The 53,461-nt window shown below is 35.3% G+C and overlaps 3 protein-coding genes across 3 annotated transcripts; 1 reads left to right on the forward strand and 2 right to left on the reverse strand.

The window, feature by feature from the left end:
• Window positions 1-9,242: 9,242 nt before the first annotated feature.
• Window positions 9,243-26,646, reverse strand: LOC124836741 (cyclin-C1-2-like). Its single transcript, XM_047311930.2, has 10 exons — window positions 26,371-26,646; window positions 25,502-25,600; window positions 25,305-25,411; window positions 24,866-24,905; window positions 24,017-24,061; window positions 16,674-16,792; window positions 16,430-16,544; window positions 15,870-15,920; window positions 14,260-14,407; window positions 9,243-9,614 (listed from the first exon to the last, which is right to left on the reverse strand). Exons 2-10 carry the CDS (start codon window positions 25,531-25,533, stop codon window positions 9,510-9,512), a joined length of 762 nt encoding a protein of 253 aa, XP_047167886.1. The 5' UTR covers window positions 25,534-25,600; window positions 26,371-26,646; the 3' UTR covers window positions 9,243-9,509.
• On the reverse strand, window positions 9,622-14,251 carry LOC148197560 (uncharacterized). Its single transcript, XM_088114962.1, has one exon. The coding sequence runs from the start codon at window positions 12,628-12,630 to the stop codon at window positions 11,938-11,940; it is 693 nt and encodes a 230-aa protein (XP_087971088.1). The 5' UTR covers window positions 12,631-14,251; the 3' UTR covers window positions 9,622-11,937.
• Window positions 26,647-33,371: 6,725 nt separating the features above from the next.
• On the forward strand, window positions 33,372-36,906 carry LOC148197561 (uncharacterized). Its single transcript, XM_088115571.1, has 4 exons — window positions 33,372-34,331; window positions 34,478-34,681; window positions 35,906-36,241; window positions 36,520-36,906. The coding sequence occupies exons 1-4, from the start codon at window positions 33,372-33,374 to the stop codon at window positions 36,904-36,906; spliced, it is 1,887 nt and encodes a 628-aa protein (XP_087971697.1).
• Window positions 36,907-53,461: the final 16,555 nt, after the last annotated feature.

Raw genomic sequence — 53,461 nt, forward strand, 5'->3', positions numbered from 1 at the left:
ACTGCAACAAATTCCTGCTTATGTAAAACCCTTGAAGCAATTCCTCAGTAAGAAGAAGAGGTATTTAGATGAGGAAACAATTGAAGTGCAGGGTAATTGCAATGCGATATTACAGAAGATGCTTCCTCCCAAATTCAAAGATCTAGGGAGTTTCACCATCCCTTGCACAATTGAGAATCATGATATAGGGAAGGCTCTAGTTGACTTAGGGGCTAGCATCAATCTGATGCCCCTATCTATGCTGAAGAAGATTGGTGGTCTTGAGGTCAAACCTACAAGGATGATCTTGCAAATGGTAGACAGATCCATCAAGCATCCTTATGGTGTAGTGGAAGATGTTGTGATCCAGATTGACAAACTCAAATTCCCAATTGATTTTGTAGTGATGGAAATGGGGGAAGATGTAGAGATCCCTCTTATTCTGGGAAGACCATTCATGAGGACAACCAAGGTTGTAATTCATGTAGATGATGGAGTATTAACATTGAAAGACCAAGATGAAGAGGTGACTTTTAATGTCTTCGATGATGTGCAGCCAATACAAGTAAATCAGACTAGTCCTAAAATACTAGATGAAGCTTTCTTAGTAACTAGCCTACCTGATCAAGCTGCAAAGTTGGTCAAGAGGAATCATAATTGTTTCTCCCAAAACTGAAGAAAGAGGATGGATATAAGGAAGAGAAACTAGTTCACCAAGACCCTGTGCTGGAAAGTAATGAACCCAAACCTGGCCAACCAGTGAAATTAAAGAACATGTTATGTGTTATCAAGGATATTAAAGCAAAGAGAGTTTTTGAGATTGAGGCTCCTTATTCTAGGAGAGTAAAGTTGGTGACTAGGAATCTACTGAGATTTTGTTGGCGTCATGAAAGAAAGAAGAACGCCAACATTAAAAATCCAAATTGAGCATAGTGGTGTCAAGCTAATGACGTTAAACAAGCGCTTACTAGGAGGCAACCCAGCTTTTCTGAACTTTTCTTTTTAGTTGATTTAGTTGTATGGTTTTTTTATTTTGTTTTGCTTTGAGTGTTTGTGTCTTTTTAGGTTATATGTTGCTTTTCTCGGACTTCACTGCATTTCACTTGATGAGTTCATCACTCGCATGTCTTGGCCTGGGGACCAGGCCCATCCTAGTGGAGGAGGTGGCACGTCCGGAGCCAAAGTCATGGCAGAGGATGATTTGGTGGAAGATTCAGATGACTTTGAGGGGAGTGATGACGACATCTCCTCTTTTTGTTATTTTTATGCGTGTTTGAATTGTGTTTATTTTGTTTTTAATTTTAGTTTGAGTTATTTACTTGGTTAATGCATAGTTGTTGCAATGGTTTGGTGATAAACTGTTTGATTGTGAGAAGTAATATTGTCTTGTGTTGCTTTATTGTATTGTGAGTGATGTCGAGATAATGATTGCTTTAGATTTTAAGCACAAATTGTGGTTGCTCATAGTTATTTAAGACAGATGCATGGTTTCAATTGTGATTAATGTGCTTGGCATGATGTTTATCAAATTGTGGAACTTGAGTTAACCTGTGAGATGTTGTGCCCCAAAGTTTATTGTTGTTTAATGTTACTGCTTTGGAATCACAGTTGATTTTGCTTGAGTTTCTCTATTTGAACTATTTGCTTGCTTGTTACAAATGATCAAGGCCATCTGTTCTTATCTCGTGAAAGCCAATGCCAAAATTTCAACCCAAAAATTTTAAAAATTTGTTTTATACATTGAACCTTGAGCTTAATGTGAAAATCCCTTGAAATACTTTCCTTGAGTTGAGTAGAGTATGCATGTATGGTACAGGAGAATGGTTCAAGTTTGGGGTTGTTGGAAAAAGTTTAAAGAAAAGAAAAAGAGCATTGATCAAAGCAAGAGAAAAGAAAAAGAAGAAAAGTAAGAGAAGAATAGAAGGATGTGTTCAATGAATAGAAGTTGGGAATAAGTTGAGAAGTGGTTTCTCAAGAAAAGTAGAAAGAGAGATTAATGTTAAATTATAAAGTAAATTGTTCACTCTCTTAACTCAAGGAACTTTGTTGTCCAGAAAAATTAGTTTTCTTCTTAGCCCAGCCACAATACAAGCCTCAAAAAGTCCTTGTGATGATAACTTGCTTATGAATGTGTTTGATGTTGTTAAATGAAAGGCAAAGTTGATTTGTGTGACATTGTGATGGTAGTGTGAAAGAGACACCTCACTATACACCTTTAAGCTTGAATGAAACACTTTCTTTGGTGAGGAATGGTTCCATGAACTATAGGATAGCACTTTGCTTTGTTGTTGATCACTCATAAGGCTTTTGCATCTGTTGTGTATTCTTTGTTAGGTGAGCACCATAGTTGAAGCTTGATTGGCTAAGACTTCATTATATCTTGACTTATCTTTCTATGATGAGCAGACATGAGTGATTTACTTGTCTTAGAAGAGAATGTTTTTTAGGTGTGCTAGACCATTGTAGTATGGCTATTTTGTTTAAGCCAGGTTACAGTTTGCTTGAGGACAAGCAAAGTTTCAAGTTTAGGGTGTTGATAACGGTTGAATTTACCATTATTTGTGATGCAACTGTGATACTAAATTAAACTTTTTTGACTTTGAAGCTTTCTTAAACTCTTGTTTTTAGTTTATTTTTGTGAATAAGAGAGTTAAGGTTATACTTGATGATTTTATCACTAAATTCCCTTGATCTTGTAGGTTATTTGAATGAATTGGAAGAGGAGTTGAAGTATCAAGGAATTGGAACCCAGGAAGGACAGTAAAAGCACCAAAAGAGAAGATTACAGAAGGTCGCAGGACACCATGTTTCCCTTTTCTAGGGCCCTAGCACAGGAGCTCACGCAACCATGCCTGGTTCCCCTTTTATGGGGCTCTCAACGCTAGGTAGCTCGAACCAGCACATGCTTGCCTTTTGAGGGGTGTTGAGCGCCAGACTCCACGTACCGTAGGACGCTTGGTTGCCCCTTTCAAGGCCCTGAGCGCCACTCCTCTCGCAAGCTCGCCTGGTTGCCCTAAGTAGGGGCGTTGAGCGCTAGCGTGTTGAGCTTATGGGGAAATTTTGGATCTATTTAACGACTTGCACGCCCTAGGGTTCACATCTTTGGACGGCTGAAGCACAGAAACACAACTTTTCACCCTTTGGAGGCAGATTGGGATGCGGGAGCTTTCCTTCTCACTTTCAAGGGTTTCCGTTCATTCATTCTTCCATTATACACCAATGTTCTCCATGACAATGGAGAACTAAACTCATTTGTTTTTGGGGATGATATAACCTCTAAACTTTAATATGTTTGAATATGTTTTAAATATTTTATGCTTACTTCATTGAATGTTAGTGATTTTCTCCTATTCTTAATGCTTGTCTTGTTTTGGCCATGCATGAGTTGATGTTTGATTTGTTTGAGTATTGGGAAATATCTTATGAATCATGATCTAGAGGATTTCACCCAAAGGGAATATTGCCTAGGGATAGCGATAGGACGTTTGGTTGTCTTAAGCTTCTTTTCTTAATGCAGAATTGGTTGTTAGGGTTTTCAAGGGATTGTTGTCTAATAATCAAGGCTAGGCTTTTTACGCCGAGGAATCGGATTCTAAGTAATTTCGTAAGTGACATTAACATTCCAATGAAGAAGATGAGTTATAATATGCATGAAAGTAAAGTACGTGAAATCTGACCCCAACAACATCATCATCTCATATAATCTTAAATCATTCATTCTTGTTTTAGCCTCAATTGATCAATTTTATATTCAAAGTTTTTATGTTTACTTTTAATGCAATTCAATTTCATTCAATGGAATTGTTCTTTAGTCTTAATTAGTTAAGGTATTACACGATTGTTTAGGAACACGAGTCTCTTGGAAAACGATACTTGGTCTTACCATTTTATATTACTTGATACGATTTGGTTCACTTGCCAATGAATTAATAGAGACATCGAGCCATTGAAGCTAAAACAAAGCACCAGATCGAGTATAAGGGAAGCTCGACATCGAAGTACAAAAGCAAAAGCAACTTGGCATTCCAATATCCAAGTATAGAAGCGAGAGCAACTTGACATTCAAATATTTAAGTATAGAAGCAAGAGAAACTCAACATTCCATTATCCGAGTATAGGAGCCTTCACCTTGACTGCCTTCACTTCCTTTGACAACAGCTGAATTTGAAAGAAAAGGCAACAAATGCAAGGACAAACACGGAGAGGACTCAAAGAGCAACGAGGATTACTTGAAGTGAAGTAACGATAAACATATACAATATATATAAGCAAGTTAAAATCATCTTCAGCTTGATCAAACCTACCCCAACTAGTAGCACCCAACAAAACCAACCTAAAGTCGATCGCATAAAAAACGAATCCCGCCTAAAGTCGGCCGCACAAAAAACGAAGCCCGCCTAAAGTCAGCCGCATCAAAGCGAATTCTGCCTAAAGTCGACTGCATCAAAGCAAAGCCCGCCTTTGATAGCATCAAAACGATGCTTGCCTAAAGTTAGCAGCATCTAAGAAAAGTCTTCCTAAAGTCAACAGCACTAAGCAAAGCCTGCCTAAAGTCGACAACACCTAAATAGAGTCTGCCCAAGCCAAAAGCCTAGCATAAAGCCTTCCTAAAGTCTACAACACAAGTCAGAAGGACTATTCTTACACAACAAATTTCGAACATGGTCGGTTGGAGGGTCAATCCATATACGAGCTCGGTAGAATGGCTAATTTATCTGTGAAGCTCGATTGGAGGGCCAATCCATATACGAGCTCGACCAAATGACCAACCTACCTACGAAGCTAGGGCGGAGGGCTAATCCACATATGAACTCGGCTGAATGGCCAATCTACCTGTGAAGCTCAATCGGAGAGCCAATCCACCTGCAAACTATACAAGTCGACCACGGCCCGACCAAGAGATCAGACACGACTATGTATATCAAATCAAACCTGATATTGGGGATATTATGTTCCTACCCAACCGAATAGACATACTAAAGAGCATGTCCTAACAAGGTCATTAAGTCTCTTCACTCTGAAAAAGCTCAAACATATGTCTATTAGGTCAATATCCACATATCATAACTAATCTTAGTAGTTTTGTATTATGGTTATTATTTATGATGAGGTATCGTTCTATTATTATTAATTACTCTTTCATTATATACTTAATATATGTAATATTCTAATGATAACATAGGTCTACGACTCATGTGGATTCTATAAATACAACTAGTATACCATAAGAAATATTCATGTGATATCTTATACTCATAGATCCTAAACTGTCTTATTGACTTGAGTGTCAAAAATTTTTTTATAAATGGATCTCTCCTCTCTTAGTAGCAAAGATCTTATTCCAACCATAAAAAACATTCAAGTCATTGCTAAAATTGTCATCTGTCCACATATTCACGTTCAAAATTATGGTAAAGCGCTTTGTATTTTATTTTTACGTTGTTTTTAAGATCATGAAAAATTGCCGAATAGCCTACACAATGCTTTATGTTGAGAATTAATTTAGTTTGGCTGTGTTTAGAATTACCAGCAGATTCAATTTAATTTTTAAAAAGATTTTATATTTGAATGAACATGGGAAATAATTAGAATTGTAAAACTGAAAAAAGTAATTAGTAATACTTAAAAATTGTATTACTTTATATTTAAACTGTAAAATATTTTTTTTAATTAGGATAAAACAATCAATTTATTTAAAGCTAAAAAAGAAAATATCAAATTTGAGAAAGTTTATACGTTACATTTTTAACATAAAATAGCTCCACTTAGTCACTTCAAACATAAAATAACAAGCATAGATTATACTCATTGACTTAGAACTATTAAATTGTCCAATTACTTCAAATAACGTGGCCGAATAATTGGAGATCTCTAAGGAAAATGCAAGGATACAATGGCAGATGTCATGGAAAAATACTCGAGGACTGTAGAATTTAAAAGTATTTTTATATAAAAAAATACTACTAAATTATGTATTTTGGAAGTTACTTTTGTATAAGATTATATATTCTTAGTGTTTTTTTTATGAAAAATCATAAATTTTTAATTTTATAATCTGAAAGATACTTTTAAATTTAGAAATCTATTTTAAATTGTATTGTTTAAAAAATTATAAATATAATACTTCTAAAGTTTATAATATTATTCTATATTGCATAATCTAAAAAACATTATATTACATAATCTAAAAAAATAACTTCTTGACCATTATTCTATATTGTGTAACATCCCAAATTATTACACTTAACCAAAAACATAACAGGGTCTTTACACTAAAAAGAGAATATTGAAACCATATTTCCTATTTTATGCCTTAGTTCCACCATTTCCTAGCACTTGGTCACCCTTGACATTCTCCTAACCTCACACCATTTAGGTGATCATTACAAAAGAGAAAACAAACATACAAAGCGACAAAAAACAGCAAAGGTAAACTAATATTGTAAAAGAATCAAATCATGCAACTATAATTCAGCATACAACAGATTTCACTTTAAAATCAAACAAGAACCTAAGTATATATATACATATTCTAGACTTGACAAATCGGGATACAGGTATTGATGTCGCGCTATGGTGGGTCATGTTGGCCTATACTACTTTGTAGAGTCATTGTCAATGGGTTTCACCCTACCACATACACAAGGTTAGTCTGTTACGCACCTTAAGCCATGATGGAGAGCACCTAGACTAGGACCTCCTATTATTCCTCACCATATATAATCTCATTCTCTACTTGAGATGGAATTATTATTGGAGGTTAGGATAACCCCTAAAATTGAGCTTCTAAACTGCAGGGCACTACCATGAAATCTCTCCACGAGAGTCATGGAATTATGTCCATCTAATATGCACATGATCAACAACATATTCATCATCATCATATATCATACATAATCATAGACATAACCTTGTTTCCAATTCATATTATAAATAAATTCATACTTCATAGTAACAATTAAAGCATGAAGACAACTTAAACTCGACAAGGATCAAAAGAAAAGAAAACCAAAACCAAAACAACAAATAGGGCGCTTAGTGTCAATGCCACTGGAAAAGTGTGGCTCAACACTAGCGAAAGTAATTGTTCTCGGGTTTTGCACCGTTCAGCGGCCAAAGAGAGCGCTCAGCATCATGACGCCTAAGGGCTCTCGAGTTTGACAGCATTGAACCACACAGGACCCCTCAACGTCATACCAGAAAACAACAACCTATTTTTCAAGTCTTAGTGCACCTTGGACCTATCTAATTGACCAATATGGGTTCTTTATCACTAGGATTGATACAAAGACATCTTTATATATGAAAATGGAGTACCATATTGCACATTAGATTAGAAACTAGATCTAGTAAACCAACTCAACAGCTTAAAGGTACCTAAACTCAATTCTACACCTTCTAATGCAGAACTTTGCAAACTAAAGATCTGAACAAATCAAAATTGACCCAAAAACATACCACAAACCCTCATTTTCATCATATACTTTATACTTTAGGTTTTCACTAGTTAAAACCTCTAAAAATGAACATAAAACATCACAAAACTCAGCATATCAACCCTTAACCAATTTCACCTCAGATTTTGCTTAACTCAAGACCTATACAAGTTTAAAATAACCACAAAACAGACCTCAAACCTTAGTTTTTCCCATTCAACTATTATTTCAAAATTTCACTTGTTAAAATCCCCTTTTAGACACAAAAACCAACCCTAAGCTCTACCTACTCACTAACCTCAAAACAATAGCACTTTTCTCACTGAAGTATATGCCAAAACAATAACCTCACATGATCTAAATGAGTACAAACAAACACAAGCCTTTCCTACCAACATTATCAAGAACAACCATGGATCAACAAGCATATTATCATACAAATACAAAATTTTCATCAATAGATCATCCAATAACCAAAACTAGTACATATCATAAATGACTATCATATTAAACATAAATTTCATTACATATAAACCATGAACATGAACTCAGAGTTTCTAGAACAAATTTAAAGACAAAATTAGCTTCTCTTACCTTTTGGAAAGCTACAACGGTTCTATGAAGCACATTACTCCTACTTTAGCTTAGAGAACTCTAAAAGTACCTACAGACCAAAGAATTATGATCAGGGTAGGTTCTTAGAACCATTGATCAACAAGGAACTAGCAAGAAAGGGTGAATGACACATGTGTGAGATTCCCCTTTAGTATGTGTCTTAAACCAAAAACTAAAGAAAAAGGAGCATAAAAGTGACTTAACTCTATTTGAAAAATTACTCAGCCAAAAGTAAAGAGTTCACTGTCGTGATCACCTAAACTGATTATTAAACAAATGTCTCAGAAATTGGAACTCTTAGAGAGAAAGGAGAGAGAAATTAGAAAATGAATTTTAGAGAAATGATGAGTGTTTTAAATAATGAAATTTGTTTATGAAATTCTATGTATATTATTGAATTATTTTAACATTAAAATATTTGATCTCATTATTTTAAAACATTTTTTAACTTTAATGCCTGATTTTCTGTTCTCACAATTATGCAAGAGTTTTTCACAATTTAAAAATAAAGTAGAAAAGTTAATATTTATGAAATGCAAAAAGAAAAGTATAGGTTTAAATGTTAAATTAATTTATTTTTCATCATTTAATCTTTAAATCTCCTTCCTCGGTTCTAACCAAAGAAAAAATAAATTCCAAACCAATTAATTTTACTAGTTTTAATTGGTTTACTTTTTTAATTTCTTTTAAACAATTGAAGGATTCAACTTCATGAGAAAATGAATTAGTTGAGTTTACAAATGTATAAAAAAGTATTTTGAGAATAGAGAAAAATATACTTTTCTTTCGTGAATGGAAAATAAACGAAAAAGGTGACATTAGGTCAATTTAACTAAGAAAAATACTTCTGACCCTCAAGTAGAAGAATTTTAAAATATCTATTATTAATATATTTAACTTCCATTCTAGTTAGACAGTAATGAAAATTCATGATCTCCTAAATGGAAATGCATTGAATAATTAGTGAGGATGGTTAAGTATATATTATTTTATGATTATTTCTTTCAAATATATTACTTTATTTTAAAATTAAAAAATATGTTTTTTTAATTGTCCTTCTAAATATATAATAACATTACTGATGGATGTGACGCAATTTAGTTAACATCTTTTTTTATCACGTGCATGTAGTCACCATTACACTAAACCCCAAAAAAAAACTAGCACCATGATTCAAAACAAAAAGGAAAAATACAAGAACCATAATCTAAATAGAGCCAAAAATTAAAGTATTCCTATTTAATGGAACAAAATGTTATATAAGAAAAATAATATAAAATTATAGGTTGCTTAGATCAATCAACTTATGACACAGTAAATAGATAAAACTAAAAAACCAAGAAATATTCCCTTTACATCACTCCCTTTGAATTAACCCCCATATTATGTGCCCTTACTATTGGATATATTTTGAAAGCGTTCTACTACTGCAAAACATGTCAAAATCATTCCACGAATTCAGCATTGACTGGTAAGCTTTTAGGGTCTCAAGGTCAACTTCTGGAGAGCAGCATTAATTCTTTCCTCAGTGAACATTCTATGGCTCTCATAAAAATCAAGTATCTCCATTGATATATTTTTGACCTGCCAAAGAACATAAACAATCACTTAAATAGCTATTTTTCTTTATCACTGAAATGAGTAGAATTCTAGGATAGTGCATGTTCAGAACATTAGCATGAAAGTGATTTTAAACTGATGGGGCACCACAAATGGCTAATGCACTTTGGAGCTCTATCAAACACCAGGCATCTTAAGTTGCACTGATTTGGAAACAGAAAATGGAATCTAGCAATAATATGCATATTTGTAAGATAAGCACTTCTAACGATTCTCAACACAGTGGAAGTACCTTGTCCTCAAGGTGATGGGCAGAACAAATATCATCCCAATTTCCCCAGGCGATGTCTTATGGGGCAAGATCCAAATTGAACAAAGACCAAAAAGCTATTGAATATAATGAAAATTATGTATGGAATTAATCTCTCTTGTATTAAATATACACATAGAGTACTTTATTTATAATAGAAAAAATATAGACTAAGCTTAAAATATAAATAAAGAATAATAACATATTAACTAAAAATAAAATATAAAAATAAGATATATAATATTTTTAATAATCTAATATACCTATCAAAAAGCCTATGATGGGAGCCTGTGACTGAGAGTTAGCAATAGGGGCATAGTTTAACATTAAACCCAATTACTGACATTGTAACTCCCGTCACAACATTTGCTGTCAGTAAAAAGTTTCATAGCAGCTTGTGCCTTTGAAAGACATGGTTGGAGCAAAGTATGAATAGAGTACTGTATAAACAGGAAGGAGACCACAGCCTCCAATTGAGAGAACTCAAAATGTAAATAGAAGGAAGCGGTTTGCCATTTGTAACCTCAATTGAGGAAAAACCAGTGCCAAAGTGGACGAAGGTACTATAGGACCATTTAGCCAAAGCAATGAACTTGCTATCAGATTCAACAAACTCAATAATCAAAACATAACCCTCACAATAGCATCCGAATTTGGTGGTACCGTACCTTCAAATCCACCTTTGAAAAATATTTAACTCCTCTTAATTCATCCAACAACACTTCTATCACAGGAATTGGGAATTTATGCGATATAGTGGCGCGGTTCAAGGCCCTATAATTCACACAAAAACGCCAACTGCCATCTCTTTTCTTGACCAAGATGACTGGGCTTGAATATGGGTTGGTGCTAGGTCTGATAATCCCTACCTTCAACATTTCAGTCACTTGTCTCTCAATCTCCCCCTTCATCAGATGCGGGTATCTATAAGGACGCTCATGCACTGGATCAACCCCATCCTTAAGAGGTATCTAATGCACCATTCCACTGTCTGGAGGTAGCCCCTTTTTCTTCTGAAAAACCCTTGAATATAACTTCAGAATCCGCCCTAATTCCTCCTCTTGTTTCCCTGTTAGCCCTTGGTACTGCTCTACATCTGCTTCCATTCCTATCTGCCCCAAGTCCCACATCAGCGTCCAAGCCTCTACTTCTGCCAGCTTTAGTAAAGCCTTGGGTTCCACCAGCCTCCTAGCCAATGTAGGATCCCCCTAATAATCACCTTCTTCCCTCCTTGATTGTACATCATCGTCATCTCGCCCCAATTAAGAACTACTTCTCCCAGCTTGGCCAACCATTCCACCCCTAGGATTATGTCCACTCCTCCGCACTCGAACATATGAAACTTCTCCTCTACTTTGGTTTCCCCTAAGGTGATCAAGACCTCCTCAAGGCATCCCCGGGTCTTTTTGCTCTGCCCATCACCCAGACTCACTTGGTAAGGTGGTGTATCTTTAATGGTTAATGCCAGCTCTTCTACTAATCTTCTGCTAATAAAATTGTGGCTTGCACCACTGTCGAATAGAAACACCTTTCGCTCCCCAATCTTCCCCTGCAAGTTCATAGGCTTTGGTTGAGTAAGGTCTCTAGCTGACAAAGCAGATAATTCCATTTGCTTCTGGTCTACTTCTGTCAGTATTTCTTCCACTTCCTCCTTTGCTAGAATGACCACCCTCAAACTCCGCTCCAGGCAATGGTGGTCGGGACTGAACGGTCTGCCACACCTAAAACAGCGCCCCTCCTCTTTTCTTTTCAAAAATTTTGGATAGGCAGATTTCTCACGCTTCTTCCCCTGTTATCACTTCCCGCAGCATTCCCCACTTTCGCCACACTGCTAATCGTGTTTCCCTCTCTTTTCACCGATTCCACACTCTCAGAGACCCATGGTCGACTCTGATTATTGCGACCGGGCTCACTTCACGTCACCGCACACATCGCACGCCTTCAAGAAGGTTGATTCTTGATTATATTCCAGCTCCCAGCCCTCGCACCGTCGTGAACCTCCCTCCTCAACATCCCTTGCGATCCTCATCGCCACCATTAATTCTTGAGGATCGTGGGGTCTGACCTGATTTCATATATTCTCTCAAGTCCAGTGAGAAAATAGCCTAACATCTGTTCTTCCGACAGTCCTTTGGTCTGACCCACCAGGATTTCGAAATCTTGGATGTATTCCTCCACAACTCCCTCCTGCTTAATGGTCGCCAACCTTTCGAAAATGGTTCCCCTATTTCTTCCTCCAAATCTCACTATCATTGCCCCCTTCAAGCCTTCCCAAGAATGATTCTTGGCCTTTTCCTTCCAGAATTTGAACCAGTAGCCCACGCTACCCTCCATACTAATGTAAGCCAGGCACACTTTCTCATCCTCGGCCACCCCTTGCAACTCGAAAAACTTTTGTACCCTGTTAATCCAGTTCAACAGATCCAGACCCTCGAAGACGGCCAATTCGACCCTATTTCTCCAATTGGGTTGCCCTTCATGGCGTTCGCCCTCTCTCCCTCCAACTTCTTCTTTGCGCCTTCTCTGGTTTTTATTGACGGATACTTGGCTTCCGTCCGATTGTCCCTCATTGTTGCGAGTTCGTCCCCACAACATCTTCATGATTTCTTGCAAGTCTTGGCGCATTGCGGCAGAGTCTTCACACAATGTTGTCGTCTCCGCCTTCATCCCATCAACAGTTATCTCCATTGCCTCCAACTGTCCCGACACGACGTTCAATTGGTCGTCCATTCTCCCAATTTGGATCTGGCAGGTCGAACCAAATTGTTAGGTTTCTGGGTAAGAAACCAAACCAGAAAGAAACTCACACACTCACCAAACACAAAAGAGAGCAAAAAATGGGTTTCTGTTCTTCGAAATGGTATGGTTCAATGTACAAGCAATCAATGGGAGCCTAATCTCCCCATAGGACCAAAGGTTCTTGTCTATACAACTAACTGCCAAAAAGCCACTAAAACAATACACAAAGTCCTATTTATACAATTCCCTCTTCCCGCCATTCCTAACTGCTAGTTAGGATATTAATTCTTCCTCCTCCTCTCATACACTCTCCACTTCCTAACACAATCCTTGTTCTCAATGAGGTAAACTCCTTACAAGATAAATGCTTAAAAGAACATCAGGAGCAAAAGGAGGAGGGACTGCCAATGGTGTAGGTGGAGAGGTTAATATATGGGTGCTCTTGCAAAAGGGACGACGATGATCATTAATCTTATCCTCCAAGTGTTTTGCCAAAGTCATCGCCTACGAAAAGGATATTGACTAGTGGGCTTGGACTTCACAGCAAACTTATAGTTGAGAATCAAAAATTGAAACATCAAAGATAACCAAACAATTACTTGCTAAATGCTCAAAGTCAGCGAGATAGTCATTATTAAAGTTGTGCTGCGTGAGTTTGAATAGGACTCCTTCTGGGTCATCATAAAAGGATGGGATTCAAGTTTTTGCAACAAGCCTGACCATAATGTAATAACACCATTGTAGAACATCCGTTGAAACCAACTCAACCACCTGATCGTCCATGTAGAAGCATTGCCTGACACTGGTACAGCACTACTTTCCTAATATTATCCATACAACAATAACTTGCTCTTTTATGTGGAAGAGATTTTAAGTATAAATGCCAGAATTACAATGTGTTTTGTATTGTTGAATAGGCAGCCAAATTATTGGATTCTTGAAAGGCCAGATTTCAGAAGTTAATCTCTTATTCACTGTTGTGTAAAACAAATAATATGAGACTATTTGGCTTTAAAGCAAGCCAAGGGTTTCACCGAGGGACAGTAAGCACAAAGGCTTTTCATGTAACTTTGCAAGACACCATCCAGGCATCAGATCTGATTTAATGTTGGTCTTCGGAGAATGAGAGATGTATTACACTAGAGCTTCTAGCAGTGAGGTAGGTGCCTTTGAGTAAAATATTTCAGAAATTATTGAGATACCACTATTAGGTACGAGGTATTTTGAGTGTATTTCACATTGTGGAATTAAGCAACTCCTTTCCTTTTTCCATTTTGGATATAAAATGGAATTAAACCACTGGTGTATTCTTGTTGAATTAGCGAACACATTTGCAATAAAGTCAAATCGTGAAAAATTTTTGCAACTATTTTTGTCATTTTAGGATTGTCCAATTGATCCTATAATGGGTACCCCAACTTCCACAGCAGTCATAGCAGGCTATCCACATTCAAAAGTTAAGTTGCACAATTTAAGATTATTGTCAAATTTAACAAGAGTCTTGTAAATAAAGTAAACAAAAAATAGAAAACGAAAAAGAGAAAACGAAAAAGAGATGATTAAGACACTTCAGCATGAATGCAACAAATAAGTGCTTAGAAAAAACAGCAGAACACTCACCACGTTCATGTCAACACGAAGTTCTTCAAACCAAGCAGTGGTGTCTTTGTCCCTAAGTACACTAGCAATGTATATGCAAGCTAAAGCAATCAAATGCGGAGGATGTACAAGAATTAGGTCCATCTTGTATGTGTCATTTACAAGGCCCCTGCCAGTATGAACTTCATTATTTTTTTTCTTTGGAAATTTAATCCAACAAAAAAACTATTAATAAAATAATAGATAGAAACTGTAATTTCAACAGCGTTAGCAAGATAGCTGCTAGCTCAATAGAAAGCAGGCTTAATAGTGATATGAAAATAAACGATGTTTCTGGATAAACAGATTTAGCTATCAGCACTGAAGCAACTTTCTTGAAGGATCTACTTAACATTCAAAAGCAAATGGTAGAAAACTCTAACAAAGCTACAACAATAAAGAGAACAATTCTCATAAAACTTTTTGACTGATATTGAATTGTCTTCAAATGAAAAACAGTTGTCCTATATAATTAGACATGTGAGAAACACCGACCCATCCTCTATTGTAGTTATAATAGTGACCATAACCATTAAATGGAAAACAAGTAATTAATCTAAGTTTTGAAGCTCTTGACAAAAAAAAAGAATAAATCTAGTGCTAGAAGGCATCAAATACCGAAACATCTTGCATTTCAAGTAGCATAAATAGAAAGGTTGTTTTTAGCAAAATATTGTACAGTGGTTTCTGTTGTTTGCATATGATTTTGCATTTCAAACTAAAACTCATTCATACTATATAGAGTCAATGCACTTCATAGTGCAATGAAAAATAACTAACAAAAATAAAGAAAAACATATACATGCCACAGCAACTGTTTCATCTCTGGACATTGGTATCTCAAGGACAAATCATTCCCTAGAACATACAGAATTGAGATTTTGATATTATTTAATAATCCAAAGCCTCTCAATTCTTTCTCTAATATCTAAAAACATATATAAAAGAAATATATTTATCAGAGTCACTCCAGTTAAATTTAATTAGTGTACAGAATTTGAGAAAATTTTGGCAAAAAGGGATGATACTAGCAAAAATATTTCTGCCTTATTTAAGAAAATGTCATCATTTATACGCAAAGAAATAACAGTTCATATAATATGATAGATAAATCAACATGAAGCACTTAGTTTAGTTATGTAACATGTCAGTGAATATGCTAATGCTTGGGTATAAAAGAGATGTGCATCTGGAATATTGAGAGGTTCTAAAACCTCAAATAAGGGCAATTAAGAGTGTCACCTCCCTCTGCGTACAAACTTACAAAGGCAACAAACACAATAACATATGCTGTGTTTTGTCCTCTTTTTCCTTTAAAGAAAACAATTTGTCCAGAGATGAAGGAAGTGAAGAGATGGTGTTGGTTCCAGGTCCTCCAACTAAGCCAATTTCATCATTATTTCCTTCCAATAAGGGAAATTCTAGTGCAAGAGCCCAATTGTTTTCATTTAAAGGAATGTTAGGCCAAACAGTAAAAGCAGAGCCGATAAAGGCGGCACAAGGGGATAAGATGGGAAATGTAAAATAAGAACAGAAGAAAGGAAAACCTCTTTAGAAACCGATCTCATCTGTTCAACAGGAAGGACTCTTACCAAGTTAACTGAGTCATGTTCAGATCATTCAAACCTGCATCCTGAAGCAACCTGGAGAATTATCAATATAATGATAATGAGAAATCAGAAATGAATATAATCTAAATGACACGACTGTTGAACCAGTTCTTTTGTCACCAATTTTTAACTTGACAATACTCAATTTGCCAAAATGTTCATTCTTGGTATCTGTTTGACTTGCTGTCAGTTGGGAAATGTGAAGACTGAGAACAAAAGGAGTAATGAACGCATGTAGATCATTTTTTTAGTGACATGTTCATGAAATTATTCCGTATATATTATTTCCATATTTAGTTTATATTAGGTTATTCTGTCATCTAGAAAGAAAAAAAAATTTTGTTTCCTAACTAGGTGATTCAGTTTTTATTCTGTCTTTAATTTCTATTTTCTGTGATTAGATAAGTGAAAGCTGTGTGGACAACATACTTAAAATTGCAAGCTTTCTGGCCAGAAAAGTATAAACAAATAAAATTGGTTTTTCATAATTTCCACACTCCGGTGTGCAAAATTTGAACAAACAATAATTATCAAACACTTACGGAGATAGTGAACGGTATGGGTGGTATACAACCAGGTAATAATTAAGAGCTTCTAAAACCTTCATTTCCATTTCAAGTATGTCCTTGATTTCATATCTATACTTCTCATCAGCATCTGCATACAAAATATGTCGTTTCAGCATAGAAAGGCAATCTAGTATCAAGAGAACTTCGAAAACAAATTACTCACTTTACTTTCAAAAGTCAACATGAAGAAAAATAAAATTATAGGTTAACATTTTACATAGTTTTTTAATGTAAAATACAAGAAGCCGAGCTTGCACTGTGCTTTCTTCTGCTTTTGATGCCAGGTACAAGCATGTTGGAGCTACCAAGCGTGGATCATATTCTGTCATACTCTTCCTTAAAATGAAAAAAAGTGAAGATTGTCGATAGTTGACACTTAGTGAGGGGTATTAAGCACATAGTACTACTTTCAGGATCAGAAGAAGATACATTATGAATAAGAAAACAGCCTTCACAATACAGGCACATAAATTTGAAATCTACTAAGAAAATAAAAAATATTAGAATCCGCAATGACAAGTTAACAAGTGCTAAAAACAATGTTTTTTCAGTAAAAAGCATGCAATTCAAGTTAGCAGCAAACAACCAATAAACAAAACAAATTTGATAAAAAGGGCACAAGATGGGATCACTTACTATTTTATTTTTCTCTTCTGCCCATTCCCCGTGTTTTATAAAAATGAATTGAATATTAGAGATGAATTTTCTATTTCTATAATAAGGGTCAACTTGTTACTTGTCCAATTTGAAAAATGACATGCACAGCAGCTGTCTGCTTATAGTTACATTTGGAAAAAAAATTATGCGCATGGTTAAATCCAAAAGTTAGTGGCCTATCTAGGAAACTTCACCATAAATTATACGGCAATTGATGTGGCAGTTGAAGACAACACATATCCCAGAATAAGAGGGTTATGGGTTTCTCTACCATAATTGCATAACACTAACCTAAATAGTAGTACTGGTATGGGCATTACATCTTGTTGAAATAATTAGTAAATCTATGTAATCATTACGTCTAAGGTAGGGGTTTGAGTGTTAGATAACCTCTATACCTAGTTCAAGCAGTCTAGGACAGTGCTTTTGATGTTTCATCTCCCTATTATATTAACCTTCATATATATATATATATATATATATATATATATATATATATATATATATATATATAAATAGAAAACCATGAGAGGGGTTCTTCAAGCCCTCTAGAGTTTTAATCTCAAGTTCGTATCCAGTATAAGGTAGGGGTAATAATAAGGTTTGGAAAGTATATGAGAAGGAGAAGAAAGGTAGGAGGGAAGTGAGGCCGAACGGTATTGACCGAAAAGGCCGAACGGTAGCCGAACGATGGAAGGCGTGGAGAGGTCTAGCAGAGCGGTGGAAGGTGGTGAAGAGCGGGAGCCAAACGGTAGGAGGTAGGGGGGAATCAAGCCGAACAGTGGAAGGCATGGGAAGGTCAGGCCAAACGGTGGAAGGTGGTGAAGAGCTGGAGCCGAACAGTAAGGTGCAGGGGAAGCAAAGCCAAACTGGAGCTAGACTCGATCGGTTGAAGAGTGACTATCCTAACTTGGACAACATTTAGGATAAGCGGAAAATATTTAGAAATAATTATAAAAAATAAAAATATATCTTAGGGAAATATTTTATTTAGAACAATATTCATATTATATTCTAGGGAAAGATTTTATTCTAGGAAAATATTTTATTTAGAACAATATTCATATTTTATTCTAGGGAAAGATTTTATTCTAGGGAAATATTTTATTTAGGAAACAATTAATATAAATAAAGGGAGAGTCTAGGCTTAAAGGTATGCTTTTGATTATTGAGTTTTGTGATAGATCTTATTGTCTTGTGAGGGAGGTTATGCTCCCAAATAATTGATGGAGGTTATGCTCCCAATTATTGTTTACTTTTGTTTATTCAGATATTACCATCAATAAAAGACATTCATTCGTTCAATTCCATTCTTTCATTATTCTTTTGCTTGTTGTGAGTGTGTGAGAGGGTGATTTCGTTACGTCTCCTACTCGGATACGTAACACGGGGAGAGGTCAAGCCGAAAGGGGGTAGGCGATGAGGAGCCGAGCCGAAAGGGGGTAGGCGGTGAGGAGTCGAGCCGAACGGTTGAAGGCGGTGAGAGCTCGAGCAGAACGGTGGAAAGCAGTGAAGAACTTGAGCCGATCGGTTGAAGCAGTTAGGATAGGCGGGAAATATTTAGTATAGTTAGGGCGATATTCTAGAGAAATATATTCTAGGGAAATATTTATATTAAATAAAGATATATTCTAGGAAAATATTCAGTATAAGATAATTATAATAAATAGAGCTATATTCTAGGAAAATATTCAATATAAGATAATTATAGTAAATAGAGCTATATTCTAGGGAAATATTTAATATAAATAAAGTTGATGCTATTGTTAGGGTTATGTTTTGATTATTGAGTTTGTTGACAAGCGACTACAGTCCTGTGAGAGAGGTTATGCTCCCATCTATCCTTGTTTTGTAAGGGAGGTTATGCTCCCAACTAAATAGAGCTATATTCTAGGGAAATATTCAGTATAAGATAATTATAGTAAATAGAGCTATATTCTAGGAAAATATTTAATATAAATAAAGCTAGATGCAATTGTTAGGGTTATGTTTTGATTATTGAGTTTGTTGACCGGCAACTACAGTCCTATGAGGGAGGTTATTCTCCCCATCTATCCTTGTTTTGTAAGGGAGGTTATGCTCCCAACTATCCTTTGTTTACAGAATTCTATTACCATTAATAAGAGAAATCATTCTTTCATTATCTCTTTTGCCTACTGTGATCGTGATTAATTAGGTTTCCTACTCAGGAACCTAACAATTGGTCCGACCTGCCGAATCTTGTTGAGAGGAGTGAAAGGCGTGATGGAGGGAAGAATGGATTGAACATTGAACGTCGTGGAAGGGAGGCTGGACATGATGGAAATTGTGGTTGATGAAACGAGGCTGAGACAGTGGCGTTGTTTCTGTCTCATCTTATCTGCCGACAATACTCTTTGTTTTTCGTAACTGTTCAACGTCATTTGTTGTCTGCCATTGTCTGGCACCGTTTTGTTGTTGTCCACCTCTGTCTGCAGTTCTCCACTACAATTGGAAACTATTCAACACTATCAACCATTGTTCTTTGTCATGTCGTCAACGTCGTCTGCCACCTTCTGCCACTGCAATTTTGTCTGACGACAACAGAATTTGGATAGCTTCTCCAGGCAATGACAAACCCCGTTAGGGCCGAAGGCTAGTTCTCCTCCACGTGCATCATCTTTGTACACTGCAACCAGGCACGTGTTTTCCTCGTGCCGTCATCCACTCATTGGAATGACACTGTCACCTCCATAGTTGTTGTCATACCCGCTCTCTATGTTCTGACCCTCAACTTTATTTCAGTGAAAAGCCACCCTTGTGGAAGTCACCTAGGGTTTCCTTTTTCCCTTGATCAAAGATGGCAACTAGAAGTGTTATTTCATTCTCTGGAAGTCCCTCAATTACTTCCGAAAAACTAAATAGGAAAAATTATCTATCTTGGTCTACTACGGTCAAAATGTGGTTCCTTGGTCAAGGACATTATGACCACCTTGAGCAAGATGAAAACCATGAGCCTGCTAAAAAAGTTGAACAGTGGAAACAAGCAAATTTCCAATTGTGTGCCCTATTGTGACAATCCGTGGAGCCTAGACTTCTTATGTCCCTAAGAGCTTTCAAAACATGTCATAACTTTTGGAAGAACGGTCAAATCATTTATGCCAACGATATTCAATGTCTCTATGATACAGCAAACAAGCTTGCATCCCTCAAAATGGCAGACCATGATATAGTATCCTTCATGACTGAAGCCCAATCAGTTGTGGAAGAACTGAGGATGTTTTTGGAAGTAGAATCTTTGGAGTAAATGAAGAAGAAAATTGACAAATATTATATAGTGTTGATCCTTCATGTTTTACATCTAGACTTTAATTATATCAAAGATCAATTTCTGATCAGTCATGAGGTCCCTTTCATGGAGACCTTGACCGCACGCCTTCTTCGTGTCCTGGTGCCTCAAACTTAGGAAGCTAATGAACTAATGAAACCATTTGTCATTCTTGCCACACGAGGAAGTGGAGGTTGTGGCACTATAAAAGGGGGACATGAAGGTCGGAGACATCCCTAGTGCACATACTATAAAAGGATAGGTCACACCCAAGAAAATTACTACTCCTTGCATGGTTTTCCTTCCAAAACAGCCAGTATCTCTAAAGACTGAAACTACTAATTCCAAGTTTACTAGGATGAATATCAAGAGTATCTACTATTAAAGTCTTACAGCTTGGCACAAACATCTGGATCTCCAAGTACATCAACAACTTGCATTTCTCAATCCATGGAAGGTCAAAATTCATGGGTAATTGACTTAGGTGTTTCAGCTCCTAGTCCTAAAATGTTACATGATTGTCTTGGTCATCCTCATTTGTCAAAATTTAAAAAAAAAATGTATCCTAAACTTAGTGGTCACCAAATCTTAGAATGTGAGTCATGTCAACTAGGAAAACATGTTAGATCTACCTTTCCTAAAAGGTCTCAATCAATGTAATTTTAAATTCTCTATTATTCATTCTGATATCTAGGGACCTAGTCACGTCTCCTCGTTTGGTTTTAGGTATTTTGTTACCTTTATTGATGAGTAATCAAGATGTACTAAGGTTTATCTTATGAAAGATCGCCCTGAATTGTTACCCATCTTTACATCTTTTTGAATGAAATCAAGAATCAATTTAGTCAAGTAATCAAAATCTTAAGAAGTGACAATGCCAAAGAGTATTTCTCATCCGCTTTTTCTGCAATCTTGAGTTCACATGATATATTATATCAATCCACTTGTCCTCATACATCATAGCAAAATAGTATAGCAGAAAGAAAAAATAGACACTTGGTTGAAACCAAGGAGTAATACATGTCTGCCAATGTTACACTCTTTGAACAAACTCCATACCTCTCTTCATCTGTTTAAGATGTTCATAACCTCCAACAAGTCCTTCCTATTCCAGTGGCTAAGTCTAATATTTCAAATGTCTCTATCAATCCAAGTCTTGATCAAAGCCCTCCTGAACTCTCATCTCCACATATTGATCTCTTTCGACGCAGGACCCCGATGGATAATCCAGTTCTCCAAGAAAATGGGGAACCCCCTACTTCAAATTCTTCTCTCTTGTCACTTCATACCACACCTCCTAATGAAGATGATTTAGGCTAGCCCATTGGTCTCAGAAAAGGTACTCATTCCACTCAAAATCCACATCTCATTTATAATTTTCTTAGTTATCATAGATTGTGGCCTTCCTATTATTCTCTTTTATCCTTAGCATCTCATGTAGTTTTACCAAAAGATGTGAATGAAGCACTTGGTCATCCTGGATGGTGACAAGCCATGATTGCAGAAATGCATGCTCATGTAGTTTTACCAAAAAATGTGAATGAAGCACTTGGTCATCCTGGATGGTGACAAGCCATGATTGCAGAAATGCATGCTCTTGACCACAATAATACTTTGGAGCTTATGTCCCTTCCCCCGAGCAAAAAAGCAATTGATTGCCAATGGGTGTATGCAATTAAAGTCGGCCCTGATGGTGAAATTGATCGGCTCAAAGTCTAGTTAGTGCAAAAGGGTACACTCATGTTTATGGCCTTGATTATTGTGACACTTTCTCTCCCGTGACCAAGATGACTATTATTCATCTCTTCTTTGCAATGAAGCAATTCGTCACTGGCCACTTCACCAATTGGATTGTAAAAAACTTTGGACTAAAATGCAGTGATGCAAATCATTTGATCTTTTACTATCATACATCTCTCAGAAAATGTGTTTACTTAATAGTATATGTTGATGATATAATCATTACAGGAAATAATACTATTGGAATATTTCAACTGTAGGAATACTTGTGTAGACATTTTCAAACCAAGGATCTTGAAAGCCTCAAATACTTCTTAGGCATTGAAGTAACTCAGTCAAAAGATGGAGTTGTAATCCCCCAAAGGAAATATGCTCTTGATATATTACAAGATACAAGCATGATTGATTGTAGACTGGTAGACAGTCCTATGGACCCAAATCAGAAATTAACAACAAAAGAAGGTGAATTATTCTCCGATCTAGAGAGATATACGAAGCTGGTTGGAAAACTAATTTATCTCAAATTACAAGGCCGAATCTATCTTTTGCAGTTGGAGTGGTTAGTCAGTTCATGCAAGCTCCATATGTTTGCTAGTGGAATGTTATCCTTCACATTCTAAGGTACAACAAAAAGGCTCCCGAGCAAGGGTTGTTATATGAAGATAAAGGAAACATTCAGGTCTCTGGGTACTGTGACGCACATTGGGCAAGTTCGCTTATGGGCAGACGGTCTACTACTAGATATTGTGTTTTCCTTGGAGGAAAGATTGTTTCATGGAAAGTAAGAAACAGAATGTAGTGGCTTGATCAACAGTGAAAGGTGAATACAGGGCAATGGCGTCACTAACATGTGAACTTATATGGGTGAAGCAATTCCTTTAAGAGCTTAACTTTTGTTACATCTAGACTATGAAGATGTATTGTGATAATAAAGTTGCTCTCCAAATTGCATCAAATCTAGTGTTTCACAAGAGAACTAATTATATAGAAATTGATTGTCATTCTTTCGTGAAAAGTTGTTGACAAAAGAAATATATACTGAGTTTTTTTGGATCAAATGACCAACTGGCAGATGCACTGACCAAGTCATTAAGGGGACCTTGGATTTAGTTTATTTGTTCCAAAATTAGTACATTCAATCTGTATGCTCCAACTTGAGGGAGAGTGTTGAAATAATTAGTTAATCTATATAATCATTACGTTTAAGGTAGGGGTTGAATGTCATCTGTACCTAGTTCTCTGTCCAAGCAGTCTAGGACAATGCTTTTGATGTTTCATCTCCCTATTGTTGTATCAACCTTCATATATATAAATAGAGAACCATGAGAGGGATTCTTCAAGCCCTCTAGAAATATATTTCTCGTGCATTAATCTCAAGTGATTTAATAAAATAAAAATCAGCATCTATAATAAATCCTGACTTCAAAATAAAAAAAATAAAAAAAGTTATGAACTATACTGCAGCAAACTTTGCATTACTGACATCAAGCCTCACAAATACTACATAAAGTACTAGCTATCCCCAATCTAAAAGAAAGACAGGAAGTTCCAACCATTTTGGGACAAACTTTTCCATACACTATCACTAGAAGTTTACAAGTTCGCAACACATACTTGGTGTAAACACGCCTCATATGGACATTAGATTTCATCAAACAAAAATCTGCATCTATGATAAATCCTGACTTCGAAATGAAGAAAAAAACAAATTATGAAATATACCGCAGCAAACTTTGCATTACTGACTTCGAGCATCACAAGTACTGCATAAAGTACAAGCTATCTCGAATCTAAAAGAAAGACAGGAAGTTCCAACAATTTCGGGACAAACTTTTCCGTACACTAACACTAGAAGTTTACAAGTTAAAAAAACATACTTGGTGTAAACACGCCTCATGTATGTAACTGCTGTGGCCACAACCCTGAAAGATCGACCAAAATATTAGAAATGGTCATGGAGTTAACACAAAAATAAATGCAAAAGATGTTAAGTTTTAAAAAAAAATATTGAAAATTTTCTTATCAAGGACATAGTGAATTGACACGCAAGGACATAGTAAATTGACTATAGCTATGCAGCATAGCATTTGAGAGTGATTATAGATTTCTATTTCCTTAGCCATGGTTCTGAAGAATCTCTGGAAAGCGGGTGGATATAAAGTACATGAATAAACCTACATGACAAACAAGCCCTTCATATATAGATGTATCACCTTGATCAGAAAGAGAAGCAGGTTTAGTAATGACATAATGGCTGACTGATCCTAATTTTCAGTTTATTTTTAAAACTTACGTTAAAAATTTTGCATTCAAAACTATTTCACATCCCATCTCACACAATCTTGAATGTCTTGTCTTGATTATTGGAGAATCAAAATGAATGCAAACTAAACAAGGCTATATTGTACACCACATGTCATACAATCTTGAAGGTCGTGTCTTGCTTACTAGAGAATCAAAATACAGACAAACTAAACAAGGCTAGGAAAAGAATCAACATGATACATATACTTCATCTTCTGCATGTCCATGGGGCTTTTGGCCTCAAGAAGTGTGGCAATTCCTTGTTCTCTCCCCTTCATGCATTGCAGACTAAGCACAGACGTTTAAGCCAGAAAGACCAAACCAATATAGGAATCTCTCTTTTGCAATACAATATACTTTTCACTATAAATTATAAACATAAAAGAGATGACTTGCGCATATGCAAGAAATACAGTTCACACCTCTGTCTCACTTTCACTTGTTGTGCCAATTTCAAAATATCTGCTCAAGCAAGAAAGGAAAAAGAAGAAATTCAGCACAGATAAATAACAAAAATCAAACACTTCTATAGCTAATATAGGATATCAATAACGATAGCCCTGATGATTTACTTTTTATAAAAATCTTTCAGAACATTGTATATACAAGAGCATGCAGAAAAAAAAATACATAAAAGCATCCTCAGAAATTCCCTCTGAAACCAAACCCTAGCACTCAAAACTAAGGATGACGGCAGCAACTAGAAATTCAGAATCAGACACCATATCAACAAGTAAAAGAACGATAGTCATAAGCAATAGCCAGAAGCAAAAGGTTAGAGAAAAAAAAGTGTTGTGGCATGAGGGGAATAAATACATGTATGATAGAGATTGAAGAAAGACTTAAAAAAAGAGATCATACAGCTGGCCATATGCATCTTAATGAGCTTAAAATCCTCCAGTGTGATACCCTTTTCCTTGTCAAGTGTATTCACCATATCCACATCTTCCTGGTCCAGAAGATGCTTGCTGCAAGGTTCATAACCCCAAGAATACCAAATTACAACACAGATGCACACACAGAGAAAGAAGGAATCTTGGGGAGGAGATGAAACATACTAATGAGATGATGTCCAGAAATTGGCAGCCATATTTCTTCAGAGATGAGTGAAACTCAGCCAAAGAGAAACCAGAAAACGGTGCACAATCACAGCGCAACTGCAGAGTGAAGCAAACCCGTTTAGAAGAGGAACCCCATTAAAGATTGATCCAACATTAAATGTTCTACCTTTCAACAAAGGATGAAAAAAGAACGAGAATTGCACAAAACAAGAAGGCTGGAACATAAATGTGCGAGCAGAAAAATACTCAATCCGCTCAATTTTAGCTCGAAGGATTAAGTATCAAACTTCAAAATCTTAAACATAAAAATTCATAATAAAGAGTATAATTAAGAAAAAAAGTTAAAAAAAAAAAGCAGTAAATTTGACGAGAGAAGAAAATGGGAAAAACAATCCTTTTTAACAAAGAAAAGGCTACGATATTTTTATAATTTTAGTAAACATAAAAAGACAACGCGGGGTTTATAACAAAAGCAGTGTGGGATTTCACTTCGATGTTTGGTTAGGGATGGCAATGCGGCGGGCCCGGCTGCCACTTTGGAAATGTGGGCTGTATATTCTTCTCCCTCTTGATGAAGAACTGATGTCTAAAATTGAATCTTGTAAAAGTCGGTGAGGGCCAAGTTGATTTGAGCAATTTTCTTTACTGTTTTCAAGAGGATTCAAAGAGGGGAAGCATCACTACTTTAGCTGGTTGAGAATTAGCCAAGTTTTTCCAACGCAGTCATCTTAGGATTACTTTGGTGGCAATCAGATGCTAACAACCCAAAAGGTTTGCAAGATCAGGTAAACCATTTCCCTCAAAAACCTAAATCCATACTCTTGGATCATAAAGAAACGTGCAAAATTCATAAAGAAAAAACAAACCCTTCAACTGGCTGGAAGACAGGGAGGGAGGAGGCGTCGCGCCACTGGCTGGGGAGGATCGCAGCTACTGCTAGGGTTGCGCCGCTGTTGGGAACCACCGCTTTAGGAGCGCCGCTGGTTGTGAACCGCCGCCGATGGGAGGGTCGCGCCACTGGCTGGGACCGCCGTTGAGAGGAGCGTCGCTGCTGACTTGGTGAAGATTCGCTTCGTGGTGCTGTAGAGAGAGAGTAGCACTTACGCTATGAACCAAAAACTAAGAACAAGTGAAACAAAAAGAAAAACATAAAAATAGTGTTAATGAAAAACCACGAGTTTTTTTCATAATCCTTAAAGATTTTGTTCAAGGTGGGACTAATTTTTTATTAGATATTCTTATTTAATTTTAGTAATTTATGTTTAATTTTATTATTTTTTTATCATGAAATAGTTAATGACAAATTATATAAATGGTCGTGTTTGAATGAATGGTTTGAATTTTTCTTATCATATCATTATTTTTAACCTTTCAATACATAAGAGAAACTCTAACTACCATACTCGATCATCATGCATTTTCCCCAACGTGCCATCTTTGTCCAAAATATAAATCACACTTACATCTCTCATAATGTGTAATGTTAATATCCACTACAAGTCTAAATTGAGAACCACTTCACGAACCATTCTCGAGTACCACCACGATCATCATCCTCATCAAACCATCTCGTAAATAACAAAAAAACACATATACACACATCGACTTTAACGTTACACCATTCATGGGAAATTTAAACCCTAAAGAATCCATGAACTAAAACACCATAAAACTCCTCCAACACACAAACAGTCTTCAACCACATACTTATGTTCCACGTACTTATGCTTCACTCTCATGTTTATCAATCACATATTAAGGTACATCCAAACACTCACTCATGCTCCAATTTCAACCACAAGTCAATCCTGACCCTAAATATATTTATTAATCTCATACTCTGAGTACCCTCACGTTCCACAACTCCTTAAACTTAGACAACGTTCCTTCTTCATCAAATTTGCCATTTTTCATAAAAATACACTGTGATAATCGATTATCATCTCAAATAATCGATTATCATCCTAGATAATCGATTATTCCCGAAACCAAACTAAAAACAATTGCGCAAATAATCCATTATTGTCGAATCGAACATATCCTAGACATAATTCATACATATATACATCAACCCTAGATCACGTGAAAACATACTTGACACATGATACATGCATTCAAGCATCACATAACCATATAAACATACTCAAACAAATATAATACATCACTTGAATCATCCAAAACCAATCATTGACATGTTATATCCCCAATAAACCTAATTATAATGCAAATGATTATTATTACACCTTACAACATCTATTTGCATGGAAAACCCCTAAGCATCATAACTTTGTTCTCCCTTAGCATCAAACCCTCTATTGGGATAACCCAACAAAACATACATAATACATATTCATAGGAAAAAACCATCACAAATATTACCAAAAACATATTCCCATGCAGACACAAACCTTTGCCCAACAATGACAACATATAATCATAATCATATAATCATATATGAAACAAGTATTTTCATTCAAGTAAACCAATAGTACATAGCATACATCAAACAATGGTAAGTTTCCCCATACCCCTTAAGAAAATCAAGAATACCCACATTCATCATACAATAAAACAAACAAATAAATGTAAGTTTCCTCATACAGCAAATAAGCCCTTATCGCATAATCTCATCTATGTTGGATGCAACACTCCTCATATACATCTGAAAGCTAACAAGGTCTCACGTGTTGATAACATTGTTATTGACGTGATCAAATTAATGCTAGTAATTCTAATATAGTAGCCAATAAAATAGAAAAAGTAAAGTCAGCCATAAGTTGTCTTCTAACGAACACATAATTGATTCCTAACAAATTAATTCTTATAACAATTATATAAAAGGGTTATTCAAACAAAATAATGATAATATAAAAAAATAAAGATATATAAAATAAATAGAAGATTAAATAACAAAATAATAGCGATAAAAAGAAATGGAATTGAAAAGATAAAAATAAAAATAAGGAAAATATGTTGATTTCAATGCTTTTTCAAAATAGGATTCATCATTGATTATTTAAAGATTATTGTCCAATTAATTATTATCTTAGATTTTCAAATTAATTAATGTAAATTCTCAATTAATTTATTGGCATTCTCACTATCAACAAAAGTACATTCTCAATTAAAGGCAAGAACTTTGTAGATTAATCATAGTAAATTTAACCAAATTACGTTCTCAATCAAATATTATTATGTCTAATCATGTATGTTCCTTTACCTCTTCTATAAAGTAAAAAGTTAATTAACCAAAGTACATTCATTATTCATTAATTTTTGTTAAAGTTTTAACTTTTAAAAAAGTACATTCTCAGTTATTGACAAAAACTCATTTAATCACATAAAAGTTTCTAACTTTATTAAAAGTAAATTTTCAATTAAAATTAAAAGACCTGAGACTTATATGATTGATATGTTATGTAGATTTAACACCATACTAACTTGCCACAACGTAAAAATTATTACCTTTACTTTATTAAGAGACAAAGGAATTAAAATTAAAAGACCTGAGACTTATATGATTGATATGTTATGTAGATTTAACACCATACTAACTTGCCACAACGTAAAAATTATTACCTTTACTTTATTAAGAGACAAAGGATATAGAAAAATATAAATCACAACACAGACAAATTTATTCATCTAACCTCAAAATCCAATTAAGTAATTACAATAGAATCAACTTCAAAGGCTTAACATTCCATGGAATGTAGAAATAACATAAAAATATAAGAAAATAAGATGATGGAGAGGACGAAATTAGGTTCCCCAAAGGGTTCATACGCTTCATTAATGTGTTTTCCTAAGTCTCTTTATATAGAAATTAGATTGGACTTTGTTTTGGGTTTTTTTTATTGTTGTCATCTTCTTTCTGATAATGTAATTGTAACACCCCATTTTGGGATGCCACGATTACCAGAAAAAAATTTAAAACTTTAAAATCAAAATCCATTACGAAAGTCCAAAATCAACAAATGTTTATAATTAACCAAAAATAAATCATTGTGCTAATTTATTACAGAATAAAACTTCAAATAAAATGTAAAGTTCCTTAACTCTCAGTCAACTCGTCACGCTATTCTGCATCCATATTATATTTGCTCCCATATAACAACACGAGTTATACGATCATCGCACAAACACACAAGGGTGAGAATTTGTGACGATTGAATTTATTGGGTTTAAGAATTAAAGATGCTTAAAATGTGATTCTTAGTTGCATAAATTATTTTGGATGTTCTAATGTTTATTTGTGCAACTGAAGTTATAATTGTATTCATTTAAAGCTAGAAATTGAATGGTCAAAGCGAATCCAATCTGGTCAACTGAGGGCTCCTATGCAATTTTGAAAAGAAAGAAATAGCTAAAGTGCAATTAGAGGAAAATTCTAGACTTTTGTGTAATTTTAAATAAAATAAAAAGGGTTGAAATGTAATTTTGGACAGGTTTATTTTAAAAGATAATTTGGAGAAAATATATCTTAAGATATTTTATTTGATATTGTTAAATAATTACCTTATTTAACTATATCAATAAATATCAAAAGATAATATTTGCTAAATCTTTTTGAATCTATACAAGATATTATCAAATATTCTCAAAAACTAATTAAATTTGTTGAATATTTGGAAGATATTAGATATAAGATAAAAGATCTTATCAACAGAAGATTCAGAGTCCAAGCCCAACCAAGCCTATATAAAGAGACCTAGGGGAGGCAGAAATCACAACTCATTCATTCTCAGACTCCTCCATTGGAAGCAAACATCCACCACTCCTCTCTCTTTTATTTCATCATGTGTTTCATTTCATTCATGGAATGCTAAGCTTTTAGGGCTATTCCACTATAAAATCATTATGGATTATGAGGTTAAGTTGAATTAATGCAATTGTTTCTTTTGATTATTGATTTGAGTTGTTTTCTTTCTATGTCTTTCGTCTCTCAATCATATTAAAAGCAATGATTTTTGCATCATAAGGTGTTTGAATCTACATGCATATTAATCATATGAGTTCAAAGGTTTCTAGGTTTGATTGAGAATCTACTTTAATTGAATTTAGGAACTTTCATATGATTAAACACGTTTTTGCTATCAATTGAGAATGTACTTTGATTGGTGGTAATAATTTCAACTACAATTAATTGAGAATTTACTTTGATTAATTAACTTTTAATTTGGTTAGGAGATTTAAGAATAGACATGATTAAACACAATACAATTTGACTGAGAATGTACTTTGGTTGAATTTATTGTGAATAATCTAGAAAGATCTTGCATTTGATTGAAAATCTACTTTGGTTAACTACATGATCGCCCTCAAATTAATTAAGAATTTACTTTAATTCATTTGAAACTTGAACAATAATCAATTGAACAATGATTTTTGGATAACCGATGATGAATCTATCTTGGAAAAACAGTGGAATTAGCCTATTTCATCGTAATTGTTTCTAAGTTTCCTCTTTGTTCTTCAAACATTCTTCAAACATTAATTCCAGTAGCATAGTTTTTCACTTTCATTCTTGATCATTGCATAACATTCATAAGATTCAAATATTGAAAAACAATTTCGTATTCGTGGGGAGACGACTCAGGGTTACTTTAACCCTATCTACTTTCTTGACTACTGACTTGACAATACTGAAGTTGCCTTGAAAAATAGTATTAATTTGATAACTTCAACGACAACATATCACACACTACATTGCACCGCACAATTGAGAACATATGACACTTGAACTATTTTTTTCCCGCATCACATGGCTGAAAGAGTCATCAGCACTCGAACTCATCATCTTCCCGCATTGCACGGTTGAAGAGAACATCTTTCCCACAGCGCACGGTAGAAAGAGTCAACGCATAATTTACTTGGTAGAACGAGACGACTCCATAACAACCTGTCTTATCATTACTTGCATACCGCCAATAGGCAAGACCCACATGTTCTCAACTTTACTCTCGAAAACATATTATTTTGTAACCCATTCAAATTCATCCCTGTAACACATTCAAATCCGTCCCTCAAACAGTGGAATTCACAAGATAATAATTAACAAACATCATAACTAGATAAAGTCAACTAAAACACATAACATAGTCAACCATACACTAAATACACCTCTCTCTTTTAATTACAACCAAATAGTTTATTAAAATAATCCCTAATAAATAACTACCCATGTGGATCCCACATGGCTTTCATAATTTCCACATTCACATACTTAAGTGTTTCTCACGCTATACCACAAGTTCTCTCTCATATGAACCTTACGTCATGTAATTTCATTCTCACCATTCACAAAATCCCTCACATTAAACGCAACATGCATGCAAGATCAAATTTCAACACACACACATGGTCCCGCCCTTTATCTCACCATCATTAATACCTATGGCCCCATATTTTCCCCCTTCATTCACGTCTTTATATACTAAAACATTAAAAAGGTATACACAGTCAATGACCCATTTGTTCACTTCCTCTTAATTTGATGCATGAAAGTTAACTCATACTCATTCACATTGCCTACACACTACACCCTTCCAGAAAACAATACACTACACTGATTTTGTTAAGCCTTAAGATTACCAATTAATCCATTAGTGAACACTTTGTTACTGCCTAAGTCACATCAAATACCCATATTAATTCCCACGATTTTATGCACTACAATCATGTATACCTTAATGCACACCAATTAATATACATTTTTTCATCCATATAATACATCCTTATTACCGAATGAATCATGCAATTATTTATACTTTAAAGATAACATTACTGCATTATGAAATTTCAATTTCATGTACTGACAGACTAAAAGTTTAAAGAGGGACAAATACACTGAAACCACATTATTAGGGACCCAAAACAACAATCAATATGTACTAGAAATTCATATATAATAGCACCACATTCTCAGGGAAAACGTTGACAGAAAGAAACATATACATGAACCAAACCAGCACCCATATTTTGAAGATAAACCCTTAACACTCCATGCATTCTATTCGACTCTCGAGCACTCACAAGCCAATACATAAGTTATACAACACCACATCTTACAATCATAAATAATGTTAACAAACCACATGGTCCCAAGGGAGGATCACGATAGTCACACACGATGGTCACAATGAATGCAAAACAACACCTATACATGTCTCTCTAACCACCTATTACCAAATAATTAATCATGTTTATTACAATTTGTTATGTTTTTGTCTTTTTCCTCTATGTGAACAGTTTTGCACACTTTTTCTTTCCTGAACAATTTCGTACAGTTTGTTACACCACCTGTCTAGTTTGTTACACATGGATGATTTTCTTCATCCTTACATATACAGGGCTTTGCCTTTCCTGTAATAAGAATGATGGAATCAATGAAACATTCATTCTAAGATGGTATCAGAGCTCTTTCGAGAGTTATGGTAGCCAAAAACCTATCATATATTTTTGTTCATTTCTTTTTATATCACTGTTTCTTCTTTTCTTCATGGCTAACCAGAGCCCCACATACGGTGATTATCTCACCAATCCTTCAAATCCTCTATTCCTTCATGCCAACGAATCACCATCACAAGCATTAGCTTCACAACCCCTAAATGGACGAAATTATCATTCATGGGCAAGAGCTATGAAGCTCGCTCTTCTTTCTAAGAACAAGCTCAAGCTTGTAGATGCCAATATTCCTTCTTCATCACCAACAGATTCGCACTATGGAGTGTGGAAGCGATGCAACAATATGATTCTTGCTTGGATTCATAGATCCATTGATGATTCTATTCTATAATCCATTCTCTGGATTGATCAAGCTTCAGAGGTTTGGCAAGATCTTCAGGATCATTTTTCTCAAGCAGATATGTTTAGGGTTTCTGATCTCCAGGAAGAGATTTTTCGCCTCCAACAAGGCACCCTCACTGTTAGTCAATATTTCACTCAATTAAAAGGTCTATGGGATGAATTTGAAAATTATAGACTTGTTCTCCATTGCAAGTGTTCGATACCCTACACATGCGAAGCCATCCAAGCTTATAAAAGATACAGAGATCAAGACTATGTTATTCGTTTCCTCAAAGGGTTAAACAAGCAATTTTCACATGTCAGATCCCAGATTATGCTTCTAGATCCCCTTCCTCCAATAAACAAGGTTTTCTCTTTGATTGTTCAACAAGAGAGGCAAATGGATACTATAGAAATGACTAAGTTATCATCTGATGTGAAAACCTTTGCTGTCAACACTGATCAATATACTGGTCTTGGAAGAGGTCTTGTTGTTAATCCAAACCAATATTTTGGATATGGTAGAGGTCGTGGGAATAGAGGTAGGGGTCGTGCCACAATTGGAAGAGGCCACAATTCTTTCAACAAACTCTGCGCTTACTGTGGAAAAACCAATCACATAGTGGAAACTTGTTATTTTAAGCATGGTTTTCCTCTTGGCTACAAGTCTAGACAAAGCAATGCTAATATGGCCAACTCAAATGAGGATTGTGCCACGAAAAAAGGCCCCTCAACCAAGTTGGGAAATACTACCCCAAATGTTGGTTTTACTCAAGAGCAATATCAAGGTCTTCTTAATTTGCTTCAACAATCCAATTTAGGTAGCTCAAACTCTTCCCATGTTTCCAACCTAGCTCATACCACAGCTTTGCATACGCATTCCTCTCCTTCAACAGGTATACCCTATGATCAATGGCTCATTGATACAGGGGCTTCTGATCACATGACTTTTAATCTTGCAAATTTTCTCACTTTTTCTGAAATTTCACCTATTCTTATTATTTTACCTGATGGATCCAAAATTCATGCCAAATTTCTGGTATTGTGCAACTTTCTCCTTTTTTAACCTTAAGGAATGTCTTATACATACCTGACTTCAAGGTCAATTTAATATCTGCTGCAAAACTTATTACTAAATCCAATTGTTACCTTGTTTTTAACTCTGGCTTTTTCTATATTTAATAGACTTTCAACTGCAAGACGATTGGTACAGCTAAGCAGCTACAAGGATTGTATGTGTTAATGTCTGAAGTAGTGACTGCACCAGCCATTAAATCAACTCATTCTCTTTGTTCCTGTAACGTTGTTTCTACCCCTGGACTTTGGCACCTACGACTTGGTCATGTGTCAGATTCAAAATTAAAATTATTGTCTACACAATTTCCTTTGGTAACTTTCCAACATACCTACCCTTGTGATGTATGTCAATTTGCTAGACAAAAGAAGCTTCCTTTTGTTTCTAGTACCACTAAATCAATACAAACTTTTGATCTTTTACATGTTGATATTTGGGGACCATGTTCTACAACCTCCATTTCAAGATATAAATATTTTTTAACCATCATTGATGATTTTTCTCGGTTTACATGGGTCAAATGAATGAAACATAAAGGTGAAACCAGGGATCACTTAAAGAATTTTGTTAATTATATAGAGACACAATTTCATTCAAAACTTAAGGTAATTCGAAGTGATAATGGACTAGAATTTTTAATGACAATTTTTTCTTGCAAAGGGAATTTCCCATCAAACTACATGTGTTGAAACACCTCAACAAAATGGTGTAGCTGAGCGGAAACATCAGCATATCATGAATGTTGTTCAAGCATTGATGTTTCAAACTAATTTACCAACATCTCTTTGGTCTTATGCTGTCATACACTCGATCCATCTGATTAATTGATTACCTACACCTTTGTTACAAAATCAATGTCCTTATACTGTTTTTCATAAACAACAACCTGACTTGGGTCATTTAAGAGTTTTTGGTTGTTTGGCCTACTCTACTACTTTGGAACATGGTCGAACCAAATTATCTCCAAGGACTAGGAAAGCTATTTTTATTGGGTATAAAGAAGGAACTAAAGGATATTTGTTGTATGACATTCAATCCAGACAAATTTTTGTTTCAAGAAATATGGTCTTTTATGAAATTTCTTTTCCTTTTAAATCAAGGAATGAATCTGACATTACTAGTCCAACTCTGCCAAAACCAATTTGTGATAATATTGCACCTTTGGATACTGATGATCTTACTATTTTTTCAAATCAAGAGAGTGTAGATAATTCTAATTCAGTTACTGCTACAACACCACATCTCATAGTTTCACAACCTTCTAGACACTCCATGAGACAAAGACAACGTCCACACTACTTGAGAGATTATCACTGTTATTTGTCTGCTGCTTCCTATACCAATCTGTCATATGGTAACCATTCTTCCTCTGTACATTATCCTTTATCTGCTTTTATTTCTTATAATAAATGCTCCCCCAGTTATAGAAATTTTTGCTACTCTGTATCGTCCTTGATTGAACCAAAAACATTCACTCAAGCTTCTAAAATGGATTGTTGGGTGCAAGCCATGAATTCTAGATTAATGCTCTTGAACAGAACCGCACTTGGGAGATAGTTGATCTTCCTCCCAATAAAAGGCCCGTGGATTGTAAATGGGTTTATAAGATCAAATTACATGCTGATGGTACCATAGAGAGGCATAAAGCTCGCTTGGTTGCTAAGGGATACATACAACTTGAAGGAGTAGATTATTTTGATACTTTTTCTCATGTTGCCAAACTCACAACAGTGAGGGTCATTCCTGCCATAGCTGCTGCCAAAAACTGGTTTCTTGAACATTTAGACGTTAATAATGCTTTTTTATATGGTGATCTACATGAAGAAGTTTACATGCACTTACCCCCTGGTATGACAGCGTCTTATCCCAATAAAGTCTGTAAATTAAAAAAAATCATTATATAGGTTGAAACAAGCTACCCGACAATGGTATGCCAAGCTCAGCACAACTTTATTAGCTTTTAAATTCACACAATCTTCAGCTGACCATTCTCTCTTCATAAAGAAAACATGGGCATCTTTTACTGCATTATTAATCTATGTTGATGACATAGTTCTTGCAGACAATGATTCTAATGAAATTGAATATATTAAGGCACACTTGGATCATGAATTCAACATTAAAAATCTTGGGAAACTTCGTTACTTTTTAGGTCTTGAAATATCTCGTTCTTCTATTGGGATTGTGGTTAATCAAAAAATATGCTCTTGAATTGTTGGAAGAGAATGGTATGCTTGCTGCCAAACCTATATCCACTCCTATGGAACCTTCTACCAAATTCAATAGCTCTTCAGGCAATCCTTTATCTGATCCACAACCTTATCGCAGATTAGTTGGTCAGTTGATGTACCTTACAACCACCAGACCAGACTTAGCTTTTGTTACTCAACAGTTGAGTCAATATGTTTCTCAGCCAATGGATACTCATCATAGTGCTGCCATGAAAGTTCTTCGCTACATCAAAGGTTCTCCTGCTAAAGGTCTTCACTTTCCTTCCAACTCATCTCTAATGCCTTCTAGTTTTGTTGATTCTGATTAGGGTAGTTGTATTGAAACCCGAAAATCTGTTACTAGGTATTGTGTCTTTCTTGGCTCTTCCTTAATTTGTTGGAAAACTAAGAAGCAAACAATTGTATCTCGTTCTTCCTCTGAAGCTGGATATAGGGCTCTTGCAGCTTTGAGTTGTGAATTGCAATGGCTTCATTTCTTGCTCATTGATTTGCAAGTTCCTCCCACTGCTCCTATTTCAATTTTTTGTGATAATCAGTCCGCTATATACTTGGCTCACAATCCAACTTTTCATGAACGGACAAAGCATATAGAGATTGACTGTCATGTCATTCGCGAGAAAATTCAAAGTGGTCTTCTTCATTTGCTACCCATTTCTTCTTATGCTCAATTGGCTGATATGTTCAATAGGCTCTTCATCCCAAAGTTTTCACATTCGATGTTCATAGTCCTGCTTGAGGGAGCGTATTGCAAAATAATTAATCATGTTTATTACAATTTGTTATGTTTTTGTCTTTTTCCTCTATGTGAACAGTTTTGCACACTTTTTCTTTCCTGAACAATTTCGTACAGTTTGTTATACCACCTGTCTAGTTTGTTACACATGGATGATTTTCTTCATAATTACATATATATATATATATATATATATATATATATATAGGGCTTTGTCTTTCCATTAATAAGAATAATAGAATCAATGAAACATTCATTCTAAGACCACCCATAGCCCACGCTCTCAGTTTTAAGATTCTCTACCATGTTATGAATCGCATGGTAGTGGTTCTACCACATGAACAAGCTTCATAGCTACCCATTCCCGAAAAGAAAAAGCCAAAACCAACCCAAAACCATTATCTGTTAATCCAAATGTGAACTACACCTCATTTTATCATCTCCCATTATCCCTATCATTCAAAGAATAACAACCAACAATATCATACATCAAAACAACACCCCAAGACCCTAAAGATATTGTAAGATCGGTAGAAAATAAAAATAAAATTATTTTTATTTATTATATTTTTTTACTAAAATAATTAATTATGGTGGTGTGCTTGTGCGTTAAATAGTGTTGAACTAGTAGATAAAAATTAATTATAATTGTTTTAATTAATTTTGTAAAACACATTAAACATAATATATATATATATATATATATATATATATATATATATTTTCTTTTTTTTTTACATTATGATTTCAATATATGGAATCTGACCTAGTGGTAAAATGAGTGTGCATTTGTGGGGGCTGCTAAATGAATTCCTTGCTCCTTTTTATTATCTAATTGGTTGGTGTGAGTCTCACCTAGTGGGAAGAGAGAGAAAACGAGAAAGTAACATTTATGATGGAGAGAGACAAGTACAAAACTCACCTTCTACATGATTTTTTTTGGCGAGGGACCTCGGTTCTTCATTTTTTTTCTTTGTTTTTGGTGTTTCGGTTTTTGAAACGCATTTAGAACTTTTTCATGCATGTGATCGTTGCATTGTAGAGGGAAAAATGTTATCTTCTTTCCATAACTTTTCTCACTTCATACATGAATTCACGTCCAGAGAGTGAAAGAGCTTTTACTTCTTGCTTTCATGCATGTTCATGTGATTTTGGAGACTCTCTTGTTATTGGGGAATCAAGTATATTTGGGGACCAGATTCTTAGTTTTTGTTTTTAAACCTTAGCCACATAATGGGTAGATTATAAGAGGGTAAGAAAACCTAAGATGGGCATAGGAAAACCTAGAAACCTTGTGAGTCAACGATATTAGCAAGAGAGATGAAAATTTGAAACAAGCGGTGCAACAACTATAAAGGGTCAAATGCAACTGTTTGTGGAGCTTCCTTGGTGACCTTGAAGGTGAAAGTGTGATAGAACCAGGTAAATGGAGTAACCATGTAGTCTTCTTGGGTATGGGTTGTGTTCAATGCTTGCATGGGTCTTTAATGGTTGGTTTTCGTTTCCATTTTTTAGAATGAATGTTGTACATTTTCTCATGCTTGAACCCTTTCTTGAATGGCTTTCACATGTTTGGGTTTTGGGTTATTGAAGGATGAGTTTCTTTGTAGTTCTCTTAGTGTGGGCTGTATAGATGTGAATGTTGTGGCATTTTCTGCCATTGTTTCAGACCAATGAGGAGTGAACATGGGTTTCGGGAAGGAGAAGGAGAATGAGTTGACTCTTTGTCCATTTGTTCACCATGCTTGAGTTCTTTTAGCTTTTCGTGAGGGCTGCAAAGAGAAAGAGTTTTTGGTTGTTTACTTTTATTTTAATTAGAGATTCTTGGGTCTTTTGGAGGCATTGTTACGTATGACATTAATATTAGGGTGTGCATGTGATGAGTGCATATTTATGCCCACATTTATGCTTTAAAATTCAAATTTTTGATGGGATAATTGTGCTTAAATGGTTGATTTTAAGTGAATTTGTGATGATTGGAATTGTTGGGTTTGGGAAGTAAAGAGACGTGAAAAGTGAGTTTTAGCGCATAAATTATTCTTGGATGTTCTAATGTTTATTTGTGCAGCTAAGAATATAAGTTTTATTGGTCCAAATGGCAATTCAAGGCCCAAAATCAGATTTTATTTGGAAAATTCAGAACGGGCTAAAGTGCAGATAGAAGAACTTTCAGGGCATTTGTGCAATTTTGAAAAGTCAAAAAATCTAAAAGATAAAATTCAGTTGTTGAATTTAATTTGGGAATATCAACAGAAAAGATCTTCCAAATAATTTTATCATTATCTAAATCTTTTAGTTATTTGGAAGATATAGGATATAAGATAATTAAGTTAATATCTATCAAATATTCTTTAAAACTGATTTAATCTAATGAATATTTGAAAGATATAATATATCAACAGAAAATATCTTATCAACAAACTATTCAGAGTCCAAGCCCAATCAAGCCTATATAAAGAGACCCAAGGGAAGCAGAAAGGGGGACTTCACTTAATTCATTCTCTCATACTCCTCTCACTTTTCTTTCATCTTGTATTCAACTCCATTCATGGAGAGCTAAGCATCTAGGGCTATTCTACTGTAATTCATGACAGATTCTGAGGTTAAGTTCAGTTAATGCAATTGTTTACTTTGGTTATTGATTTAAGTTGTTCTCTCTATGTCTTTCATCTCTCTATCTTGTTAAAAGCAAAGATTTTTGCATCATAATGTGTTTGAATCTACATGCATATTGATTATATGAGTTCTAGGGTTTCTAGGTTTAATTGAGAATTTACTTTGATTTAATTTAGGAACTTTCATATGATTAAATGGTTTTTACTATCAATTGAGAATGTACTTTGGTTGATTAGTAATAATTTCAACTATAATCAATTTAGAATTTACTTTGATTGATTAGCTTTTAATTTGGTTAGGAGATTTAAGAATAGACATGATTAAACACAATAAAATTTGATTGAGAATGTACTTTGGTTGAATTTATTGTGAATAATCTAGAAAGGTTTTGCATTTGATTGAGAATTTACTTTGGTTAAATGCATGATCGCCCTCAAATTAATTAAGAATGTACTTTAATTAATTTGAAACTTAAACAATAATCAATTGAACAATTATCCGTGAATAACCGATGATGAATCTATCTTGGAAAAGCAGTGGAATTAGCCTATTTCATCGTAACTGTTTTTAAGTTTCTTATTTGTTCTTTAAACATTCTTAAACCATTACTTTTATTCATAAGCATTGCATTCATAAGAATCAGATATTCGAAAGCAATTCCGTGTTCGTTGGGAGACGACTCAGGGTTACTTTAACCCTATCTACTTTATTGAATACTACTTGGCAATACTGAAGTTGCCTTGAAAAGTAGTGTTAATTTGATAGATTCAACGACAACCTATCAGCATGCATGGGAGAAGGAGAGGAAAAATGGAAGAGAATGGAGAAAGAGAGAAAGAAAGGGAGTACTAGTAGGCGTGAATAATGGAGAGGGAGAGAAGAAGATGGGTAGTTGCTTTTGAAAAAGAAAAAAAAAAGACGAAGGGGTGGGTTTCTAAGTGTATAAGGAGAGAGAAGGTAAGTGTGTTTTTTTGAAGTGGACCAGCGTGGAGCATTATCGGAGAAATAAGACATCAATTAAGGAAATTCAAAGTTGCAAGCCATAAAGAGTAAAAGGAAAGGTTTGAATTATGGGTCCTTTGTAATATCAACACTATAGGGATATAAAGTTTTATTTTTCTATAATTTTTTTGTGAATTGTAGTTATTTTTCTATAATACTATATATATATATATATATATGTATGTATATATATCGTGATTAGATCATGAAAGAAATAACATTTGAAACAATGAAAATAGAGAAAAAAGAAAGTTAAAACTTGGAGAAAGAAAAAAGAAGATATACATATACATTTGAGAGAACGAAATAAGAAGAAAAAAGATTTTATAATTATAGGATTATATGTTTTAGAAAAAAAGAAATAATATATGCATATTTTAGTTAATTATGAGATATTTATTCAAATTTGGAATTTATTTATCTTGTTGGATCTCATTGTCAAACAAAGTTTATAAGTTAATTTTTAACTGATAGTTTAATGTATCACCGACGAGCTAACTATTAAGTTAGAAGTTAACTTATTAAATTAAAATCATTTAATAATATATAAAGACATAATTATAAAAGTTTTGTTTCGGAGGTATGGGTCGAAGTCCTTACTCAGAGCACTCCCAATTGTTTTGTAGATTGGACAGGCTCCCTAGTGGTCTTCTATCCTCCCAGTTACGTTTGTTCTCCTTTCTTTTTGTCGAAGTCGTATAGAAGGGTACTTGTCAAAAGCATTATGAAGCTCAAGTCAGTAATATAATCGACCGATTATCACAACAAGTGATGCATATAATGTGCATGATCCTCTAAAGTCATACCAGAGACCTTTATTTATACTACTTGTAATGAGCTTTTACCTTTCACTAGCTTAATGACGACCCAATTACATCTTAATCTCCACTAGTATTTTAATGAGTTATTATCGTTTATAATTTAACCATACGGTCGGCCTGGGTGGTAGGCCTAGGGTTGGTCAGCCTGGATGGTTGGTCGGCCTGACATGTTGGCATGGAAGGTTGGCCTGGTGGTGTCCAGGAGACTATACACAAGCCCCCCAAGCCCGAGCATGATGTTAATCATGCGAAAGGGTTCTGCACATGCCACTCCTGATAAAAACGGGTTCTCCGATTGGTTTTTGTCTTTGTGCCTTTGTCGGTCAAGTTGGATAGGCTATTGATCCTGCTTAAGTGACATCGTGGAGATCTACAGTTATTCAATTTCGGTGAGGCCAATCGGTACTCCTATGATGAAGTTCCACGTTCACCGACCTTCGATGAGGCCGGCCGGGATTTCACTTGTGAAGGTCCACAATCACCGACCTTCGGTGAGGCCAATCGGGATTCCTTTGGTGAAGATCCACGGTCACCGACATTTGGGAAGCTCCATCGAGATTCCTTTGGTGAAGATTCGCGGTCGTTGACCTTTGGTGAAGTCGGCCGTGATTCCTTTGGTGAAGATCCACAGTCACCGATGTTTGGGAAGGCCGATCGGGATTCCTTTGGTGAAGATCCACTATCGCCAACCTTCGGTGAAGCCGGCCGGAATTCCTTTGGTGAAGATCCACGATCACCAACCTTTGGGAAGGGTGGCCAGGATTCCTTTGGTGAAGATCCACGGTCGCCGACCTTCGGTGAGGCCGGTCGGGATTCCTTTGGTGAAGATCCACGGTCGTTGACCTTCGGTGAAGCCGGTCGAGATTCCTTTGGTGAAGATCTGTAAGTATCAGTGAGTTGCGCAGCGGAATAAAAAATCGATTTAAGAGCGAAAAGCGTGTTACGATCAATAGCCAAGTAAAATGGTTCCTTTTAAAATCGTGATTTTCTTTTAAGACTTTTAACAAACAATTTGTATGCTAAAGAGTAAGGGTTCAAGAAAATCAACACAAAAATTTTATCTTGGTTCGAATCTAAAGATACTACGTACAGTCGTTAATCACTATGAATAATGATTAACCTTTTTCACTAAAATATGGTTTGTAGATTACAATCAAAATAAGTAAAGAACAAAAAATACTTTCCTTCGACAAACGAACGGAAGAACCTTCCTTCGACAAATGAACGAATGAAACTGTTCAGCCAACTTGAACATAATCGCTCTGACCTTAGACATACTAAGTCCGAGCTTCTCCTATTCACAAGACTTGACTTAAGCAACTCTATCACTTGAGAACTTCCTCATACGACTTCTATATTCTCAAATGGCATAGATAACCCATTAAGGGTTTGGAAAAGAGTATATATAGCATAAAGGTCATAATCTAAAATGACAACTCCCAACTGCCAGTGATAATCGATTATCAAAAGTGATGATCGATTATTCGTGTTCATCATGGGATTTTCAAAATGTGATAAACGATTATCCTGAGGAATAATCAATTATCTACGTGACTTGGGCAAAACTAACTCAGGCTATGATAATCGATTATTCTGACCAATAATCGATTATTTGCGCGGGCATTACTTTTCTTCTAAAGCTCGTGATAATTGATTATTACACCAAATAATCGATTATCTGCATAGACTCTTCCTAGATAAGGAAAGCTTATAAGAGTTTACATTTAACAAGATTATTCCTATTACAATTTATTCTACAAGAATGCTTTTAAACTTATTACAGAAAGAGTCTTCAAGTTCTTTACATTGTAGCATTATCAAAATGATAATATCTTCAATACACCAATGCTCCTCATTGGTAACAATCTCCCCCTTTTTGATGATGATCAATTTTTTTTTTAAAAGCATCATTGTTTTTTCTACATATATAACATACTTACAAACAACAAACATGTTAGAAGTAACTACACTACTTGAAACATTTCTCCCCCTTTTTTATCAGAAGCAAAAAGCAATTAAAATATCCCCCTCAAGTGTTCTTCCCCTCAAAAAGAGAATAAATGCATTTCAAGACTTAATGAAAATTAAAATTTTTCATAATATGAAATAACACAGTACATTGGGAAAATAAAGCAAACATAGAAACTCAAATCCTAATACAAATAGAACTCTAAAACGGAGGGGATGGAGGATAGTCTGGGGGTTGAAGATTTAAGTGCCCCTCAATGTTGCCTAATCTAGTATCAAAGTATTGATACCTTTCACTGACATAATCATAGTGAGTTTGTTGCATTTCAATAATCTCATCAAATCTTGCTTGATGAGTCAAACTCATGTCCTCCATTTGTTTTGAGAGATTGGCAAAATATTCGCCCATTGAGAAAGTTGAAGATGCAGGAATGGAAGAGGGACCAACAATAGATGAAGCAGCTTCGCGTATTAGTTCAGCCATATGCGCATCTTCATCGTCATCTTCATCATTTTGATTTTCTTCATCCTTGTGAAGAAATACATTTCCCTGGGCAACAAAACTCATTTGGCGTAGAGTTGTTTCTCTAATTTCTATGCCAATGGAATTAATGGATTGAGTGTGTTCACCTTCTACATGGACTCCTTTGAATTCAAGATCTTTAGAAATGAGAAGAGCATAGGGAAGATGATAAGCTGAGTATTTCTTTGCCTTGAGCATAGTGTCGGTAATGAGTGCAGACCAATCAATATGAACATGATTAAGGATTCCATATATAAGGAGAAGATCTTGCTCAGAGCATTGAGCATGATTTGTAGCATGAGGGCAAAGGATCCAGAAAATTAGGTAGTGAATCGTCCTTTCTTCTACTTTGAATCCACCAATAAGTAATTGTTGGCGATTGGATTGTTGTTGGGGTTGTGCAGAAAGGATTGGAATGCCAGAAGGTGGCTGAAGTCTGGAACACCTAGATGAACCATCACAACATCATCCCAAATTGTAAGCTGTGCTATATTTGTCTAGATGTCTTCATCAAGAATAATTCGGACACCTTTTACTTTAGTTGTCACTATGCCATCACGATACTTGAGATTGTAGTAGAACATTCTGATCAAGTCGAGATAGATCCACCCCTTTTGCTCTACCAAGTTTGTTAGACCTTGGGTTTGAAATAAATTAGGGAATTGAAAGCCAAAGAATCTGTAATATTCCAACCTGACATACTTGACTCCCATTATGCGTCGCTCTTGCAAAAAATGAGCAAATTTCGCCTGCTTCTCCGGATCGGAGATCCAACCTTTAATAGTAGCAGGACGGGGAGCTCTAGGGCGGGAAGAAGATGCACCTCCAATGCGTCTTCTTGTAGGCATCTTTCTCCTTGCATCATACATGATTCCGATAGAGTGTACAGAAGAGGTGTGGAAAAAGAGAGTGAAAAGCTTGGTGAATTTTGATTTTTGGAGAATATGAGTGCTAAGGGTGGTCATTAATCGATTATAAGAGAGTATTTATAGAAGAAAAGGATAAACTAGTTGTTTATAGATGTTTATGACCGTTGCAACGACTCTATTTTTGAATATGCGTCGAGTGATAATCAATTATCACTGATGATAATTAATTATTTGGTCAAAAATTATTTTCCAGATAAGCACAAATAATCAATTATCGATAATGATAATTGATTATTGGTTCATGTAAACCCAGATTTGAAGAACAAGCAACAATAATTGATTATGGCTCGAAATAATCGATTATTTGCGAACCTAAGACTTTCTCTAAAGGCTAAAGATAATCGATTATAGCCCTATGATAATCGATTAAAAACGTTAGATTTACGAAAAATGACATGTTCCACTAGTACTTTTCCTATCAATTTTACAGCCCCCATAGTCAGCATCAAAATATCCTATTAAACTAGGTGTTGCATCGGAAGGATACCATAGACCAAAGGAAGCAATTCCTTTAAGATATTTTAAAACTCTCTTAACAATAGTTAAATGGGAGTTCTTAAGATTAGCTTGGTACCTAGCACAAACACATACACTCTGCATAATGTTTGGTCTACTAGCAGTAAGGTATAACAATGATCCTATCATACCTCTAAACATTGTTTGATTTACTTCTACCCCAGATTCATCTTTATCTAAATAGAAAGAGGTTGCCATAGGGGTGTTAGCTTCTTTACAAGTGTCCATTCCAAATTTCTTAAGCACTTCCCTACAATATTTGGTTTGACAAACAAAAGTCCCCCCTTCCATTTGTTTTATTTGTAGTCCAAAGAAAAAGTTCAATTCCCCCATCATGGACATTTCAAACTCACCTTGCATTATATTTGTAAACCCCTCACATAAGGAATTATCAGTAGATCCAAAACTAATGTGATCATATATACTTGAACAAGTAAAATATGACTTCCTACTTTCTTAATAAACAAGGTTGAATCAACCTTTCCTCAAGGAAAGTCATTTTCAATAAAAATGTTACTAAGTCTTTCATACCAAAACCTAGGTGCCTGTTTAAGGCCATACAGTGCCTTTTTCAGTTTATAAACATGATTAGGAGATTTAAAATCCTCAAATCCAGGAGGTTGACTAACATACACTTCCTCTTTTATAACCATTTAGAAATTCACTTTTCCCATCCATTTGATACAATTTAAATTTCATTAAGGATGCATAAGTAAGTGATGAGTCATTATTTTCTACTACTAACTTAGCTTTTTGCACCATATTGTGTTAATGAATTGTGTTTAATTCTCCATTTTTATCCCATTTTCACTATTTGGGCTTAATTTCAAGAATAATTGTTATTTTAATTAAATTGAATTATTTGGACTTAATTATTTCAATCATTTTGTGCAGGCCAATCACTGTTGAAAGGTTGAGAAAGGATCTGTTGAAGATGGCCAAATGGTCTGTGAAATAGTGTACAGAACGGTAGAGAATTCACACAACCGTAAGGTCTGCTGAAGCCTTGACCGAATGGTCTTCTAAAGGCTTGACCGAATGGTCCGTGAATGAGTACCGAACGGTCTGGTGAAGGTTGGGCCGAACTGTCTGAGCAGTTTTGCACCGAATGGTCAGAGAAACATGCAGAGCTTGCTCACCGAACGGTTTGATGTAGTGATGAACCGAACGAGATACAACTTGTTTGAGCCCTTCGTGACTGAATGGTTTGATGAAGTCTGCACCAATCAGTTCCTGAGCCTGCAGAGCATCGCTGAACCGAACAGTCTGATATCTTCATGACCGAACGATCGGTTGAGGTGACCAGAGAAACTTAGTAGCAGTGTTGGAAGCACATGCTTGAACTTCAAGAGGGTGGCCACGTCAATGGTGTAGTTTAATTTCGTCTTAGAATCTTATTGGGTCAAACCTTAGGACTTTGGACCCAATTTTAGGTCATTTTGTAGGACACTCCATTAGGAGGGCATTTTGGTCTCTTGGGTTATATAAAACGCTGAAAGCAGATTTCTTTTCTTTTTCATAAATTTAACTCATTCTCTTTACAATTTCATGGTTGAATTTGTTGATGCACTCAAGTTTCTTGTTCATTTATGTTCTCTGCATTTTTACTGTTCCGCGTTTTGGTTGCGTGTTTATTGTTCATTCCGTTTTTCAATCCCTGTTTCCATTCACGTTTTGCGTTTCTATTTTTGGATTTGCGTTCTACGCTTAAGTTCAATTGGTGCATTTTAATTAACTACAATTTCGTTTCTGCCTGCGCATTTATTGTTCCAGTGTTTTGTTTTTGCAACTTCGTATCTACTGCGCTTTTATTTCTGCACGTTTACTTTCACTGCAACTGCGTTGATACCGATCGGTCACTACATTTAAACCGATTGGTTCTTAGCTTGTTTACTTAATACCGTTGGGCCGCACTTAGTTTTCCATTTGTATTTCCATTCGCTTACTGCTTTAACACCGATCAGTCTCCTCTCCAGGACCGTTCGGTTTGTGACCAGAATTGATCGGTCTCCAACACCCTTGTTGTTAGAGCCGATCGACCTGGTTAATAGAAATGTTCGGCCTTATGAAGAATCGTCCGGTCTTCACGTTTTCCACATTTAATTCAATGCTTTAAATTTTGTTTAGTTGTGTTTAATTTCATGCTTTAAGTTCAAGTTCAATTGCATTCAAAAACACTTTCAAACTCATGCTTTAAGTTCAAGTTCAAGTCTAGAACCACATTTGGTCCTTGAGAAACGAGCTAGGAGTCACTTCCTAGTCTATACTGCATTCTTATTTGCTTATCAAATTTGTATGGGCCGCGACAACCCATCAACAAGCAAAAGTCTAATTGCTTCTAACCTGGCTACCGGGGCATAAATCTCATCATAGTCTATACTTTCATCTTGACAGTAACGCTTTACAACTAGCCTTGCTTTATTCTTAGTGATGTTTCCATCTTTATCCAGTTTGTTTCTGAACACCCACTTTGTACCAATCACGTGATAATCCTCTTTTCTAGGAATGAGTTCCCAAACATCATTCCTTTCAAATTGGTTCAGCTCTTCTTGCATTGGAATGCACCATTTGTCATCTTGAAGAGGTTCTTTTATGTTTTTGGGTTCTATTTGAGATACAAAAGCTACAGTTAGACAAAAGTTATTTAAGTTGTGTCTATTAGTTACCCCTTTTGATATATCTCCAATGATGTTGTCCAAGGAAAGGTCACGTGGTTGTTGGTATCTTTTAGGATCAAATTCTTGATGTCCAATTGGAGTTTCCATAGGATTATTTTCATTTAAGTACATCTCTTCAAGAGCTTCCCTTAAATAATCCTCATCACCTGCAATGGGCTTGTTTGACTCAAGAGGGTTCTCCTCAAGGTCCATCATTTCATCAAAAACAACATGCATGGACTCTTCAATGATCAAAGTCCTTCTATTGAATACCCTATATGGTTTGCTACTTAATGAGTACCCTAAGAAAATTGCTTCATCAGATTTAACATCAAATTTTCCTAAAATATCTTTACCATTATTCAAAACAAAGCATTTGCATCCAAATATTTTCAAATGTGATACATTTTGTTTTCTTCCTTTAAATAGTTCATAAGGAGTTAACTTTAAAATAGTCCTAATGAGCATCCTGTTTAAAACATAACAAGCAGTACTAACTGCATTAGCCCAAAAATATTTTGACACATTAGACTCATTCAATAAAGTTCTAGCTAACTCTTCTAAGGATCTATTTTTCCTTTCAACTACTCCATTTTTTTGGGGAGTTCTAGGAGCAGAAAAATTATCAGATATACCATGTTCATCACAAAACTTTTCAAAAGACTCATTTTGAAATTCACCACCAGGATCACTTTTCTAAGTTTTAATTTCAAATCCTTTTCATTTTGAACACATTTAGCAAATGTTTTGAATGCTTTCAAAGCTTCGATTTTCAGCGTCAAAAAGAGTGTCCATGTAAATCTAGTTTAATCATCTACAATCACAAGTGCATAATTGTTTCCACCCAAACATTTAATTATAGACAGACCAAACAAATCCATATGCAAAATTTCTAAAGGCCTTGATGTTGAAATCATGCTTTTGAATAAGAAAGAAGATTTGTTTATTTTCGTTTTTGACAAGCAGCACATGGTTTGTCTTTTTCAAACTTTAATTTTGGCAAACCAATCACAAGATCTTTAGAAATAAGTTTATTCAAATGTTGCATATGAATGTGTGCAGCTCTTTTATGCCATAGCCAAGGATTTTCCTCTTTTGCAACTAAACATGTTATGCTATGACTAGATGCACTTTCAATGTCAATCAAATAAATATTATTATGTCTAACACCTTGTAAAGCAATATCAGAATAATTCTTGAAGTAAATAATGCATTTATCACTTTCAAAAGTTACCTTGAGACCTTTGTCACATAATTGACTTATGCTTAGGAGGTTGTGCTTGAGTCCTTCAACATACAACACGTCTTTTACGGTCAACGTGTTTCCTTCTCCAATGTCTCCGGTTCTAATAATTCTTCCTTTGCTATTATCCCCATATATGACAAATTCTTGCTTCTTCTTTTCAAAGGATATGAACCTCTTCTTGTCACCAGTCATGTGTCTTGAACAACCACTGTCAAGATACCACAATGACTTCTTTGACTTAGAAGGTTCCTACAAAACAAGTTAAGCAAGAAATTTAGGTCCCTAATCTCATTATGGGTCCTTGGGGTTAGTACAAACAAGAAACCTTTATTTAACAATCTTAATACATGCATATTTTTCATTTGACACTCCAAAATGTTTAATGTTGCATTTGTTTGATGTATGGCCATGCTTCATGCAATAAAAACAACAAACACTAGGAATTTTATTTTTCACAAAGGTGCCTTTTTCAACCCAAACTGTACGAGTTCTTTTAGCTTTAGGTTTCCTATGTTGATGCATGTTCTTGTTTTTAAAGTTGTGTATCTTAAAATCATTTTGAACATGTGAGGTAGATTTGATTGCTTTAGCAAGTAGGTTTTCAAGTATATTAATGACAAACATATGACTCTTACAAGACAAACATTCAATAGGATTTACAGCTATATTAGACTCCGACTCTTTTGTTTCAAGGTTGTTAATCTTGTTTCTTAGAATAACTTCTTCATCTAAAGTGTTGATATTGTTGATAGGGGAACACTGGTTTAGGTGAACCTACAATCTCAGACCTTTTGGTTTTTTATGATGACAACATAATTAATAACACATGTGATGTTTATGTGTTACATGTTCTATTGCTTACATGTTATATGTTTTAATCATTTTGTAAATTTGTTTAAAGCATTTAGAACATGATTGTGTTGATACATTGCATTTCACTATGCTATATAATTGATTTTATGGGTGAATGCATGTCTGATGTTTTATAGCAGGAACACCACAAGCACTTATGTTGAACTTTTAATTGTGTGAAGGTGCATCCACATTTTGCAGGATCAGTCGATCTAAAGAACATATTTTTTGGGTTTTTGAATGAAAATGAAATAAAACAAACATGAATGCAACTTGATAAATTGAGGTTAAACACAAGAATGAATGAATGAAGTTGATAATATGAGATGAAGATGTTGTTGGGGTTTAGATTTTACCTAATTTACTCTCATGTATATAAGAATTCTTCTTGTTTCATTAAAGTCAACATCACTCACTAAATTACTTAAACCTGATCCCTCGGTGAAATAAGTCTGTCCTTAATCACCAGTTCATACAATTCCTAGCATTCCTAGTAGTTAAATGTGAAGATCAAGAGCTTTAAGACGACCAAGACTCAACCCTCATTCTTGAGAAATATTACTCTTGGAAGTAATTCAACAAGAACCTGAATTATAAGGAACCTCCCCGCACTCATGCAATTCATAAATCATGCTAATGAATGAGTTAAACAAAGCAAGCGTTGTAACAGATGAATCACTCTAACAATTAATGAAAAAAACATATATTATTAAGAATCAATTCAAATACACGAGAGTTCACAACGTTACATCATCCCCCAACAACAAATAGAATTACAATGGAATGAAAGAGATAGAAAAACCCTAGAAAGAGAATAGGAGAGTTGTCACCATCCCCAAATCTACCTCCAAGGGGTGAAAAGTGTGTTTCTGTGCTCAAACTATCAACATATTACAATCCCTAGGACGTGCAAGTCCTTAAATAGAACATAAAAATAACAAAAAAAGGTCCAAGCCCACGAAACTGGCGCTAAAGCGCCATAAATGGGGCACCCAAGCGGTGTGCGACACTGTCCGACGCTCAAGCGCCCCTAGAAGGGCACCTGGGCGGTGTGCGGTGCATTTCTGGTGCTCAAGCGCCCCTGAGGGGCGCTTAGGCACAATGCGGGACGAAAATTATGCACTGTAGTTGACTTTTCTGCACTCTGGTTGATTTTTCTACACTCTGGTTGGCTTTTCTGCACTCTAGTTGACTTTTCTGGATTCTGTTTGACTTTTCTGCATTCCAACTGTTTGGTACTTTAACTCTTATTTCAAATCATTCCAATAGCCTACAAAATCAAGGGAATTTAGTAATAAAATCATCAAGTATAACCTCAACTCTCTTATTCATAAAACTAAAGCAAAAATATGATTCCAAACAAGTTTTTAAGTAGAAAATGGGTACATTTAGTGTCAAAATTACATCATAGATAACGGTATTTTCAACCGTTATCATGCTGCTGAAATTTAAATCTTTGTTTGAATTGATTAAGCTAAATTTTTGGTGCAAAAATGAATACAAATTTTTCCCTTCAAAATTAAATTCTGATTAGATTAAAAACCTAATACATCATAGTCTATTCACTAAGCCTTCTCAACAACATCTTAATCATCACTTTCTCTCACTTGGTGATCAACACTCTTATTCACTTTAACAATGGCTTCTAGTTCTGCTCAACCCAAAAGGGTAAAGACAATTGGTCAGAAAAACATGAGGCGTTTAGAACTTGATGGATGGATTAGTGATGGTGAAGTGCAATTGAAGTTCCTCAACTGCTGAAAAATGCGTAGTCTGATAACGCATAAATTTTTAATATTGTTGGCCTAAAAATGGAAGGAGAAAGATGGCATTTAGGCATAAATGGCTTCCATAAAATCTCAGTTTATCAAGACAGTCTAAGGAATCCTCACGACATTCAGGATTATTCTCATTATAAAACTGGGGGTATGAAGAAGAATGATAGACTAGCTGTGTTGATCATTTCATGGATACTCTTGCCTAGAGGGGGTAATCACGCCCAAGCTACCACTGAAGACTTACTCTTGCTGAAAGCTTTGAAAGAGAACATTCAAGTTGACTGGCCTGCTGCCATCTCTGATAACATGTTGAAAGTAACAAGACTTGAATATGCAAAGTTGTCATACTGTGTGTTTATATCCAAGATTCTTGTCCACTTCAACGTTAATTATATTGACGAATCAAGTGAATCTTATAGTCCTAATATCCTAATAAACAAAGTTGCTTTACACATGATGGGTTTGTAACACACATCTAAGGGTTGGCAACTCAAAAGTGAAGTTGCTAAAGACAAAGTTGATGTAGAGCAGCCTTCCATTCCGTGTAAAGCTCGTTTTGAATTTGAAAGGACAGTTCTGAGGGAAATTAAAGCTCTCAAAATTATATGCCAAGCTACAAGAGATGATGTCTTGGAAATAAAAGAGCATCTCAAGTTGAACAGTCCTGATGAGGATGATAATGAAGATGAGTCAGGTGAAGAGGGAAGTACACCTGATGAATCTACCAGAATGAATGTAGATGAAAGTCAAGAGGAGGATATTGCTGAAGAGTGTAATAGTGGCATGCCTCTTAGAACTTATTTGAAGAAGAAAAAGAAAAAGAATTGAGTTTTTTTTTTAATCAGTGTTCTTGTGCCCCTTCCACTGGAAGCCTGCCAGAAGCCGCTCCTTGTCAGTGCCCGGGTGTCACATGCCCACCAGCTTCCGTCCTCGAACCACACCATACTAGGAGAGGCTAGGCTCTGATTGTAACGCCCCATCAACTTACAGGGAATATTGATTGCCCCCACACATCAACACGAGGCTTTCCAATGTGCTTTGTCCTCACTCGAACGCTTTTCGAAAAAACTTCCCAGAAGGTCACCCATCCCTAAATTACTCCAGGCTAAGCACGCTTAATCATGAAGTTCTTATGGGTTAGGCTACCGAAAAGAAAATGCATTTTTGGTGATATGAGTAGCCAAATCAATCCCTTTAAGTTATCCTTCAACTGTATAGTCCC

This window comes from Vigna umbellata, chromosome 5 (assembly GCF_029865625.1).
Source record: "Vigna umbellata cultivar VRB3 chromosome 5, Vumbellata_1.0, whole genome shotgun sequence".
Classification (NCBI taxonomy): Eukaryota; Viridiplantae; Streptophyta; class Magnoliopsida; order Fabales; family Fabaceae; genus Vigna; species Vigna umbellata.

Bases quoted from the DNA above. Each gene is read 5' to 3' on its own strand.
- LOC148197560 (XM_088114962.1), bottom strand. From the start codon at position 12,630: ATGGACGACCAATTGAACGTCGTGTCGGGACAGTTGGAGGCAATGGAG.
- LOC148197561 (XM_088115571.1), top strand. From the start codon at position 33,372: ATGTTTAGGGTTTCTGATCTCCAGGAAGAGATTTTTCGCCTCCAACAA. The intron at 34,332-34,477 runs GTATTGTGCAAC...TATATTTAATAG, and splicing joins AAATTCATGCCAAATTTCTG to ACTTTCAACTGCAAGACGAT. The intron at 36,242-36,519 runs GTCTGTAAATTA...GTTACTTTTTAG, and splicing joins CAGCGTCTTATCCCAATAAA to GTCTTGAAATATCTCGTTCT.
- LOC124836741 (XM_047311930.2), bottom strand. From the start codon at position 25,533: ATGGCTGCCAATTTCTGGACATCATCTCATTA. The intron at 25,412-25,501 runs GTATGTTTCATC...TGAACCTTGCAG, and splicing joins TTCTGGACATCATCTCATTA to CAAGCATCTTCTGGACCAGG. The intron at 15,921-16,429 runs GTAAGTGTTTGA...ATAATTCTCCAG, and splicing joins CCATACCGTTCACTATCTCC to GTTGCTTCAGGATGCAGGTT.